At 42.5% G+C, this 72,089-nt stretch overlaps 1 protein-coding gene across 3 annotated transcripts; it reads left to right on the plus strand.

The window, feature by feature from the left end:
* Nucleotides 1-4,463: 4,463 nt before the first annotated feature.
* On the plus strand, nt 4,464-43,346 carry lonrf2 (LON peptidase N-terminal domain and ring finger 2). Of its 3 annotated transcripts, XM_078545645.1 has the most exons (12): nt 4,465-5,338; nt 15,006-15,124; nt 15,248-15,370; nt 15,727-15,888; nt 16,457-16,664; nt 17,313-17,412; nt 21,881-21,995; nt 22,805-22,926; nt 27,697-27,855; nt 33,402-33,564; nt 36,332-36,481; nt 39,684-43,346. In XM_078545645.1, exons 1-12 carry the CDS (start codon nt 4,630-4,632, stop codon nt 39,855-39,857), a joined length of 2,304 nt encoding a protein of 767 aa, XP_078401771.1. In that variant the 5' UTR covers nt 4,465-4,629; the 3' UTR covers nt 39,858-43,346. The 3 variants fall into 3 exon arrangements, with proteins under 3 accessions (XP_078401773.1, XP_078401771.1, XP_078401772.1); XM_078545647.1 differs by lacking the exon at nt 27,697-27,855 and having other exon boundaries at nt 4,464-5,338; XM_078545646.1 differs by lacking the exon at nt 15,248-15,370.
* The last annotated feature ends 28,743 nt before the right edge of the window (nt 43,347-72,089 follow it).

Here is a 72,089-nt window from a genome sequence, read left to right on the forward strand (position 1 = left end):
CACACATTGCTCTGCTGAGCAGAACAATGAGACTGTTCATAATGTTCCCCTTATCTGAATTTATATAAATTCCTATTCATTACCACGCACCTGTTCCAGGTGTCTAAGGACAAAATGGAGATTCATGCTCAGTGGTATCTATGATTGCTTCCTTTCCCACACACAAAGCTGAAAGCAGTACTTTAGAAAACAGGTAATGACTTAAGTTTCAAATATTATTATCCAGCCTTAATAATTACCTGATTAATTACTTATTCTTCAATTATATCATTGAAGCCACTACTTATTCAGTCATCTGCTCCTAACGGGCTACTAATTGTACAGTAATTCTTGATTAGCACGTGGGTGTGGTTCTGCAGATTGCGTAGTTAGAGATTACAAAATGGCTTCTTTGGCCCAAAGTTAGTACAAAATGGTGTCTTGACCTTGTTAGCTTACTACAGTAAATGTAATGTGAAAACTTCTTATGAATGGTCAAGTTAAACTAAAACCTACCACCTAGGCCTACTGATATTTCCCTGGATTAAAGGTGAAATATATTGCCAATATTATTGATCCCGCACTACTTATTTGATCCTTTAAAAAAAATTTTTATTCATTCACAGGATGTGGGCTTCGCTGGCTGGGTCAGCATTTATTGCCTATCCTTAGTTGCCCTTGAGAAGGTGGTGGTGAGCTGCCTTCTTGAACCGCTGCAGTCCATGTGGTGTAGGTACACCCACAGTGCTGTTAGGAAGGGAGTTCCAGGATTTTGACCCAGGATGGCGAGTTACTTGGAGGGGAGCCTCCAGGTGATGGCATTCCCATCAATCTGCTGCCCTTGTCCTTCTAGGTGGTAGAGGTCATGGATTTGCAAGGTGCTATCTAAGGAGACTTGGTGAATCTTGCAGTGCATCTTGTAGATGGTAGACACTGCTGCTACTGTGCGTCGGTGGTGGAGTGAGTGAATGTTTGTGGATGTGGTGCCAATCAAGCGGGCTGCTTTGTCCTGGACGGTGTCCAGCTTCTTTAGTGTTGTGGGAGCTGCACTCAACTAGGCAAGTGGGGAGTATTCCATCACACTCCTGACTTGTGCTTTGTAGATGGTGGACAGGCTTTGGAAAGTCAGGAGGTGAGTTACTCGTCGCAGGATTCTGAGCCTCTGACCTGCTCTTGTAGTCACAGTATTTATATGGCTAGTCCAGTTCAGTTTCTGGTCAATGGTAACCCCCAGGATGTTGATAGTGGGGGATTCAGTGATGGTATTGCCATTGAATATCAAGGGGCAATGGTTGGATACTCTCTTATTGGAGATGGTCATTGCCTGACACTTGAGTGGTGCGAATGTTACTTGCCACTTGTCAGCCCAAGCCTGGATATCATCCAGGTCTTGCTGCATTTGGACATGGACTGCCTCAGTATCTGAGGAGCTGCAAATGGTGCTGAACATTGTGCAATCATCAGCGTACATCCCCACTTCTGACCTTAAGATGGAAGGAAGGTCATTGATGAAGCAGCTGAAGATGGTTGAGCCAAGGACAGTACTCTGAGGAACTCCTGCAGTGATGTCCTGGAGCTGAGATGACTGACCTCCAACAACCACAATCATCTTCATTTGTAATAGGTATGACTCCAGCCAGCAGAGTTTCCCCTCTGATTCCCATTGACTCCAGTTTTGCTAGGGCTCCTTGATGTCATACTCAGTCAAATGCTATCTTGATGTCAAGGGCAGTCACTCTCACCTCACCTCAGAAGTTCAGCTCTTTTGTACATGTTTGAACCAAGGCTGTAATGAGGTCAGGAGCTGAGTGGCACTGGCAGAACCCAAACTGGGCATCAGTAAGCAGATTATTGCTGAGTAAGTTCTGCTTGATAGCACTGTTGATGACCCCTTCCATTATTTTACTGATGACGGAGAGTAGACTGATGTAGCGGTAATTGGCCGGGTTGGATTTGTCCTTTTTGTGTACAGGACATACCTGGGCAATTTTCCACATAGCCAGGTAGATGCCAGTGTTGTAGCTGTACTGGAACAGTTTAGCTAGGGGCGCAGCAAGTTCTGGAGCACAAGTCTTCAGTACTATTGCCGGAATATTGTTAGGGCCCATAGCCTTTGCAGTATTCAGTGCCTTCAGCTGTTTCTTGATATCACGTGAAGTGAATCAAATTGGCTGAAGACTGGCATCTGTGATGCTGGGGACCTCTGGAGGAGGCCAAGATGGATCATCCACTCAGCACTTCTGGCTGAAGATTGTTGCGAATGTTTCAGCCTTATCTTTCGCACTGCTGCGCTGGGCTCTTCCATCATTGAGGATGGGGGTTTTTGTGGAGTCTCCTCCTCCAGTGAGTTGTTTAATTATCCACCACCAATGGTGGTGGCCGCATCCCTGATCACATTCTCCAGGAAAACCTTCAGCACCCCGTGAGTTTCCTCATAGATCAAACCCAAGATCCGCTTGACACCGCCACGGCGAGCCAGGCGGCGGATAGCTGGTTTGGTGATGCCCTAGATATTATCACGAAGCACTTTGCGGTGCCGCTTTGCTCCGCCGTTACCCAGTCCTTTGCCTCCTTTCCCTCTGCCAGACATGATGATTCTTCACTCCGATCACTGCTATCCCATTTAGCATAGTGACACAACACGATGGAGGGTATCCTCAATGTGAAGACAGGACTTCGTCTCCACGATGACTTTGCAGTGGTCCATCCTACTGATACTGTCATGGTCAGATGCATCTGTGGCAGGCAGATTGGTGAGGATGAGGTCAAGTATGTTTTTCCCTCTTGTTGGTTCCCTCACAACCTGCTGCAGACCCAGTCTAGCAGCTATGTCATTTAGGACTTGGCCTGCTCGGTCAGTAATGGTACTACCGAGCCACTCTTGGTGATGGATATTGAAGTCCCCCATACAGAATACATTCTGCGCCCTTGCCACCCTCATTGCTTCCTCCAAGTGATGTTCAACATGCAGGAGCACTGATACAGTGATCATTGATTTTGAGGCAACTTTTGAGACAGCTCAAGTCAGATGTGCATTTTGCGGCCTTCTAGTGAGGACCCTCAAGTAACAAATGATGAAAAAGATGATGATTGTGGCTATCAATTTCACCAATTCAAAAATAGGTGAAATAGTTTTTCAGTAAAGGTGTTTTCTTACATCAACAATAGTCTGCCACCAGTGGCTTTTCTCATTTCCTAGTTCCTTTATCCTTCTTTCATGTTCCACATTATCTTGTTGCATCTTAACTGCATGTTTTTTTGAAAGCCTCTATTCTTTTAATTATAGTCCTTAAAATCAGGGACAGTGGGGTGTGTGGTGGTCTAGCTGGATTATGGCCTTAAATGCTTGTTCCTGCATTCCAAAATCGATTCTGGTTTCAGTGACATTGTGAGGGGGTACTGGAAATATGAATTCATCCCCGATTTGAGGCACTCGAGTGAGTTTAAAACAAATAGCAGTGCAAGTGGACAAGGCTATTGAGGGATTTATAAGCCAGAAAAAGGATATCTAAATTAAATGCGAAATATAGCCAACTAAATGAGATTTTAGAAGAAACTTTAAGAAGGCGGCTGCTAACTGATATTATTTATTTTATAACCTAATTTAGTGAATGCTCAGTACCTAGTTTTCAAAAAATATACATGATTATGGGTGAAGAAGTCCAGTGATGCTGGATTCAATTGTCAATACCCTATCAAACAACACATTCCTTTGTCTGTTCACAATAGGCAGAGTACTGATTGTACTCAATCAGCCTATCCTTGAAAAACTCAGAACATAATGTCTAACATTAGATGCGATTCCCTTAATGGACAGCACTTGCTGAGTGTGTTAAGAATTACACTAACAACCAAGTTAAGATTATCTATGGTCTACATAGAGTTAATGTTTCCGTTAACGGCCTGAAACACTAACTCTGTTTCTCTCTCGGTAGATGCTGCCTGACTTGCCGTGAATTTCCAGCATTTTCTGTTTTTCATTTCAGATTTGCAGCATCGGCAGTATTTTGCTTTTCGATTAGTATTACAAATGTAGAATTATAGTATCATTTCCTTTTGTTGGAAGTTTATTTTATGGTTATTTTATTTATTGTGCCCATTTAAAAGAGGGGTGGGCACACGTACATCTGGTTCACTGTTACTAACACTGGGGCAACCCGGTGCAGCCTTTACCAAGTTGTTCGGAAAGGCGGCTGTTGGTTGACCTGTTCCGCGTTTCCAGCTTTTTGTGTTTTCGTTTGAGATTTCCAGGTCTATTCCATTTCCTGGAAAGGAATACCAGTCATTTAGTCGTTTTGTCTATAATTTGGAGGGGAAAAAATGCCGTGTAAAGCTGACCCTTTATCTCATGAATAAATCCGATCGAAACGAAATGTTCTAATTTTAAAGCCGCAGGGCTATCAGCTCCGTGTATTTACACAACAGCTGCTCGGCCTCACTCGGTTATATAATGTCCTGGAGGCGGGCGGGAGGCCCAATGACTGGGTGAGGGGGCGGAGACCGGAGTCAGAAGCCCAGGCGGCGGAGGAAGGGAGCGGGCGGCTGTTATCTCCTGGCAGCAGCGGCTCGGTGCGCCGGCTTGCGGCTCTGTCCTCTCTCCACCACCCCCCCTCCCCTCACTTGTCGGCTGGGTCTCGGAGGTTCTGGGTGATGGAGGCTCCGGCCGCTCGTACCGAGATGCTGGAGCTGGCGGACGAGGCTTTCCGGGCGATGAACTACGAGCTGGCGGCCGATATCTACGAGTGCCAGCTGCTGGAGCTGGGCCCCCAGCGGCCTCTCTACCTGAGCAAGGCCGACGCTCTGGCCCGTTGTGGCCGCTTCACTGAGGCCTTCGAGGCCTACCAGAGCGCCGCGGATCTGGATCGGCTCAGGCCCGAGAACCTGCAGCATCTGCTGGACTGCATCGCCGCCAATATCCGCGTCAAAGAGGCGCTGTCGAGGCCGCAGCCTCCCTGCCGGCTCCGGGCCGGGGCCCCAGCTGAGAGCCCCGGGGACCACGCCGGGACTGGCTCCGGGGAGGAGGCGCCCTCGGACCCGCTGAGGTGCCAAGTCTGCCTGGAGCTGCTCTTTGAGCCCGTGTCGCTGCCGTGCGGACACACTTTCTGCCGGAGATGCGTGGAGGAGGAGACGGTGACCGAGTGCCAACTCTGCCAGCTGCCGGTGTCCGTGCGGCCTAGGGCTGGGAGCGGGGCCTCCCCCGAATCCAGTTTCAGGCTCAATGTGGTTCTGTGCAACTTGCTAGAAAAGTGGTTCCCGTCCGAGTGCCGCGCCCGGCGGCTGCAGCTGGAGGCGGCTGCGCTGGTCAGGAGCGGGGATTACTCTGCTGCCCTGGGGCTCTGTGAGCAGGCCCTGTCTCTGGGTAAGACCCGGGGACGTTTACTCTATCTGGGCACGGGGAAGGATGACTGTCTTTTCCTCTGCTGAGGACAGATTACATAAAAATGTTTTGTGGGGGTTGTTCCGGATCTGGAGTAGGGCAGCTAAAACCCGAGTGACCTACTTGTTTCATTTACGTAACTGGCTGAAATAGCAACAGCAGCAGCTTGTATTTAGATCGTGTATTTAAGGTAGTGACCACGCCCACAGGAGCGTTTGAAAGCAAACTTTGACACCAAACCACATAAGGAGCTATTCGGGCAGATGGCCAAGAGCTTGGTCAGGGACAGCTTTTAAGGAGCATCTTAAGGGAGAAAAGAGAGATTGAGGGAGGGAATTCCAGAGCTGGGGGCCTTGGCAGCTGAAGGCACAGACACCAGTGGTGGAATGATTAAATTCGGGAAAGCTCAAGGTCAGAATGAGACCAGAAAAGATATCTCAGAAGGAGATGAAACTCGTGTATAAATATAGGAGCTGAAATTAAATATGTAGCTTAAATCATTTTTTTTAGTGAAATGATTCTTGTTGAACTTTTGCATGAATAAATAGTAACTGGGTTTTTAAAATTTTTGTGGACCCTCTTTGGTGAGATCTGAAGATGAGCCAACTGAACCCAAGTAGTTAATCTGCAGTGAAATATAATTCTGTAGTGAGCATCATTTAACTTGTGCCCCTGTTATTGGATATTTTAGTTAACCCAAAGATTGAAGTATTATAAGGTAATGCATTCTCAAATGTTCTTTTTTTGCTGGATTTGACTGAATTTGGTAGGAGCATTTTTAAAAAATAGGCACAATTATGACATCTCTAGCTAGTAAAAGAGTTGGTGTCTTCTAGATGTACCTGGTATTTGAAAACCAACCATAGTGAATTTTATTTTCTTACAAGCATATAAGTGGGATTAATGGCAATATTTTGCTTTGCTTTTGGAAACAGTGCACTTGCAGAATAGTCTCCTCATTCTGATGACACTTTTGTAACAGGTGCATTATTTCTGTAATTACTAAGATGTTTTGAACAAAATAAATTATCGGAACCAGAAGTAAGTCATTCAGCCCCTTGAGCCTGTTGTGCCAGTCAGTTAGATTATGGCTGATGTGTATCTTAACTCCATTTATCTTCCATAACTTTGAATATCCTTGCCTATCAATTTCAGCTTTGAAATGTTCAATTTACCTATCTTGGCCCAGCTTTTGAGGTTGGGAAATTTCTCTGCTCTTCACTTTGTGTCCAAGGTGGATGACCTCCACTTGGCCAAATTAAACTCCGTCTGCCACAGTTTTGCAGCTGACTTAATCTATCAATATTCCTTTGAAACTTTGTGCTCTAACCTATATTGTTTAGTACTCTGTTGTCGGCAAACTTAGATAAACGGATCACTCGTCGTTCTTCCAAGGAATATTAAAAAGTTGAAGTCCTCGTAAAGGTTGGGGAGGAAAGAATGGGTAAAATTAGCTAATTTGCATGCATGCCCATTATACACTCTGACTCCTATTTCCCAACCAATACCCTGTCCAAGCCAATAGGTTGCTCTTAATTTCGTGCTCATTTTTGTTTAATCTCTTAAGTGAAGTCTTGTTGGAATGCTTTCTGGAAGTCCATATTAAATAATGTCTATAGACAATCTGTCTATAATGTTAAATTGTGACTTGTGCAATGATTAGAAAATGTTATGGGCAAAGAAATGGACAAGTTGCAAAAAATGTTTTGGATTGGGGGAGAGCGGATTTTAGTAAAATGAGGCAGGATCTGGCCAAGGTAGACTCAGAACAGCTACTTGTGGGGAAATCTACAGAAGAGCATTGGGGGGGGGCGTTCAAAAAAGAAATGGGGAGGGTACAGGCTCAACATGTTTCCTCTAGGGTGATTGGAAGGAGTAACAAGCCCAAAGAACCATGGATGACCAGAGATATTCAGGATACGATGAGAAGGAAAAGAGAGGCTTTTAGCAGGTACAAGGGGAACAAATCAGCAGCGGTATTAGTGGAGTACAGAAAGTGCAGGGTGGAGCTTAAGAAGGCAATTAGGAGAGCATAGAGGGGGTATGAGAAAGCTCTGGCTGGTAAAAGTAGGGAAAATCCCAAAATGTTCTATAAGAGGATAACCAGGGAAAGAGTAGGGCCCATTCGGGACCAAGGGGGCAATCTATGGGTGGAACCAGATGACATTGGTAGAGTGTTGAGTGGATACTTCACTTCCGTCTTCACCCAAGAGAATGAGGGTGAAGGTATGGAACGTGGGGAGAGGGACTGTGAGGTTCTTGAGCAAATTGATATAGGGAGTGACAAGGTATTGAAGGTGTTGGCAGGCTTACAAGTGGACAAATCTCCAGGCCCAGACTGCTGAGGGAGGCAAGGGAGGAGATCGCAGGGGCTCTGACCCAAATTTTTAATCCCCCTCTGGCCAAGGGGGAGGTGCCAGAGGATTGGAGAACAGCTAATGTTCCACTATTTAAGAAGTGTTGTAGAGAAGCCAGGGAACTTCGGACCAGTGAGTCTCATGTCAGTGGTAGGGAAACTATTGTAGAAAATTCTGAAGGAGAGAATCTATCTCCACTTGGAGAGGCAAGGTTTGATCAGGGGTAGTCAGCATAGATTTGTCAGAGGGAGGTCATGCCTAACAACTTTGATTGAATTTTTTGAGGAGGTGACCAGGTGTGTAGATGAGGGTAGTGCAGTTGATGTAGTTTATATGGATTTCAGCAAAGCCTTTGACAAGGTCCCACATGGGAGTCTTATAAAGAAGGCAAATGCACATGGGATACAGGGTAATTTGATAAGGTGGATTCAAACTTGGCTTAGTTGTAGGAGACAGAGGGTGATATCAGAAGGATGCTTTAGTGACTGGAAGCCAGTGTCCAGTGGTGTACCACAGGGATCTGTGCTGGGTCCCCTATTATTTGTCATTTATATAAACGACATAGATGACTATGTGGGGGGTAGGATTAGTAAGTTTGCGGTTGACACGAAGATTGGCTGGATGGTCAATAGTGAGGTTGAGTGTCTTGGGCTACAGGAAGATATAGATGGGATGGTCAAATGGGCAGATAAGTGGCAGATGGAATTTAACCCTGAAAAGTGAGAGGTGATACAATTTGAAAGGAGTAATTTGACAAGGAAGTATTCAATGAATGGCATGACACTAGGAAGTTCTGAGGAACAAAGGGACCTAGGCGTGTGTGTTCATAGATCTCTGAAGGCAGAGGGGCTTATTGGTGGGGTGGTGAAAAAGGCATATGGGACATTTGCCTTTATCAATCGAAGCATAGATTACAAAAGGAGGGAGGTCATGTTGGAGTTGTATAGAACCTTGGTGAGGCCACAGCTGGAGTACTGTGCAGTTCTAGTCGCCACATTATAGGAAGGATGTGATTGCACTGGAGGGGGTGCAGAGGAGACTCACCAGGATGTTGCCTGGGATGAAACATTTAAGTTATGAAGAGAGGTTGGATGGACTTGGGTTGTATTTGTTGGAGCAGAGAAGACTGAGGGGCGACCTGATTGAGGTGTACAAGATTGAGGGGCACGAACAGGGTGGATAGGGAGCAGCTGTTCCCCTTAGTTGAAGGGTCAGTCACGAGTGGGCATAAGTTGAAGGTGAGGGGCAGGAGGTTTAGGGGGGATGTGAGGAAAAACATTTTTACCCAGAGGGTAATGACAGTCTGTAATGCGCTGCATGGGAGCGTGGTGGAGGTGGGTTGCCTCACATCCTTTAAAAAGTACCTGGACAAGCACTTGGCACATCATAATATTTAGGGCTATGGGCCAAGTGCTGGTAAATGGGATTAGGTAGGTAGGTCAGGTGTTTCTCATGTGTCGACTCGATGGGCCGAAGGGCCTCTTTTGCACTGTGATTCTGTATATGCTTATCCTGGAGGGTTTTTTAAAAAATAGAATTTAAAATTATGTAGTGTAGTAATTTTTCTTTTATTTCCAGCGGGAATAAGAATTCATCAGTGAAGGTATTTAAATGTAAATTATCTTAGCTTGAGTAGGAATTTCACTTATTAACCAAGGCCAGATTTTATTTGCAAGTGACCAATGCTAGAGCAAGAATTATACCTTTCCATGGTGCTGGTGACCCCTCAGTTCCCTAAGTTTTAGATAACTTCTAATGTACTTTTCAGCCTTTTCTATGTGAATAAACATCACGACATTCCCAAGGATGGCACTTCCTATTTCTGAAAGTTTCCATTAGTACTCGAAGGAAAACTGCTATTTTTCACCAGACATCTTTTTTGACATAGGAAAAGAGATTGTTAAGTCATAGTTTAAAAAGAGCACAGAATTCTCAGTCCTCAGCTTGGTATGTTCTGTTGCAAAGATGCAAAAATCTGGTTTTCATTAGTGCAGGAGGGGGCTAGCCTGCAAAGGGAAATGTAAAATAAAAGCAAATGTTACTGATAAATTCTGCTAAACTTAACAAATATGAAAGGCTATAGCTGGGATTTACCACCCCTGTTTGCGGTTGGCGTCATAGCAGGCATGAGCGGAAGATATCAGGCGATTACAAAAAAAACGGTTTCACGTCGTTAAAGCGGTTTACGATCATCCACTCCATCCATCAATGACGGGCCATGTCTCCTGCCCTGCATATCAGGAAGCTAATTTCAATACATTAGAATCTCATTTTGAGCCCTGCTTGCCAGAATCATCCCCTCCCCCATGCTAGACCATGAGCTCACAAGTATTTCAACTGTACATAAACGATGTGCACCTGGTGACCTGCACTTCGCTTAGGACTTTGAGGTTTGCTTGCCTACCTTGCTTCGGGCAGCACTCATGGTCATCAGCGCCAGGCTTCACAGGCAGCGCCACACCGCTTTTAGGAGGTGGGGTGCTCATGGGCAAGTCTCTAGCTACCAGACCAGTGGTAAGATGGGGGTGGCTTTGCAATGGCTGCAGCGCTAGGTCTTGTTCTTGGAAGGAGGAGAAGTGGCCTCGGGCAAGGGAAGGGACCGCAGGACGAGGGCTATACTGGGGGAGAGGAAGGGGGTATCTCAGGATGTGTGTGGGGCACACGAACTGTGCAAATGGCCTCAAGATGGTGAGGGCTAAAGAAGCAGTCTTCGGAGGAGGTGAGGGTGTGTGTGAGAGTGAGTGGTGATGTTCCAAAAGATGCCAGTGAATGTGTGATGGGCTTGAGTGTGTGAGTTTCGAGAGATGAGAAGGTTGACTTGTCCTGGCAGCACCGATGTGATCATTCACCCTCTTTCTGCACTGGATAGCCAATCTCTTCACGCAGCATTAGCACTGACCACCACAGCCTCCCAAGCTGGAGTGGTACAATTGCTGGACCTCCTGCCAGAGCGGGCGTAGAGGACATCATGGTGGACCTCCAAAGTATTCCAGTGACTGGTCACTGAGCTCTTCTTGGCTTTCAAGGTCATGTCTTCACTGGAGCAATCCTGGACTGAAAGCATTGAGAACTCTGTGTGGCTGCAATTTAGATATGGCACCAGGAGTGAGGTAATACCGTGGCAGGTGATTCAGGGGCCGCCTGCCAAAGATAAGGCATTTGCTGTGGCTGCATAATTAATGAGATGGGTAGTGGACGATACCTGTCATGCAGTTGGAGGGTAAAATGTCTTTTTTTCACACCTGCCACCACACTAGGTGCTATTCGGGGAAAATTCTGGTTTATGTTACTCAACTGAATGGTCGTCTTCAAGTTAGAATATTAACTTTTGCATAACACCTAATCTTTTTCTTTCCCTTGTGACATTTAGGCTGGTATGACATGGCATTCAAGTCTGTGTCCAATTACTGACCTTCCAATCAAATGCATTTTCCCTCGTGGGTTTAGCGCATGTGTTTTCTGTTAAGTTTGAGTTTGTTTTTGTGAATTCTATATACTAAATAGAAGCCTACATGATCAGTGGAGCAAAGATTATTTCACAAGGAAGTGAAGGATTGAGTGCATTTTAAGAAGTGGATTAGTGAGAAAAGCTTTCTTCCATAGACTTGACTGTGATTAAGTTTAGAAGTTTTAACTCAGCTGAACACGGTCAACCCTGTTCTGGTAAAATGTTTGGAAGAGATGAAAATTAGTCAGTTGAATGGGAATTTGTTTGAGTGTGTTTCATTATATAGTGAACGTTTAAAAGTTCCCACAGACAAACTCTTTATCCCTATATCTCTCACAAACGTGAGACTGCTACAAGTAAGTCAAAAACTGTCGCGTTGAATGGTTAAAATGCAGTTGAACAAAATGTGTTGTATTTGCCTCCCTTGCTTATAAGGTGTTTGGTTTATTATATCCATCTGAGCAGACTGATGCAGTCTTTGTTTAACGTTTGTCAAAAGATAGTACCACCTACAGTGCAGCACTTACACAGTATTGCACTGAATTGCCAGCCTGGATTGTGTGCCCTGGGGTCTGTAGTGGAGCTTGAACCCATGGCCATCTGACTAAGCCAAGGCTATTACTCCTGCAGAAGATTTTTCAAATACATCGACTGTTTATATTTTAAGCTCCATAGATTGTATCAATATCTGTGCAAAGTTCAGAGTGATTAGCCCTAAATTTTTAGCTATGATAAAGGTATAGTTACTTGTGTAGTAACATAGCTAAAATGAGTGACCCATCATTGCAAAGACTGAAATGTAACACGTCCATAGCTCTGCAGATAATTGCCTATTGGTGAACTGCCTGGGCTGTCGGGCTTATTAAGGAATTTCAACCTTCGTAGGCTGCTGCTACTGCTTGAATTCTCTGTCTGAAGACAGGTCGGACCCACAGCGCAGCAGCATCCGCCACTAGTAGGGCAAAGAGGCGGGTTTGGATCTCCCCCACCCAGAATTGCTGTCGAACTCCATGCTGTTGGCACCTGTCTGATCCACACTGCTGTCCGGCCAACTCAGCCATCCGGTCCCACCGAAGTGTCAGAGTTGCTGTTGGAGCATATACTTTTACGTGTATGCTGTGGATAGAGCAATGGATAGTGATGGCAGGGGCTCCAATTTCTTTCTATCACATGACTGACTAGGAAAATCTCCTGTTCTTACTGCCTGCCATTGGCATACGTTGGAAGGATTTACAAGTTGATACTTGACCTGTTTGGCTGTTATGAAAGCACCTTCCTTGGCTATCAAATCCTGGACTGGGTCTTGAATCAGAGCTCCTGGCTGCAAGGCAGTGATGCCATCCACTGCACCACAAGACCTTTTGTAGGCTAAAATTGCTTTTAAGTTAAACAAGTGAGATGCAGAGGCTGCAGGTTCCCAGTGTGTGGGCCTCATATATTGGTGGCAAACCAGAATAGCTTTGCTGGATTGGCTATGGATGACTACTGAAGACCTTTTTTATTTGAGGTAAAAACTTGCCACCTTTGAAGTCAGCCATGAGAATTTGGCAACTTTACACAGATTATTGCTGTCTGTGTAAAGTTGAGAACAGGTAACTCCCATTTTAGCACAATAATAGTCGAACAGGATTTTGTGATTTGGATGTCGGGGGGGAGATTTGTCTTCCACTCAATTCTAAGGGATTTGGTAATTTTAATTTCTAATGAAAAAAATCCCCAAACAGTATCCTAGCAAAATACAGTGGATGCTGGAAATCTGAAATAAAAACAGTGCAGGAAATACCCAGCAGGTCTGGCATCATTTGTGGGGGAATCAATTAAATGTTTCAGCTCAATACCTTTCATCAGTACTCTAAAGCTATGAACCTAATGTATTCCATGATCAAGTTTAAGCCAACCCCACCGTCAAAAGTTCAGGCTCATCCTAGAGTGCAAAGTTAACTCCAGGCTTTTATTTCCGTTTCTGACTGGTTCCTTGAGGTGCTCTCCTCTGCTCCTTCCACTCCTGCCCACCACTTATGCATATTGACCTACGTTGCCACCTGGTCCACCAGTTTTCATCCTGTGACTTATCCTTCCCTGTCTGCAACCACCTGCAGCCCTACAATCCTCCCAAAAACTTTTTTTCAACCCTGACCACTTAGGCATCCCATCCACTTTTGGTGCCTTGCCTTCTGCCATCCAGGCCATGCTCTGGAATTGCCTCCTTTAAAACCTATCTCAGTGCATTTAACATGGGAAAATGTCCCATGTTCATGTGAATTGCTGTTGTTAAACATTGACTCTCTTGAGTATAAAATAGAAAATAATGGAAATGCTCAGCTGGTCTGGCAGTATCTGTGGAGAGAGAAACGGACTTAACATTTCAGATCTGTTCCTTAGACCTGAAGCGCCAGGCACTGGAAGAGCTGCCCAGTGTAGACTATTAGCTACAAGAAGGAAATTTTAAGTGTAATTAAAAATGGAGTGACCATTGTCACTAAATGCAGCCAATTTAAAAATCGGTATGTTGCACATTCTCTAAATTTAATAATAGAGCTTTTTGGCATGTAAATATAAAGTGATAGGTGCTGTCCTGCAGATTGTATTTTAATGAATGTTTATAAAGTTCAATAATTTTTCCTTTTCCTTTTTGATTTGTCTTGGTCTGGCTGCAGACCAGTTTGAGAGTATCCTGTGCTTGTTCTGAACATAGTTAATTTAATCCTGTTCTGTTAAAGAGTCATGCGGACTCGAAACGTTAACTGTGCTTCTCTCCACAGATGCTGCCAGACCTACTGAGTTTTTCCAGGTATTTTTGTTTTTGTTTTGGATTTCCAGCATCCGCAGTTTTTTGCTTTTAATTTAATCCTGATTGTGTTTAATCAGCTTTCCAGGAAATATGCTTTATTTCAGTTTAACTGGATGATAACCTACTCGCAAGTATTTGTGCAACAGACCATTTTAAACATGTATTTATAAAGAGCAGACCAACATTTTGCACAAAAAAGCACCAAAAGTTGTATTTTTAAAAAAAATGTAGCACTGTGTTGTTTAGATGCCCAAATTGATGAAATTTAGTTGTAATATATCAGATGTTCTACATGTTGGTAGTGCATGGTTATGATTCTGTGCATTAAAATGCTTGAAATTTGGGAACTTTATGTGAGTTGACAATGCTATAGTTTTACAACTTTAAATAACATGCTGGGTTTCTGTTTTCTGACAACTTCTGAAGATAATTTTGCTTTATTAAACCTTAATCTGCATGAAGTTTTTAATCCTGAGTGCCAGCTTTTGCAACTTGGTAGCACAGGCTAAAGCACTTTCTCCCCAGCAGACAGTTCTGCTTAACATTTATGTTTACTGAAATTCGCACCTCCAATTGTTACAGTCATGAATATATTTAGTCATTTTTTGTTCTAAGCATTTACTTGCCAGGCATTTGAGGGGTGGTGGTGTGGATGGTGGGGCAGAGTTGGTTTCATTAGTTTTCTGCAATTAGTCATATCTTGAATTGTAGTAATACAAGAATCTGGTAGTTTGGACTGTCCTGGCTAGAAGAAGATGTATTTTGCCTCCATTCCAAGTAGAATGTATGGGGCTTTTTATAATGAGGAAAATAACTAACTAGTTGTTGCTATTTATGGAAAAAGTAGAGCTTATTCAAAAACTGGTGGTTAGACTTCAGGCAGACTCTACAGTTGTCTGCATTAATACAAATCAAAATCTTTTGAATATACACAAACCTGTTGCCAGCTGTGTGATGTACAAGTCAAATTCTTAAATGCTACTGAAAAAAATGATATAGTCAACCATATTTAATTTGACATTAAAACACTTTATCCTTAATATATTTCCTCAGTACCCCAAGACTACATGATGAGGTGTTACCGTGCCGAGCTACATATAACTACAGGAAAATACAAGGAAGCACTTTGTGATGGAGATGTAGCGTGTACACTTAAACCACTAAAGACAAAGGTAACACATTACATCATAGAAGTTTTTTTTTGGTTTGGCTTAGAAATTTCTGTATCTTTTAAATGGCACAATTGACCCTGCTCTCACTGTTCAGTTATTTTTTTGTACCTGCTTTCCTGATAGGGGCATTTTTGGAAAGCTCAAGCTCTTGTTAAAATGGGTAGAACTGAAGAAGCTTTAAAGGAGTATTTATACTGCATAGCTTTAAGACCAGACTGGAATTCCATAAAACTAGAAGCACAAAAGGTAATTTATGTTAATTCCTTTATTCTCCTGACTATTTGAGCTGTTCAACCAAATAAATTCTTAGTGAGGTACAGGTGTGCTAACTTGCACCTGTGCTGCTCACTGGTCAGCTAACATTAAACACAAATCGCAACAAAAGTAGAATGAGACTAAAAGTGATCTCTCTTTTTTACTTGGAAAGGAAATAAGTTTGCCATATGGCCCATCTAGCTACTTGGCTAAGTATTGCTCATCAACTCATATATGAGAGTTGGTCGGTGTGTTTGGCAGCCCAAATGTTTTCAAAATGTTTGACTTTTTATTGTGTACCCTTATGGGATGATCGAATAAGATATTGACTTTCATTTCTGTCATAGATCTTGTGTGATATGTTTTCACCTGTCTTGGAGAATATGCCGGATTCTCTACCAACCAGCATGCGATCGCAATCATCTTGCATAAGACCTAAACCTACTTTTCTTAGCACTTTTAGTTCTGCACCAGTTGCCAGAGACTGTACAGTTGCTGGACCTTCTGAGGTATATGTTCTAACTTTTGAAAGTGTCTACAAACATTAAATATATTTTAGTGCAAACAGGAAACTGGTTAAGTTCAGACTCAACAAATAGCATGTTGTATTCTATTTTCTTCAGTAATGCCTAGAGAACTTCATTGTGATTATCTGTTTTATCCTGGACCAAATCCAAGATTGGATGGGTTGAGTCTAGTTAGTCCCACTTGACAATTTGAAATAGGTAACTGTAATAAATGATAGGTAATGTAAGGTATTGCGCTTTAGAAAGGGTTGACCCAAATGGAACATGTGGTTGCTGTACAAGTGGCAAGCTGATTAAAATCAACCTGATTTTAGCCTCTAGATGCTTGTAGACTGAGTGGAGATGAAACTAATGTATCTGCAGGAAATTTTGGTTTGAGCACAGTAATTTGGTGACTTATACATCAATGACTTAGATTTGTAGGAATGAATCTTAAACTATAATGTCAACTAAACTTTTGTCTATGTTCTTAAAAACATGTAAGTGTATATCCACATGAGTTTGGCTTTCAAATTGTGATGTACCTTGAATTTTTTTTCCTCCCTGCTAGGTATTTTCCAAAATGAACAAAATTTCAACACAAGAGCCAAATACATCAAGTCAAATATTGAAAAAATCCAAGGCTACACCAGATGAAACCCCTGTGCCAGCTGAAGCAGTTCCACCTAGTTTCACTAACGGCAGCCAAAAGAGAAAGCTATCACATGAGACAGATATCTGTCAGAGCTTCAAAACACCCAGCAAAATGGCTAAAAAAGGTTTGATGTTTTTTTTTGGAGTGTTTCCCTGACTTAGTCACTTTTATACTTGGACTCTCATTTTTGCGCCGCAGATAAAACAGTGGTGGGTGGAGATTTGCAAGCTTATTCAGTGGATTTGTGAAGTGTTTACAGTGTAGTTAGAAAACTGCCATGTGGTCAAATAGTGCAAATGAGGTGTTGCAAATTTATATGGGCGTTTTGCATGATAATTGAGTGTGTTAGAATTTATAATGGCAAAAATTGACTGAGATAAACATGGCACATTCACGTGATTCAGACATAAGGTGCATACAGATGGTGGGCCAAATGGCCACCCCCTGTGCTCCAATTCTATGATCGCTGTAACTCCTGTTGTCGACCAGAAGGCATCAGGATCAGTTGCACATGTGCCAGCAGCTGCACTGCAGGCCGTGTGCATGTGCACAGCATCCCTGATGCCTTTCTGGTTGGCGGTAGGAGTTAGTGTTCTAAAATATTTATTGATCATTTCATCTTTCAATTTCCCAATATGAAATGAAGGAATATTTTGTAACTCTTGAACTAGTCAAAATTTAGCTGTGCTAAAAGTGAGACCATTAGAAGGGAGCTACAAATTTCATTTGGTGTATTTACAGTAGCTTTAAAAAGATTACCATTTTTTTCTAGATGAATTTGTACCCTTGCCATTTGACAATTTCAAAGCGTCGAGAGAGATTCCCAGTGAACTTGTAGATCCATCCGATTTTGAATGCTCACTTTGTATGAGGTATTTCAGTTTTAAATATTTCTTTACAAATATTAGAACAATAAATTGCTTAGAAATTAGCCTTGTACACTGCATAAAATGTTGAATTCATAATTTGATTTTAAATCAATGGGACCTTTTTGTATAGACTATCTTTGTGACATAGTGCTAGGATATATTCTATGACAAATAGCAGAAGGCCATTAAGTGTGTTTTTTAGACTTTAAGAGCTAGGAGTGGAGTGTATTTTAAAATTAGCAATGGAAAATTAATTTTTAGAACCCATGTGTTTAAAGGCTGCTTTTAATAGTAATATAGAATGTTAAAGTTAAATGAGAGTAACTTTTCCGTTGAGTGAGGAGAGAGATGGTCTTCGAATGCAAATTAGTTCCTGAGAAATGAAATATCCAGTAAAAGCCACCTGCTGGAGATTTGGTATATTCAGACAGGAGAGATCTGCTGTAGTGCATTCAGCTGACTGAGCCTTCGGTTGGCTGTCAAACTAAGCAAGGAGCAGCAGCATCTTGGGCTGAATGTTGGTCCGAATACCATGAATACATTTAAAAAAAAAAAACTGGTGTTGTGATTTTGAAATAACAGTATGAAAATGTTGCGGGTCTGTCAGTATATGTAAAGATAAAAAAAGGCAGGTTAATATTTCACGTAGGTTTAGGTTTATTGTTAGAACTGTCAGTTCTGATGGAGTCAATCTATATCAAATACAACCTGTGCTTTTCCATTTATAAACTTTTACATGGGCAAATTAAACCAAAATTTATGTGGATTTTCCCATTGGTGAGTCATGCTGAGATTGCATATGAATCTCATTAGCATTTTAAAAATTCATTTATGGGATGTGGGTGTCACTGGCTAGGCCAGTATTTATTGCCCATCCCTAATTGTCCTCGAGAAGGTGGCAGTGAACTGCTGCTTGAACCGCTGCAGTCCCTGTGGTGTAGGTACACCCACAGTGATGTTAGGGAGGGAGTTCCAGGATTTTGATGTAAAACAATGAGAAATCAGAATAAACATTCAAAGTTTGGAAAGCACACATCTGACGCCATAATCTTAGTCCCTTTTTAGAAAGGAAATTAAATTTGAAGAAATCAAATTACTATTTGTATACACTGGTGTTTAAGAAAATGCAATCAGAAATTTTTTGGCACACCTATTAGTGGACATGGTTAATGTTTTATAAATACATCACTAGAGAGGAAATAATGCAGTGTATCATGTGATTCAGGCTTCTTGGTTTGTTCTGAGGAAGCTACCAATTTGGATGTGTACCGGTTCTCCAACTATACAATACTGCAACCAACTTCTCAAATCCTTAATAAATGAACCAATTGTTTGTGTGTTGGTGCATTGATGCTTATCTTAAAAATAAGCACAAGAGAAGAAAAATACATTTTGTAATTTTTAATCTGAGTTCTGAAGTAGAAGATACATTTTCAGATAATGTGTTTTGGGCTTCAGTGAGGAGAAAAAACTGTAAAAGGCTAGAAATATGACCTTGTGCCAAAAAAAATTGGGTGCAAATTTGCAGACCATTCAGAGCTGCCATAAACTTAGATTTGTGTTAGCTTCCCTTTTGCATGGGGTTGAGCTACCAAAATGAATGGTAGAGGCTTCACTGAATTCACGTAAAATATCAAGAAATAAAATGTATAAATGGATGTGTTACTTACTCCCAAATTTCCTTAATTTGTTACCCTGAAAATCTGCATTGCACTGTACACATGTTGGTTTGGGATACCAGGCCATTGCTGTTGTGTATTTGTAGTCTTTGTTTAATACCACTTAAAAGTTCAGTACCAAATGGAACTTGTTTACTTATGTATTGAGGAGGGAACAAGGCCATTGTCCACATGTGTTTGCTGTCATCTTCGGCTGATTTAGTCAGAGGAAGTTAAATAATTACTAATCTCTGTTCCTATGAAAGAAATGTGGAACAAATTTGTCAAATGTATCTGACTCAAAGTTGTGTATATGGGGAAGTTATAAAGTTATAAGCTGCAGAATTTGACTCATTTGGATTTCAGCAGCAGAAAAAAAATCTGCTGTTTCCTGAAGGTCAGTTTCTGCATTCCAAAATAATTCAATTTGAATCTGATCAGGGGAGGTCACTCCCGATTTCTTGTCCTGTGACCCCAAGAGCCTTTTTATAACCAGCAGCAAGAGTATTTGAATCATGACTTCCAACTCTGTTTTAACTTCCAAAGTGTCAAAGCAATGGAGTTCTGCTTCTACATCTTTACTATTCATTAACTGAGATTCTTGAGAGGGACCATCCACAGGCACCAGTGTTTGACTAATTTCCATGTGGAAGCCTAGTCACCAGCTACTGCTCCACCTCCCTTTCCTCGCAAGTCCTTGAATGTGCTGTCACCTCTCAAATTGATGTCCACCTTTCTCCAAATTCATGTTAGAATCTCTCCAACCAGGTTTCCACCTCCACCATCGTACTAAAATGACTATGATAAAGGTAAGCAATCCCTCGTCCTTCTCTATTTGTCTGCAGCCTTTGACCCAGTTGACCAGAAAAATCTCCTCCTCCATTATCTGACCCAGAGGGACTGTACTTGCCTGTTTCTATTCTCATTCAGTTGCAGCTATAAAATCACCTGAAGTGACTTCTGTTTCTGCTGCTGTGCCGTTACCTCTGGTGCCCCCAAGGATCTATCCTCAAACCTCCTCCAATTTCTCATTAATATGCTGTCTCTTGATAACGTTATTTGAAAATGCATCTCTTTCCACATGTATGCTGCTGATATGCACTCTACCTCGTCTCCAGTTCTCTTCTTCTCTCCACTGTCTCTAAGCTGTCAAACTGCTTATCTGACATCCAGTATAAGCAGAAATCTCCCCCCAACTAAATATTGGGAAGATGGAACCCATTGTCTTTGGTCCCTGTCACAAAATCCATTTCCTTCACCAGAAACTTCATCTCTCACCCTGGCAGGTGTCCAAGAGTCTGAACCAGATTGTTCCAACTATGTCATATTTGATTTCCATGAATATCCTTTCACACATCTGCACCATCACCAATACTGTCTATTTCTATCTCTCTCAAATCACCCGACTTTGCTGTTGCCTCAACTGATCTGCTGAAACCTTCGTCTATGTCGTTGTTACCTCTAGACTTGATACTTTGAGTGCACTCCCAGCTGACTATTCTACCCTTTGCAAACTTGAGGTCATTTCAAATTCTGCCTGTATCCTAACTCGCACCAAGTCCTGCTTTGCCTCTTTCTTCCATGGAGGTATCGAGAGATGGAGGTGTGGTAGAGCTAAGTATCATTTATGTATATATGGAAACTGATGCTGTGTTTTCAAATAATGTTGTTGAGGGGCAACATGACATGCTGACAAACATTGGTTCTCAATTAAGCAACACCTTGGTTTTAAAGTTCTCCTCATTTTCAAATCCATTCATGGCCTTGCCCCTCCCTATCTCGGTAATCTCCTCCAGCCTTGTGAACCCCTGAGATCTGTGTGCTTTACCAATTCTGGCCTCTTGAGCGTTCCTGATTTTCATTGCTCCACCATTGGTTAATTAGTTAATTCCAAAACCCTCTATCAATAATTCTTCTGATTCCTCGTGATAATTGCACAAGTCACAGGAGCTACAAAAACCACTAGTTACCCAAAATAATTTGCTTTTGGCTTACTGTGATTACCCTTTCTTTTCCCCCGAGAAGGATGTCTGTTTTCTTGAACAACTACAAAGAATCAGGTTATTGAAACTTGCCTAGACTGTTAATAACTTGTCTGAGCTCTGGGTAACCAAAACTGGACAGTGTTCCAAATGAGGTCTTCACTCTATTGTTGTGCTAATTTTGTAATGAAGGACCTGAGCAATATAGTTCAGGATGCCAAGTCTTTAGTCCCCTTGCAACTTGCACTCACTCCACATTTCATGTCCTTAACTGTCTTAGCTGTCTGTATTAATGACCATTTGCCAATTTTGGCTCCACATGCCTAATCTCTTAAACCTCCATTTGTATCTGTTGCCCTCAAAGGTCCTGATTCTGCTACACAATTACATTGCCAGTGACATAAAATTGCTGCTGCCAATGTAGTCTTCCAGATCATTATTAATAGAATGAAATAAAATGCTGGACTCTGGTGCAGCCCACTTATGACTCAGTACCATTGGGAAGCTACCTCATTGTTTGCAGCTAATTTATTGTCAGCTTTTCATTTCATAATCTTGAACCCTGAAAGAGAAAAGTGGAAGTTGTCCCATTTTAAGAATTGACAATTTTTCACCAAAAATGTATATGTAGACAGCAATGCATACTTGGTCTGAATGATTAAGCTTCCCTTCCATCATGAATGGCAATAGTAGTATAAGATCACTTGTCTAAATAAATTAGATAATGATGCAGCTTCATTTTCTGTAATTCTGTAAATTTATTTCTAACTTGAGAAACATTTTACACCTCCATAAAATTGCAGTTTTTAAAAGCATTTTTGTCTTCCACAGGTTGTTCTATGAACCTGTCACCACTTCTTGTGGGCACACCTTCTGTTTAAAGTGTCTAGAACGCAGTCTAGATCATAATTCTAGCTGCCCGCTCTGTAAAGAAAATGTTGCAGAGGTTAGTGCTGTACATACAGGCTTTTTAATGTATTTTTAATTAAAAACAAAGTTGCATTTACTGCCTGTAGTTCCACTCGCTTTCACAAAATGAGTGAAATAATAATCCAATTGTCTGCTATTTTTACCGCTGTATAAATTCCAGAATCTTGAAGAAAGTATGGCATTGCTCACTGACAAGTTAATTATTGCAAGGACTTTTGAAACAAGTTATCTGGCTCACTTTAGATTTCCAAAAGAATTGTCCTTTGTAGACATATTGGGTTTGAGAAGAAAAATAATGAATAATCTGTTGGCTTCACTTAATGTAATCCTTTACAATTTGTTTGTAAATGGTGACAGCTTCAGATACTATTACGTCAATAATAAACATTCTGATCAAGGTAGATGTGCATTTCTTCCACATCTTCTCTACAATTTCTCAAAGCTAAGAACCTCCACAGAATGAGTAACATTGGAGTCCAGGGGGATAAGTATAAATGGCAAGTATTTGGTGATGGGGAATAGAAGAAATTGTTTTTGAGACTATAGGCTTCAGCTCTTAAAATGCCAATCCTTGCAATAATTAGCTTGTCTGTCAACTTGCTAGTTTTCTTTATCTTCAGTTTTTGTATACAAGCACTTTGATTTATTAAATACTAAAACAATATCTCTGTCAAACAAGAGTGTTCCAATAATTGCACGAAAAAGCATTTAAGATGTTGCATGTTTTCAAAAACGCTTTTAGGATCAAGTTATGTGCATTACGTGTCTATCTGTCCAATTAGACTTACTGGTGTACTATAACATTTTACTTTCCATCTGTTGCAGTATTTGGTAACAAGAGCTTTCAGTAAGACATTCTTGACAGAAGAACTGATTATTCAATACCTGCCTGAAGAATTAAATGACAGGAGAAGGCTTCATGAAGAAGAAATGAAGGAACTGTCCAAGTATGTGAAACTCAATATCTGTTTTTAAAGATTAGGTTCACGAATTAAATTGTATTATCTTGACTTCAAATGGTGAGTGTAAAAAATATTAATGGCCTGGGTTTTTCTAAAATCTTGCGCAATAGTAATGGCACATGCCATTATAGCACAGATCATAGAAGCATAGAGTAAAGCACATTTGAGTCTTGCCAGTTCTTCTGTAGACCAATCCAGTTAGTCCCACTGTCCTCTCTCCAAATGGTTTCCCAATATCCCCACCATTTTTTTTTCTCCAAATACTTATTCGATTCCCTTTTGAAGGCACCTGTTGAACCTGTACCAACCACCACAGGCATTCCGAATCCTAAACATTGTTTGTGTGAAGAAGTTTTTCCCCAAGTTGCCTCTGGTTCTTTTTGCCAAACACCTTTCAAATCTGTGGTTGCTTGTTATACATTCTTCATGCATTGCAATCAGTTTCTCTGTTTTATCTAAATCCTTCATGATTTTAAGTACTATACCAAATGTCCTCTTTGGCCTTTTCTGTTCTAAGGTGAAAAACCCCAGCTAGAACCATTGCAGTAAATGTCTTCTGTACCCTCTTCGAAGCCCTCACGTCCTTCCTAAATTGTGGTGCCCAGATATGGACAGAATTACTCCAGCTGGGCTTGAACTAGAGTATACTTTTTGATTTTTGTGCCCTCTGCCTTATATGATCCTGCCTTATAACAGGATCTTATATGCTTTCTAAACTGCTCTTTTAAACTTTTTTTTTGAAAAATATACTTTATTCATAAAATACCTGAAAGAACATTACAAAACATTTCTAAATTATCATCACACAAAGTGCAATCAGATTCAACTTTTACATGTGGATCACGAGGTGCTTCAATACAATCAATGAATATTACAAAACATTTCAATATGGTCATTACAGACAGGGCAATGGTTTTGGAATTATCAACATACATCATGTTCACTCTGAGGTGCTTCAATACAATTATAATACATTTAGCATTCAATGCATACATTTATTGTGAGTCGTACAGCCCGAGGGGTCTGTACCATTCCCAGCCCTTCGGTGCGCTATGGCAGAAAGGTCTTAGACAGCTACCTTTCCCCATTAGGCCTTTGCGGCGGCTGCCCCGAGCTTTACTGCGTCCCTCAGCACGTAGTCCTGGACCTTGGAATGTGCAACACTTTTAAACGTGCCCTGCCAGCTTTTAAGGGGTGTTTGTGGACAAATCCTTTAGCATGCATTGTCTCTCATTCTCTTCCTATGCAAATATATCACTTCACACTTGTTTTGACTTTTATCTACCCATTCCATCAGCACATCTGTTTCTTCTTGACATCTATTTCTATCTTCCTCGCTGTTTACTACACTTCCCAAGTTTTATGTCACCTGCAGATCTTGGACTTGGTGTTACAGAGCACAATTTCAAGTCATTAATGTATGCCAAAAACAGTAGTGGTGCTAGTATTGAACCATGGAACTCCACTATCTACCTTCCTCCAGTTTTGGAAAACAGCCATTTGCAACAATTTTCTGTACCTTAGCCAAGTTTGTATCCATGCTGCTACTGCCCCATTTATCCTATGGGCTTCAATTTTGCTAACATGTCTAATGTATAATGCTTTATCATAAGTGCATTTTTGAAAGCCCAAATACACAATATAAACTTTGCTGTGTTTGTCCATTCTCTCCTTTACCTCAAAAACTCAATTAAGTTAGTCAAGCACTATTTGCCCTCAGCACATCTGTGCTGGACATCCTCCATTATCCTATGCTTGTTCAAGTAGCTGATTTCAAGTTTTCTCCTGGATTATTTCTTAAAACCTTCCCCAGCACTGATATTTAAAATGACTGGCTGGTGTTTGCCAGCTTTATCCTTCCTGCCTTTTTGAGTAAGGTCATAACATTTTCAATCCCCCAGTCCTTTGGCACCATTTCTGTTTCTGATGAGGAATTGAAGGAATTCTGACCAGTACCTCAGTGATTTCTCTATCCCTGCATCTCTCAACAACCTTGGATGCACCCCATTCAAACCCAACTACCTTCTCTTTAAGTACTGCCAGCCTTCCTAGAACTACTTTATTTTTATCTCATCCCATTATTCCACCCACCTAACTTAAAAGCTCTTTTCCTTGGCCCTGTATCCCAAGAGGGAGACAGTGACATAGTGATAATGTCGCTGGACTGGAGACCCAACTAATGCTGCAGGAGCATGGGTTCAAATCCCAACATGGCAGGTGGTGGAATTTGAAATCAGTTAATAAAAATTTGGAATATAAAGCCAGTCTCCACAATGGTGACCATGAAACTATCATTGATTGTCGTAAAAACCCATCTGGTTCACTAATGTTCTTTAGGGAAGGAAATCTGCTGTCCTTACCTGGTCTGGCCTACATATGACTCTAGATTTGCAGAAATGTAGTTGACTTTTAACTGCCCTCTGAAATGGCCTAGCAAGCCACTCTGTTCAAGAGCAATTACGGATGGGCAACAAATGTTGGCCTTGCCAGTGATGCCCACATCCCATGAAAGAATGAAAACAAAATTTTGTCCCCATTAACTGGTGGTCTGTAAGATGCATGAAGTTGCATTTTAGCTCTTTTTGTATTGTTTCTCAATTCCATCCAAATAGATCCTGTTTTGGTTTCCTTAAGGGTTGGCTCCTTTCTAGCAAGCCCAACCTAGAGCACTTGCATGTTCTATGACCTCACCTAATCATTATTATTCCTAACTTTCAGTTGTATCGTCTAGTCATCTGTGCACCTTGTTGCTACTTTTTAATACTACGCAATGGTGTCCAACCCTCTGCCAACTTGGCTTAAACCCTCCACTTGCCCCCAGCACTAATTAACCTGCTTGCAAGGATATTGATCCCAGATTTGTTCAGATGAAGTTGTTCATGGTGATTCAGTCCCTCCTGCCACAGAATTGGTCCCAGTGTCCTAGGAATCTGAAGCCCTCCCTTCTGCACCATGTCTGTAGCCATGCTTTAACCTGCCACACCCTACTTTACCTCACCACCGCCCCTCTTGACGCTTCCATTGTCACTAAATTATCAGACTGTTGCTCTGATATCTAGTACTGTTTGAGAAAGTTTCCTCCAATTAAATGTTGGGATGACTGGAGCCTTTGGATTAAAAATTTGTTCACCTAGTGCTGCTTCAAACAATATTATGTAGACTCTGTGGACTTCCCCAGGGCAGACAGCTATCTGTGAGGCCTGTGTAAATTTCACCATTAATATTAATGGTGTCTGCTTTCACCCTCATCCCCACCAGGAATTGAAGTAGTCTACTTAACATCATTTTGAAGTGGTGCTATTTGAACACACATTTTTAGCCCACCATATTCAGTCCTTGCTACAAACTTCATTCTTTAGCTACCAATTCCATTCCTCTCCCTAGCAGACATCCAAGACGGAACCAGAGTGTTGTAACCATGGTGTCATATTTGACCGTAAGTTGAGCTTCTGACCACACTCGCTCATTTCATGCCCAGCTCCAAGCCAGTGTGTTGGGCTTCTTGCCCATTTTAAAGTTTGAGAATATTCTGTTTGCCAAAAGTGACCCGCTAGGCATTCTTGGATCTGTGCCATTGTTAAGGCCACCCGTTTCCACTTCCGTAGCATTGCCTAACTCTGCTTGCGTTAGCTCACCTGCTGTTTAAACCTTTTTCGTACCTTTGCCTCTGGACCTGACGTTCGATGCACTCCTGGCCAGACCCCACATTCTAACCACTGCAAACTTGAGGTCATCCAAAGCTCTGTTGCCTGTGTCCTTAGTTGCACCATGTCCCATTTACCCATCACCTCTATGTGCTGAACTAGTAAAGTGATATGTGAGGAAGCTTACAAGGGAAAGTGCAACATTAGATAGGTTCCAGAGACTGCTAAACCAAGTCAAGCTAAGCATGCGAGATCTAGTTGAAGACCAAACTTAAAGGTAAGTGTGTTTAAAAGCTGCATTTTTTAAAATAAATAACTTTTAAGACAATGAGTAAATTTCAGGGAACATCAAAATAAGAGGAATTACTTGGAGAGCAGTAGTTGTCTCTAAGAAATATTTGGAAAAGATGTTGAAGTGGAGACAATTTTGGAGATCTCAGCAGATATGAAAACTATTAAAATAATAAAAGGATTGGACAGACTAGACAGAAATGTAATGTTTTCAGCAGTTGAGGCTTCAAAAAGGCAGAGCATTAAATCCAAGAGATTTGGCGTAGAGAGCAGAATGGGTGATACTGGCTTACATAGAATTGAAGCTGTGAAATTTACTTCCCAGAATACTGGTCGAGGCAAAAGATTAGATTAGATGGACAAGACAGAAATGTTGAAGGGATTGAGGGAACAAAGCAGGTGAATGTGATGAGAATTATTTACTCACATGAAGGGTGTCTCCAACACTGACTGCTTGGACCGTTTCAGTATTGTAACTTCTATGTATTCCTGTGTATAAGTTAATGAATTTTCTTTTTAAAACTCGGACACCATCTAGTGGCCATTGTGTAGATTGCTTTCTCTCATGCAGCTATCATTTTAATGTTTTTAAAATTTGTTTTAAAGATATGCTCCAACACTGATACTTAAACCAAGTTTGATGCTTTGATTTTAGAAAAGTACCACAATCAGTTCTCTAAATTAGTGTCACCCACTCACTCCCCTATGGAAAGTTTTAATGTTTTGCATTGTAGCTTCTATTAATTTTGTCTTTTCTAACGCTTCTACAATCAATTACCCAGCAAGCGAATGAGTCAAATGTTTTTGTTTCCTATTGTAGCCTAACTGAAGATGTTCCAATTTTTGTCTGCACCATGAGCTTCCCAACTATTCCATGCCCTCTTCATGTTTTTGAACCGCGTTATCGGCTAATGATTCGCAGGTGTATAGAAACGGGCACCAAGCAATTTGGAATGTGTATTGGAAATGAGCTTAAAGGGTAAGAGTTAGTGTGTGTCCGTATGCATACACCTTGTAATGACTCCTAGAAAGAGCTTGAATACACAAAACTGTTGGCCTTGATAGTTTGAAGGGTGTTTGATCAAGCCCTATTTCAGAGATGCGACAGCATTGATCTAGGTTGACAGTTAAGTACTGCATTGTCACAGGTGAAATATTTTCAAGTGAAACATTGAACAAAGTGCCTGTTTGCTGCTCAGATGGATATGACAAAATTTAATGGCTCTGTTCAAAGAAATGCAGGAGGGTTCTCCCAACATCCTGACCATTTAACATTCAACCAATGCAGTTTATCTGGTTATTTATCTCATTGCTGTTGTGGGATCTTACTGTGTACAAACTGATGGTTGCATTTGCTTACGTTATGATAGTGACAACCCTTCAGAAATACTCAAATAATTTTGAAATGTCCTCATAATGTGAAAAGCCCTATGTACATGACTTTATTTGTCTACTTCTCATCTGTTTTGAGATGAAGGCATATTTTGCCAGTGATTATGCCAAATGTATCAGTGAATTATGATATTGCTGAAGGATTTTTTTTGGTTTATGATGTGGTGTTAACAATCCCCATGGGGAAACTGTAAACCAAAATAACCAAATTTACCAAACGACATCCAAATGAAGAAATTACCATGAAGATTTCACTCTCTTTGTAACTTTCACTTTAATACGAATCAGAGCCAATGTAAAATAAACATGAGGTAATATGGGAAAATTGATACTTCAAGTAAAAAGGTAAATTTTACTTTAAACAGTACAGCAAAAATGCATCTTGTACAACCACAAGGATCCACATCACTCCTGCAGACATATGGCACCACAATCAGTTCCAAAGTTCTCTAACTTGGTCTCTGTGTAAGATCTCTCGCTTTTCCACTCAATTCTGCCTTTGAGTCGTGTCCCCTGGCAGCCATATTCCATCAGAGATCACCAGAGATGGCCATCACTTGAACTACACAGTTCTGCAGAACCTGTCTTGATGGCATAGATTCCCCAGAGACTCCTTTATTCAACCTCTTTAACAAACCCCTTTTAACCGGTCTGGTCAATTTTGGCAAAACTGATGCAGTAGCAGTAAAATTATCCAATTCACAATCTCTGCTGTAATCCTGTCTTTAGCTTTCTGTCCCTTTTAACTGTTTTACAAGGAGCTGTGTATGTAAATGTGCGTCTCTTCCTTGCCCTGTTGCAATGTCTGTCTCTGGCCATATGGCGCCCATATCTTAACTTTCTTCTGGTTGGTACTGCTTCTAGGTCAAGGGTCACTGGGCCATATGGACCAGTATTTCTTGAGCAAATTGCAGTTGATCCCTTTGCCATTGATGCAAACTCTTCTTCACGCATTCTTAAACCATTACAGGTTCCACAGACATTTTAAAATTACAAATTTTCCTTACAGTACTGCTTCCAGGTCAAAGGCCATCAGTGTTGCATAACAGGATTATTGAAAAAATTGCATCTTGATTGTCAAAATACAATACACTACATGTACTATAAGATGATTGCTGGGCATCCATTGCAATGGCCATTAATTTTTATGCACTAGGAATATGTACCAGTTTCTTTCTTTCCATACTGCCTGCAACCCTCCTTAACCGCCTCCTCCACCGCATCTTCCCTGCCCCACCAGCTACAGTTGTGATGCTTCTTGAACAGGTGAATAAGGGGCAATGTCAGTAAGGGAGCCTGTGCCTGAGTGAGCTGGAGTCAGAATGAGTACTTGGGAATTTGAATCAAAGTGGGTATTCGGTGCATAAGGAGAAAGAGGTGCATTAGGTAAGGTTTATAGCAAGAAGTAGAGCTTGCTGAGTTGGGAGTTCAGTGAAGGATGGGAGGAGGTGCTCCTTTCTTCTCCTGAGATATCCTTCCCTGAGGCTATCTTGCTCTGTTTTTCCATTTTGGATACTGGTGACCAAGATGGTTCCTCAGAGGAATGTAGCAAGAGCCAAGCTCATGGCACCACAGTTGGCTCAGTTGCATGGAGGGTGGAGGAGAAAGAGTGGAAGTGCTATAGTGGTAGGGGATTCCATAGTTAGGGCAGCAGACAGGCACTTGTGCCTGTCTCCATGATGGGGAGCGGCAGTATTGATTAAAGATGGCATTACAGTACTAGAGAGAGGATGTTCCAGTGGGGTCAAGGACAGAATCTGGGTAGAGGTAAGGAATGAAAAAGGGGCAATAACATTGGTGTTGTATATAAAGCACCAACTAGTGGAAGGGATGTAGAGAAACAAATTTAGAGAAATTAGAGAGGTGCTAGAATTATAGGGTAATTATAAAGGGGGACTTCAATTATCCAAATATAGACTGGGAAAGGAATAGTGCAAAGGGACAAGAGGGGTGAGAGTTCCTGGAATGTGTTTGATAATTTTATGTAGCAGTATGTTTCCGGTCCAATGAGAGGACCGGCACTGTTGGATCTGGTTCTGGGAAATGAGTTGGCCCAAGTGGATCAAATATCATTAGGAGACCCTCTATGGGACAGCGACCATTGTAACATAAGGTTTAGGTTGGCTATGGGAAAGGACAAGTAACAATCCAAAACGGGGGTAATTAATTGGGGGGGGAAAGCCAACTTTGATCAGATGAGAATGCATCTGAGTCGAGTGAGTTGGAATCAAATGTTGACAGAAAAGACGGTGGCTGAACAACAGGCCACCTTCAAAGAGAAAGTATTGCAGGCAATGTCAAGGAAATTCCCTAGAAGGCAAAAGGTATGACAAATAAATTCAGAGCGCCCTGGGTGACGAGAGAGATAGAGATGAAGATGAAAAAGAAGAAGTGCGCATGTGCCAGATGTCCGGTCAAAAATACAACGGAGAATCAGGCTAAATATGGAAGGACCAGAGGGGAAGTGAAAAAACTAATAGGAAAAGCAAGGAGAGAGCATGAAAAGAGACTGGCAGCTAACATAAAAGGAATCCCAAGGTCGTCTTTAAGCATTTTAATAATAAAACGATGGTAAAAGAAAGGGTAGGGCTAATTAGGGATCAAGGGGGTTTGCACGTGGAGGCAGGAGAAATAGTGGAGGTAATAAATGAGTATTTTGCATCTATCTTTACAAAGGAAGATGATGTTACCCTGACCGAGGCGAGAGAGGAGGTAACTGGTACACTAGAAGAATTTACAATCGAGAAGGAGGTGGTGTTAGGCTATCTTTACTTAAAATTGCTAAGGTACCAGGACCAGATGAGATGCATCCAAGGGTACTGAGGGAAGTGAGTGGAAATTGCAGAGGCAATAATGGTAATCTTCCAGTCTTCCTTAGACACAGGTGGTGCCAGAGGACTGGAGAATTGCAAATGTTACACCCTTTTTCAAAAAGGGGTGCAAGGATAAAACTGCAGACCAGTCAGTCTGACATCAGTGGTAGGGAAACTTCTGGGAACTATAGTTCCGGATAAAATCGGTAGTCACTTAGACAAGTGCAAGATAATTAAGGAAAGCCAACATGCGTTCATTAAGGGGAAAAATCATGTTTAACAAACTTGCTGAAGTTTTCTAAGGAGGCAACAGAAGGTTGATAAAGGGCAACACTGTTGATATGGTGTATATGGATTTTCAAAAGGCACTTGATACAGTGCCACACGAGACTTGTGAGCAAAATTCTAGCTCATGGAATAAAAGGGAAAGTAGCGCTTGGATAAGGAACTCGCCGAGTGGCAGGAAACAGTAATGATAAATGGTTGTTTTTCAGATTGGAGGAAGGTCTGTAGTGGAGCTCCCCAGGGGTCGGTGTTGGGACCCTATATTAATTACCTAGACTGTAGTGTTCAGGGCATGATTGCAAAATTTGCAGATGATACAAAGTTTGGAAGCATTGTCACTTGTGATGAGGATAGTCTTGAACTTCAAACAAACATAGACATGTTGGTGGATTGGGCAGACAAATGGCAGATGAAGTTCAATGCAGAGAAGTGTGAAGTGGTTCATTTTGGCAGGAAGAATATGGAGAGACAGTAAAAATAAAGGGAGAAACTCTAAAGGAACTGCAGGAACAGAGGGACCTGGTGTATGTGTACACAAAGTCATCGAAGATAGCAGAGCATGTTGAGAGAGCAGTTAATAAAGCATATAGTATCTAGGCTTTATTAATAGGGGCATTGAGCGCAAGAGTTAGGTGGTTATGTTGAACTTGTATAAGACACTAGTTAGACCTCATCTGGAGTACTGTGTCCAGCTCAGGGCACCATACTTAAGGAAAGGTGTGAAGGTATTGGAGAGAGTACAGAGGAGATTCACAAGAATGATTCAAGGATGAAGAATTATAGCTATGAGGATAGATTGGAGAGGTTGGGACTGATTTCCTTGGAGAAAAGAAGGCCGAGATGAGACTTGATAGAGCTATTCAAGATCCTGAGGGATATGGACAGGATAAATAGAAACTGTTCCCACTCTAGAGCATCAAGGACTAGAGGGCACAGATTTCAAATAATTGGCAAAGGGAGTAAAAGTGATGTGAAAAGTTTTTTCATCCAGAGGGTGGTTGGAGTCTGGAACAAACTTCCTGAGAGTGATAGAGGCAGATTTGATCGAGGTATTCGAAAGGGAATTGGATTGCTATCTGAAAAGAGAGAATGTGCAAGGTCATGGGAAAAGGCAGGGGAGTGGAACTAGGTAGAATGCTCTTTCAGAGAGCTGGTGGGCCAAATGGCAGCCTCCTGCAATGTAGAGATTCCGAGGATGTTGTGATAGATGCTTCTCCAGTTGGACTGAGATAACCAGTGAGTAAAGCAAACTGTATTATTGCTCTTTGTTTAAGGAATGGATAGAGGCTGAGATTAGAATTATGCAGAGGAGGATATAATTCAGAAAATACCAGAAACTATTGCTGCGCTATAATCAATTTTATTGAGAGCACAAGGTTTTTTGTGGGTTGGATGATTCAAAACATATATCTCATCTTACAAAACATTCCAGCATCTATAAGAACTACATATTCCTGTAACCAAAGTATTATAACCTATCCAAACTATTTTGGAAGTGATGCCCATGATATGAAGAGTGCTGGATGCCTGGTCAGAGGACCTAACAGCAGATTTTAGACACAGAAAAAATACAATATGGCTAAATACTGATCTAGTCATGTATCTATACTTTAAGTACGGAATGAAACTTCACAAGCAAGCAGAATAATTATGGACCTAAAAAGGTATATCTGTTGTACATTAGCTATTGCCGTAGCACAAGTGTATACTACAGAGTTCATTGTATCCTTGTTTGTAATGACAGCCACATCTTTTACTGGCATGGTGACTAGGTTCATGGCTCTCTACTCCATCTGTAATGACCTTTATTGCAATTATGTACATTTTGCTATCCCCTTCCCTCCCCCTACTCAATTGTTAACCTTTGCAAAGGGCTTCAGGGCAGCAGGAGTAGAAGTTTGTTTTTTTTTCCCCCCTGTATTTCTTTCATGATACTTCACATGCAACACCTAAATGTGGATGTTAATTTATTGTCTGCAACATTTTAGGTTAAATTTTGAATCCTAAGTTTGTGTAATCCTTTTGTTTTGCTCAGGTTTGCTGATTATGGCTGCATGCTTGAAATCAGGGATGTAAAGTTTTTTCCTGATGGTCGTTCTGTAGTTGATACAATTGGCAAGTGTCGATTTAAAGTTTTACGCCATGGCCAGAGAGATGGTTATAATACTGCCAACATTGAATATCTTGAAGACAAGAAGGTAAATATTTTAAAGATTTATGTAAAATTTCTCCCTTCTTGAGCCTTCAGTTCAGAAACTAGTCCAGTGATACTGGGTCTTAAATAACCTAAACTGCTTGAGATCAGTTGTGGGAAACAGTGTTGTTTCTAACATTTGCAATAAATGTGATAGGGTGGCAATAGTAATTTGTAGTGGTTATGTCCCAGTTTCTGCTAAGTTCATTTGCATAATACGAACATAAAATCTTCCAGGAACGAGTGCAATTGGGCAACGCAATAGAATTTTTTCTTGCCATTTTAAAAAGCATTACTTGATGTAGGTGTGGTAATCTGGTGCAGTTTTATTAATACTGCTGAAACTGTTTTTATCAGAAAATATGGGAATTTTTAATAAGAAACATAGGAACATGAGTAGACCATGTAGCCCCTTGAGCCAAACATTTATCAATTTGTCTTCAAAATACTCAACAATGGAGGAGACAAAAGTTAATATGCAGGTGCAGCAAGCAATTAGAAGGAAAATGACATGTTGATTTGCTGCACCTACCTCCATGTTAACTTTTCATCATCTTCCTAGAAGCGCACCCAAGTCTCTCTCAGCATCGACATTTACAAATTTCACATTTTCAACAAAAATTTTGCTTTTCTAATTTTAGTGAAGTGAATAGTCTTGCACTTCCCACATTATATTCCATCTGTAACCTTGTTGCCATTCATTTGACCTGTCTATATCTTTTTGTAGATGTCTTTGTGATCTCCTCACAGCTTACTTCCCATCTAACTTTGCATCGTCAGCAAACTTTTCTACTGGCGTGATGACCATGAGGGCCAGTATTTTATCTAAGATATAGAACTACCTGTCTCTATCTCCTCTTGCTCCTCTCTGCCCCCCCCCACCCCACCCTTCCACTCTTCACTTCAAGTTTACTCTTAGCACCCCCCGCCCCCCCATTCCTCTCTTTTTCCAGCCCCTGCCACCCCCACCAAGATTCTTCACTGTGTGAAGCAAGGGGCTTTTTTGGAAAACCTATACGCCACTACTACTATGCCTTTCTGTCGCCTGTTCCCTTCTCAAAGCCCATTTCTATGGCAGAATGAATCACGTGGGTCTTATATCCAGGTCGAAATGGTGATTAATTAACTTCTAAACCCCCAACTCTGTTCTATCTTGGAATTAAATAGACAGTTTTAAAGTATAACCATTTACAAAATCTGAGATTCCTAACACCTCCCTGTGACTTGGAGACTCTATCCACTGTCAGCACAGCTGCTCTGGCCACTATTTACTGGTGTGAGGTCACCATCACATTTTAGTACTTGGATATGTATTTGTAGTGTAGTTACCCTGAGGGGTATGGACCAAAAGCTGGAAAGGGAATTAGGTTGGATAGCTCTTTTTAGGCCAGTAAAAATACATTTGGCAGAATGGCCTCCTATGCTGAAAATTTCCTGTTTTCTATATAACTTAGTGTCCTCATTCTGTGTTGTTGTGGCATTTTTGTTGCAATATTACTCTTCCTCTAAAGTTCAATGTGGTGCTAAATTGCCGATAGCTTTATGCAGAATCTTTATCACCTGTGGAAAAAGAGATTCTGATGGCCTGAAGTGACAGGTTGCAAGGTGATGACTAACAGTAGTGTGTAGAATATCCCAATTAAAAGCTATTTAGTCTGCTTTTACGAGGCAAAATTGGCCGAATGATGTCTCATTCTTGAGGACACGTGTGCAGTGTATGTTGTGTCTTTTGGCTACCTGGAGCATCTCCTGACTTGAGTGCCAAGCAGAGGGTTGGTGACTTGAGACTTGGGGGAAGCAGCGAGTGGGAGAAGTGGTGAGTGGGAGGGTTCAGGAGGGAAGCGGTGAGTGGAACTCTGGAGGGATAACATCAGTCAAACCCAAAATTGCATCTCCAAAACGAATATTTGTGCTCATGATCCCTCGGATCCACTCTCTGGTTTGCAGCGAGTCAGACAAACACCTGAGGTCCTCGAATGGCGGCTGCTGTCCACCATCTCTTGCTTCCAGAGTACGCACTCTTCCTGCTCTGCGATTGGCTCAGAGCTCAATCAATCAGCTGATGCCACATAGCCAGGCTGGTCACATCAAGTGCGATCAGGTACCAATGGGAATGTGACCGTGCTTGCCAGCTTCATGAAGCGTCAATTGGTGGAGCATCAGAATATTCTCATGCCATGTGATCGGCATTAACAATCCAAGTCCATGGCACTTGATGGATTGGTGCATGGCCGGGCAGGAGTGCAGTTTAAAAGGAACTTGGGTCACAAGACCCCCTCTTATTCCTCCATTTTACCCTAAATTAAAAAGACCGTGCCAAGACATAACAATCTTACAGACTTCATTAGTTTAATGTTACAAATATGAAATTAGTGAAATCCTATCTTTTTTTTGGAGGAATGGGTGTGTGGTTAAATGAGTCTGACTGCAGGTTTCTCAATAAAGGAGTAGTGTCCCATAGCTCAACTGGAGTATGCTTTAAATTTTTATGAAAAGTGAGTCGAATTTGTGCAAATTTTCTATACCTCAAGACATGACTGGTGACATCAAGTTTTCTTTTGCTCGGTGAAGTACATTTTACTGTTTCTTGGGATTGACTAGGAAGATTAAGTTGCACAATATTAGAACAGTTTCTCTAAATTAGAGAGTTAATATAAGTTCCAATATAGATACAAGTTGAATGTTTTGAAGCTGATGTGCAAGAAATGCTAATGTTTCCGAAAGTTATTCCTACCTTTTCTAAAATTGGTTCATTATCTTGATTCCAACAGGTGGAAGGAGAAGAGTATCATGAACTTGTCTGTCTTTCTGATTCAGTATATGACCAGGCTTTCACTTGGTTCAGTTCCCTCAAGGACAATATGAGAACTCAAATTCTGAATCATTTCGGACCAATGCCGGGAAAGGAGCAAATACCTCAGGTAAATGTGATTTACACAATACACATACCCATGTGGGGGCCCACAATCATTTAGTAATACATCTGTATTGCACTATCATTATGTTGACGGGGCTGCTGAAGATGGTTGAACCCTATACTAACTCTTGCAGTGATGTCCAGGGCTGTGATGATTGGCCGCCAAAAACCACAGCCATCTTCCTTTGTGATAGCTATGATGCCAGCCAATGGAGAATTTTCCCCCGAGTCCCAATAAATTCAATTTTGCAAGGGCTCCTTGACTGCAAAAGCAGCATTTAACCAAGTATGGTATCAAGGGCAATCACACCTACTTCACCACCAGAATTCAGCACTTTGTCTATGTTTGGACAAAAGCATTAATGATACCTGGAGCCAAGCAGAACCCCAGCTGACCAGGTTATTACAAAGTAAGTGCCGCTTAATAGCACTGTCCAGGACACCTTCCATTACTCTTGATAGAGAGTAGACAGATGGGATGATAATTGGATGAATTTGATTTGTCCTGGTTTTTGTGGACAGGGCAGTTTTCCATTTTAGTAGATAACAATGTTGTAGTTGTACTGCAAAAGCTTGGCTAGAGGCATGGCTAGTTCTGGACAGAAGCCTTGAGCATTGGAGCTAGTATTTATTTGAAGCCCATATGCTATATTCAGTGTTCTAAGCACTTAAGACGTTATGTGCAATGTTGGAATTGGTTGAACGCTGACTTCCGTGATGGTCGGGACCTCTGGAGGAGGCAGAAGAGGATCATCCACTTGGAACTTCTGGTGGAAGATGGTTGCAAACACCTGCTGGGCTTTACCATCAATGAGAATGGAAATGTTCATGGAGTTGCCTCCTCCCATTAGCTTAATTGCCCATTGCCATTCATGACTGGATGTGCTACGACTGGAAAACTTTAGTTTCACCTAACTCTGTCTGTAGCAGCTGATTCCACTGAATGTAGATCTGTGTTGCAGCTTCACAATGATAGCACTTCAGTTTTAGATGCACCTTGTGCTGCCCCTGGCATGCTCTTCTGCACTGCTCATTGAACCAGGGTTGGTCCACTGGCTTAATGGCAATGGTAGAGTGAGGGGTATGCTGGAGCATGAGGTTATAAATTGTGCTGGAATACAATTCTGCTGATGTCCTATAGTGCTTAAAAGATGTGCTGTTTTGAGCTGCAAGATCTGTTCTAACTCTATGCCTTTTAGCATAGTGATTGTGCCACACAGCTCAATGAAAGGTGTCTTTTGCATGAAGCTGTAACTTCATCTTCACAAGGACTGTGTGGTGGCCACTCCTTCCAATACTTTCATCTGTGACAGGTTGGTGAGGATGAGGCCGCAAAGTTTTTTTGCTTGTGATTGTTCTTTCTTCATCAGCCACAGGCCCAGCTTGGTCGCTGTGTCATTTAGGGCTTGGTCAGGGGTGATGCTACTGAACCACTCTTGGTGATGAGCATTGAAGTTCCGTGCTGCCCAGGGTACATTGTTTGTTCTTGCTACCCTCAGTGCTTCATCCAAGTGGTATTGATTCATCAAATGAGGGAGGGCAGTCGGTGGTAATCAGGTTTCCTTGCGAATGTTTGGGCTGATGCCATGAGACTTTGTGACTTCTAAAGTCAATTTTGAGAACCCCATGCCAACTCCAGAGTGCTGCCACATCTGGTGAGTAACCTTTAGTTGGAACAGGCCAAACTCATAGATGGCGATGGAGTATGAGATGTTGGCTGAATGCTTTGATTCAGTGTGACTGTAAGGCTGTTGTTTGACTAATTTGTGGAACAGCTCTCCCAATTTTGGCACAAGTCTCCAGGTGAAGCAATTTGCAGGATTGACTTGGCAGGGTGTGCCTTTGTCATGTCCACAGCCTAGGTTGATACAGAGTGCTCTGTCCAGTTCTATGCTTGTAGTTTATCGTAGCAGTTTGATACAACCAAGTGGCTTGCTAGGCCATTTCAGAGTCAACCACATTTGTGGGCCTGGAGTCATGCATAGGCCAGATCAGGTAAGGCGGGCATGTTTCCTTCCCTAAAGGACATTAGGAAACCAGATGGGATTTAATGACAATCTGTTAGTTTCATGGACACTGTTAATAATACTAGCTTTGAACTAAATTTAAAATCCCAGCTGCCATAGTGGAATTTGAATTCTTATTTCTGGATTACTAGTCCAGTAACAACTCGCTATACTACCATATCCTTTGAGTGTAGGTTCATTCTAATCCCTCATCTGATCCAGCATATTGCTTTTGTTTTGAGGGTCCATGATACCTGTATGAGGCACAAAACAGGAAGACTCCAAAAGGTTAGACTGAAAAGCCCTGAGACATGCAAAATCTAAAGGAGGAAGTATAAATTTTAAAACATCTACAGAAAGCAAAATAAAGATTGGGAAAGACAAATGGTGATGAGGTACAGAATGTTTAAAAATCTCTGACACCCAACTTCTGAAGGAGTGAGACTTAACACTTCCAAGATTGAATTCAAAGGGTCAGAGAGGTTGTTTGTAAGTAATTATCATTTGTCAGCTGTTAAATATTCACTTACGCCTGAATGCACTAGCCCTAATTTTTTCTGCATCTTTAGTGGAGGACTAGTGTGCAATACAGTAACTTCACATGATTGCATTGATTTCAATGCAGAGTCTATCAGCAAAGCACTGTCACAGTGCTCTCTTGGAGGAGCAGGATAACTCATGACAGAAACTTCCCAACTTTTGTGCTTAAGTGTGGGTGCTAGAAATTCCTGTCTGATTTACTCCATAATAATGAAAATTCTTACTATGAAATCTGGGCCTATGTTGCTGAATATCTTATCTTGGCCTCTATGAGGTAGGAGGACGAAAGCAACAAAGAAACCTTGTCAAACACCCTCTAGCAATAAACTGATTTTGGTTGGAGGCCTTGGAACACCTTGGAGGGAGAAGGATCTCATTTTAAGAGAAATTGAACTTGGCTGAAGTTTTTGTCAGTGATCCTACTATGAAGTTTTTGCAGGTCCAGAAGAAAATATAAATATCAAATTTACGACCAGTTTTGCGAATTGTGTATTCCAACTATTTGTACCTCTTAAATATCTATAGCAGGACATATTTGGAGATCTAAGGTAAAGAAGTAATTGGCGTGGAACATCTTTCTATTCTTTTTGGCATAAGGTTTGAAACTGATAGCACTTGAGCGCAAAAACACTTTTTTAACTGTCACCCTTTTTATTGCAGTCAAGTCAAAATGGTCCTGCCTGGTGCTGGTGGCTGTTAGCTGTTTTACCTTTAGAAAGTCGTGCTCAGCTGGCTGTTCTCTCAATGACCTCACTCAAAGATCGCCTTATTGCCATTCGCCGTGTATTGGTATTTGTGACCCGACAGCGGCTTCGATCACTGATTTTGACTTGATGGGATTTAAAGCTGCATTCCAAATGTGTTTTCAGAAGCTAATTTTGGTATCAGTATTATCTTTTTGATCTAACCTATATATGGAAAACTTAAAGCCCAATCAGAACCAAAGTAATATAATGTTCAGAATTGTGTAATTAAACTGAGGTGAGTCATTCCTTTCCATGTAAGAAAGAAATCTACAGTCAAGAAAATGTACTCAAAGGGACTAAGAGAACTAAGTCCTTTCACCTCAGTTGTAGTTGAAGGCAAGTGATGTTGATTGGAAAATAGTTTCTCTAAATGCTGTAGAGTCCTGTATAATATGCCATTAGGTAAAGTCAATCACTCCTAGTAAATGCAAGTTCACAGAACAGAATTCTCAATTGCAAGAAGCCAAGTGTGGCTGACCTCGGACATAAAAATTCACATTGCAGTGAGGGCTATGTATATGGAAATATACTTTGCATCGGTTGTTGTAATTAAGTGGATGGCACACAGTTCATTTGTACTGTTTTGTAGGAAGATTTGAAGACTTATGATTTGTCCTGTCCCACATGTCTTAATCAGCATATGTAGTATGATGCAGTCTGGATTGAACTTCTGTCATTCTCTTCATATCCAATGCTGTTGATACACTGCACAAATGTTGCCAAGCCCACCACCTCCAGACATTCCTAATGCCATTTTGGAATTGTAAGGAAATTGCCAATATTAATGTTTGGGTTTAACTGCATCACAGCAAGTTGTTGTAGTGGGAAAATGTGCTGCCTCTGATTTGGGAGAATTTGATATTACATTGCTGGTGTCACAAGTTAAAGCTCATTGCTCAATTATTGACAATTGGCCTGAGTTTTGCAGTCAGCGGTGAATCAAGGAAACTTACTACTGACCTCAAACAAAGCCTCACAGAGATCTAGCGATTTCTGTGGCAAGAATTTTACAAATTACACGCAAAGGAGGTAGTGTTATTAATGGGGATTTCCAGGTTGGAGCTGCAGTACCATCAAGCCGCCAGTCACATTAAATAATTCTCACGGGATATGCAAAGTCCTAATAATCAAACCACTTTTTAGAATTCCTCAGCGAAATTAAGATTAGGACATTGTCATGGGGGTAAGGGAAAAGCTGAAATATCATGAACAACAAAAAAGAATTAGGTTTTAAATAATTTAATTAAAAATTAATAATAACCAGGGCACTTAATGCACACTTTTGTTCAGTAGTTACTGTGCAGATTGGTTGTTTAGCAGAAATTATCACACAGGTTGCCATTAAAAACTTAGTTACACCTTACTCAACAAAGTGTAACATTTTATGGGGTTTCTAACAGCAATATGAGAGCGGAGAGGGGGAAGTTCTCATCAGATCAATTGATTTTGCTGATTGGCTCTGAGGGCAGTGGGGAGGGGGAGGGTGCTGAAGTGAACCATCTGCTTTTTCAAGCATGTTCCACCAAATAATGTCAGGAATTGATTGAAGTCTTCCTACAATTTTGGTTCTACGATTTTGGTACTAAACTTGGTGGTAGCTTTTCTCACCAGACTAGCAGAAGGGCTTGATTCTTGCAACATTTTATGCAGGCGTAAATGATCTTAAGTTATTTTGTTTTATATTCAGCTGGGCCTGCAATTATTCACTTCCATTTGTGTAAGAAGTTAGGTGCATGAATGCAGATTGGATTCCACACTTTTGTTTTTTGTCCCAACATCTTTCCTCTAACAAATCACTAATTGCTTGTGCACTGTCAAGTACAACTTTACTTATTTATAAAGATACCATTTGTGGAATTTTGGTAGAAAACCCATATTCTCCCACCCTATTGCGTGACTTCTCAAGATTGAACCCCTTTTGGACATTTTTTGCATTTGTAACTGTTGTATAGCCGTTAGGCTGTTTGGTAAACCACATCTCCTGAAAAATTTCTTAAGATTTTTAACACTGGCTTCAACAGATATTTACATGCATTTGTGAATTTTATTCCCATTGTGTATATTAAAAAAAAACTGTAAACTTTGGTCTACTCAATGGGAATGGCCATCTCACCTGAAATTAAATTTTAAATTTCAAAGAACAAGGACCTATTTTCTGTCACTAATTATGCCTGTGAAGCTATTTAATTTTAATAATAAATGTAGCTTCAACATGCTATGCCATCACCTGAATGTGGATGCCTGGTAATAAATCTCCAGTGATCGTACCCCTCACCATTCTGTTTAAGGCCATTTTCCAGCTCTTTCCTATCTTTTCAACTCCTTGAAGTTAAACTGTTAAGAATCATTGTGTTTAACTGTAGCAATGAAGAAATTGCTTTAACTGGTATAGGAAGATGCACATTTTCCTTCTCTATTCCATTCCCTCCCAACCCTCAAGTTGTATTTTCATTGGCACCACCTGCTGATTTTTACTGTTTGTTTTTCCTGTTCATTACCTGTTTGATATTTTGGAAATGCTTAAATTGGTACTGTTTTTTTTAATGCCCTAAAACACTGCCAATCATCAGTTTAGAGATGTTTAATTTTAATTTCCACCAATTTTTTCAAAATCCTATGAATTTAAAATCTGTTCTTAGGGATGTTGAACACTTGGCTTGTGAAATAACAATTGTGATTGAAAAATCCAGTGTGACTGTGAATTGTTATCAAGGTTTGCAATGCTAAACTTTGCTATCTTATTGTTTTATTTCATATGAAGATGCTTCATTAATTTGTTGTATGTTGCTGAATTTATACAATTTCATAGACATTTCACAGTGTTGCTTTGAAGCAGCAAGCTTTGTATTTGTTTCTGAAGTTAAAAAACCAAAATGAGCAATGATATATATTTGCTACAAGAACATGGCTCACAAAAACCATTGTCCAAATAATGTCAGCTTTGATTTAGTTTGTACTCATCTTTAGTATTGGTTCTGGTGTATGTTGTGAATTAAATGGAGTATTTACAGATGCAGAATTTGTTTTGCACTGTTGCTGAACACGATGAATTTTCAGCTCTGGCTATGTTATCATACAATTGCTGCCGACAGCACTTTTTTTTTAAAGGCAGGTAATATATGCAAAATTTCATTCTTGGTTTTGCACACTGTAAATTCTTTCGTATGCCATGTTGCAGTGGTCAAAAGGAATCTGGCATTCAGTATTTTAGCAACCAAAATACATAAATGCAAGCCCCAGACCAGTTTACATTCAGATTATATTTGCACGTGGTATGCTCCAACACTGAACTTGAACTGGAAACTGTTTTTACCTTCAAGGATCTGTGTCATGCATTTCTCATTTAAAATGTGTTGTATATGACTAGAGGCCTTTTAATCTAAAGTCTGAATCTTTTTATTTACTTTTTGAAATCTTTGCACTGTGTGGCTACCATAAAATGTTTTCCTATGTTTTGATTCAATGCCTTTTCTGTTTCAGAAATGGTTAAAACAATATGCTGCAATATTTTATGTAAATATGTATTATATAAAAGTACAAAATATATTTATTTGGATTAAAACTACTTCTGAACTGATTATTTTGTCACTGCATATTAGCTTCCACCTCATTCACGTTTTCCATGTGCTACAGGAAAAAGTATGTTTTCTAACCTGAAAATGATGTCTGAATTGGAAGACAGGTTCATGATGAGAAAAGATCTTCTCCAGTACAGGAAAGAATTGTTTCCTATCCAGCCTACCCTTACACAACTTTCATGTCGTGTGCGAGAATACAAGATTCATAAACCATTGGTGCTAATGATGGTGAGATATGACACCTTGAAACAATAAACCCCTTATAACATCCTCACACCATCAGGAAGCATTCGAGTGTTGAACACATAACCAAGATTTACAATTCATGTAACCATGCCATGCATTGCTTTCCCGCCCCCCCCTTATCTCAGCCTTGAATATACTTAACGACCCAGCCTCTACAGCCCTCTGCGGTAAAGAATTGCACAGATTCACTACCCTCTGAGAGAAGAAATTTCTCCTCATCTCTGTTTAAATAATCTTTACTCTGAGATTATGCCCTCTGGTCCTAGATTCTCCCAGAAGGCAAAACAACCTCTCAGCGTCCACCCTGTCAAGCCCCTTTTGAATCTTACGTTTCAATAAGGCCACCTCTCATTCTTCTAAATGCCAATGAGCACAGGCCCAACCTACTCAACCTCTCATAAGAAAATCCCTCCATACTCGGGATCAACCTAATGAACCTTATCAATCTAGTGAACCTTCTCTGGACTGCCTCCAATGCCAGTATACCTCCCCTTAAATAAGGGGACCAAAACTGTTCACAGTATTCTAGGTGTGGTCTAACTAGTGCCTTGTATAGTTTCAGCAAGACTTCCCTATTTTTATACTCCCCCTTTGAAATAAAGGCCAACATTCCATTTGCTTTCCCTATTACCTGCTGAACTTGTATGTTTAGCTTTTTGGGATTCATGCACAAGGACTCCCAAACCCCTCTGTGCTGCAGCTTTCTGCAGTCTTTCTCCATTTAAATAATATTCAGCTCCTCTTCTTCCTGCCAAAGTGCATAACCTCATATCTTCCCACGTTATATTCCATCTGCCAAGTTTTTGCCCACTCACTTAACATGTGTATATCCCTCTGTGTATATCCCTCACCACTTGCCTTCCCACCTATTTTTGTCTCATCCGCAAACTTGGTTTACATTCACTTCCCTCATCTAAGTCATTAACATATATTGTAAATAATTGTGGCCCCAGGACTGATCCCTGTGGTACTCCACTAGTTACAGGTTGCCATCCTGAAAATGTCCCCCTTGATCCAACTCTGCCTTCTATGAGTGAGCCAATCCTCTATCCATGCTAATATATTACCCCCAACACCATGGGCTCTTATCTTATTAAGTAGCCTTATGTGCGGTACCTTATCGAACACCTTTTGGAAACCCTATATTACATCTACTGGTTCCCCTTTATCTATCCTGCTTGTTACCACCTCAGAATTCTAATAAATTTGCCAGGTGTGATTTCCCCTTCATGAAGCCATGCTGGCTCTGGTTGATTATATTATTCCTTCATTCCTTTGTAATTACCCTTTTTTAAGTTTAGCACAGTTGTTTTCGACCCAAGTTTCTCACTCTCAAAGTGAATGCGAAATTCTACTATGTTACGGTCACTGTTTCCGAGGGGATCTTTTACTCTGAGATCATTTATTAGACCTGCCACATTACACATTACCAGATCCAAAAAGCCTGATCCCTGGTTGGATCCACAACCATATTGTTCTACGAAACTGTCCTGAATACACCCTATGAATTCTTGTTTGTGGCTACCTCTGCCAATTTGATTTTCCCAATCTACATGAAGACTAAAGTCACCCATGATTAATGTACTGCCTTTTTTACACGCACTCATTATCTCCTGATTTATTCTCTGTCCTACAGTGTAGCTACTGTTAGGGGGCCTATAGACTACTCCCACCAGTGTCATCTTCCCCTTGTCATTTCTTACCTTCACCTCCACCTATATCTTGCGATCCAAGATCATTTCTTGTTATTGTTATTCCATCTTGTACTAACAAAGCTACCCAACTGCCCTTTCCTTCCTGCTTGTCCTTTCGAAAAGTCTCATTCCCCTGAATATTTAGCTCCCAGCTTTGATCTACTTGTAACCGTGTCTCTGTAATGGCTATAAGACCATACCCATTAATCTCTATTTGTGCCCTTAATTCATTTATTTTGTTCCGAATACTATGTGCATTTAAGTAAAGAGCCATTAATTTTGCCTTTTTACCATTTTTTCCCCCTTTTTGACCCTATTTGCTACTGACTTTTTATGTTTGTGCACTCTGTCCCTTCCTGTCACACTGAGTATCATTACCGAAATATCTGTCCTGCAATGCTGCCATATCCTTTTTCTTTGTAGGCAAATGGATCCCCTCTCACCCTCCCCCGCCCCTCTACAACCCTAGTTATTCGGTTCACCAGGACACTGGTCCCAGGATGGTTCAAGTGAAGCCCCTCCCCCCCAGAACAGCTCCCTTCCAGCCCAGTACTGGTGCCAGTGCCCCATGAACTGAAACTCATTCCTCCCACACCAACCTCTGAGCTACACATTTAACTCCTTGATTTTATTTACCCTATGCTAGTTTGCCCATGGTGTAGGTAGTAATCCTGAAATTATTACCTTGGCGGTTCTGTTTTTTAATTTAGGTCCTAAGTGTTCAAATTCCTTCAGCAGAACCTCCTTTCTAATCCTATCGATGCCTTTGGTACCAATGTGGATGATGACAACTGGATCCCTCCCCTCCCACTCCAAGTTCCTCTCCAGCCTTGAGGAGATTTCCTTCACCCTGGCACCGGGCAGGTAACACAACCTTCAGGACTCATGTTCGTGGCTGCAGAGAACAGTATCTATCCCCCTAATTATACTGTCCCCTACCACCACTATGCTCCCATTTCCTCCCCTGACTTGAATGGCTCCCTGTACCACGGTGCCATGGTCAGTTCGCTCATCCTCCCTGTAGTCCCTGCTCTCGTCCACACAGCTTGCAACAACCTCATAACTGTTGGACAGTCGCAGGGGCCGAGGTTCCTCGAATGCGACCCTCTGGGTCCCCATACCTGCTTCACCTGCAGTCACACCCACCCATCTCTGATCATAGGCCAAATTTGAATTACCTAATCTGAGGGGTGTGACAGCCTCCTGGAGCAAAGTGTTCAGGTAACTTTCCTCCTCCCTGATGTGGCGCAATGTCAGCAGCTTGGACTCCAACTCCTTAACTCGGATCCGAAGTTCCTCGGGCTGCAAACACTTACTACAGATGTGTTCACTCTGGATCACCTTGGCGTCCAGCAGTTCCCACATGCTGCAGCAGCAACACATCACCTGTCCTGCCATCACTACCATATTTAATTTAATTAAATTAATTAATTACTCTAGTATCCCTATTCTTTACACTTGAAGAATCCCCTGCTCTTTACACTTTATTGTAATTATTTTTTACACAAGTATCAATCCTATACTTAGCAAGCTATTTTTAAGAAAAAGAGAAAAAAAGACTAGAGACCTAAACACAAACTAAACGCATTTTCACTTTGAAGCATAGAAATACTCACCAATCAGCTGCTCTCCACGCTCTTTTCCCCCTCCCACTGTTTAATGGTCTCTTGCCTCTCTCTCCATGCTCATTAATGGCCTCTCGCCTCTCTGTGCTCTTTAATGGCCTCTTCTCTCTCTCCGCTCTTTAATGGCCTCTTCTCTCTCTGCGCTCTATAATGGCCTCTTGCCTCTCTGTGCTCTTTAATGGCCTCTCGCCTCTCTCTCTCCGTGCTCTTTAATGGCCTCTCGCCTCTCTCTCCGCGCTCTATAATGACCTCTTGCCTCTCTGTGCTCTTTAATGGCCTCTCACCTCCCTCCGCGCTCTTTAAACAACCCTAAATTTCAGGTGCTCGGATTACGGTTCATGAAGTGTTATCTTCCAGTCAGTTACTTGATTTTTTTCAGGGTTTCTGTCAATCTCCCATCAAAATTACAATGGGAGATCAGGAGAGCCTTTGGAGAAATTCTGAGTGAATCCATCATTCAAGATTCAATTAAAAAATGATATATTGAAGGATAGCAAGTTAGGTTTGAAATTTTTTTTTGAAGTGACTGGATAAATACAGGTTGTATACAGATTTTCAGAAGATGCTCAGTATCTTAGGTACCTAAAATAGTGTTCTAAAAATTCGGGCATATTGTAGAAGAGGAAATGTAGCAGCAGGAATAGAAAGTTGCCTGATGGATAGGAAACAAAAAGGTTAGAAAAAGTAATGTTGCTCAGATTTAAAATGAGCTGTAAGAAATGTTTGGTAGGTGTCAGTTTTCTCAGTGTATATAAATTCCCTACAACTTAATGTCTGCATTTAAAATGGGCAGTTGCTTATATTGTTCAGAATGCAATAATGGTTGTCTATTTGCATTAACATCAGTTTCACTGTTGCCCGATATCATGTCTTAAGTTCTCCTTATTTCAGGTAGAAACAGCTTTTCCTACACATCTGTGATATTGCATGAGTGAAGTATACATGGTAAACTACATGTTTTTAAATATATATTTATATTTAACAAAGATAACACTTCATGAACAGTAATCCGAGCACCTGAATTTTAGGGTTGTTTAAACTTATTGTGGGTGGTTGCATTAACATCATGGCTGAGGGGTGATGACACCTTCCTCTTAATGAAACCTCTGTCTGGCTACAGCTTCCACCACTCATCCCATCAAAACTGTTGTGGAGGTGTGGTGCTTGAGCTTGCTGATTTGAGTTTTGGAGGGTGTAAGTCAATGGGTATAGAAAGAAAGTTAAGTTCAGAAGTTTGGTTTAAAATATAAGCATTGGTGTTCATTGCACTTTTAATATCTTTAATATAACTAACTATTTAACATAGTGTAGTTATTATTCGTGTTCTTTGATTTTTGTGTAGTAAAATTCTTTTGACTTAAACTGTGAGCCTTGCGGCTTCACTCTTTGAGTAAATACCTGGGTTTTTGGATTCTTAAAAAAAACTTTACTGGTTTCTACTGAGATCATAACAACAGATAAGGCCATCCCTGATTACTCCCTTATATCAGTCACCACCCATATCCCCCTTCAACATCCCAAACCGACCTCCTGTATCTGTCCCTGGAAAAAAACTATCACCCAATTCACTTGCAAATGCACTTTCAACATTTCTGCAGCTAATGATTTACTCAACCATGCCTTCATCTCCATCTTTGATGTCCTAGTCTCCAATAAAACTATTAGGGCCAGATATCCAAGGAGTTGGGAAGATTCCACGGACCTTTAAAAATGGCAGGTGGGTCCCGGATGTGGAAGTCCAGCCTCCATATCTGACAGATCCCATTTTTGTCAGTGGGGAGAAGAGGTGGGACGTGATTCACACACATGGGAAACTAGAACTCAGCAGAGCCTTTGAACTTAGTGCTGAGTTCAAACAGACCCCAAATTGTCTATTCCATGGGCCTTAACCCGCATAGTGGGAGTCACAAATTGATGGAGTAGACATAAATGCTCTTGAAGGGTGGATAAGGTCTGTTTTAAAGTGTCATGATCCGAAGCTTTTTAAATCCTCTGCTATTTACACTTGCGGATAAAAACAAGCTTAAGCTGTCATTGAGAATTAAGAAACACCATCTGCTGACTGCTTTGATTGACAGGCTACCAGGTGTACATTATGTGCCACAGTTTCAACAGAGTTCTTTGTTGACATTTCCCAGAAGCTGTTACGTCATTATGAATACTTGGCTGAGTTTCAAAATCTACAATTATCTCTGCAGAGGGTTCTGAATTTGGTGGACAGTTTAAAGAGGCTATTAAAGGATTAACTCCCTTTGATGTGGCTACGGATAGAAGTGTGTTTGTGTTTTTATAATAGGTTAACCACGTGAGATTTAAAAGCTTTGAATGTGTTTCATGAATGGGAGATTTTTCACTATCAACTGTGTATGAGTGGGATCTGTATTAGGTTGTTAGTTTATTTTTTTCATCTCCACATGGTTCCTGAGATCTCCCCATAGTGGATACTGGATGAGTGTCTATAGACGTGGCATGGGTTATGAGGGGACATGGGGGTGAGTGGGGGTTATGAGGTGGCATGAGGCCATATGGTGTATCAGGCAGAGGCATGTGTTGGCAAGGTGGTGGTATGAGGGGACATGGGGCATTGTTGGGGGATGAGGAGGTTTGATGGCTGGAGGGCCTAACAGCCTCTAAAACAACTGGGACAAAGTCCCAGAGAACCAAGCCAGGTCTTCTAACCAGCCACCTCAGCACTCGCCCATCTCCATGGCTACCTATGATCTCCATGGCTACCTACGATCTGCTTCTGGGGTCAGCGAGCCTGAGTCTATCCCACCCCTGCCCTCCCAGAGCAAAAATTGGGTCTAAAGGGGCCCTTTAAACCTAGGCAAGTCTGCTATTCACCTCAGTAGAAAAAATCCAGCCCAAACTCTCTCTCACCTGGCCACACCACTTGGTACCTCCTTCATCGCTACTCCCTTAAGTTCAAGGGACGCCAACTTGAAAGGATATGGTGGACAACTGTTTTAGCTAGCTACCGCCAGATCTGGCTGGACCACTTAAAACACTATCGGGTCCTAATCTCATCTGCTACACCTGCTCACTATTCCTGGATCTTCCAGGAATGCAAAGATAACCCCAGTCCTTTTTTCTTTATTTCAAACTATCTTCTTAAACCCCTGTCCCCTTCACCCTCACCTTCAACAACAAGTGTGAAGATCTCATGGACTTCTTTCTCACTAAAATGGAGACAATCCATCAACTGCCTCTGCCATGTCACTTTCTTCCACTAGCCCACCTGGTCAAACTTCCTTTACCATCCACCCCCCATGCCCGACCCTAGCCCTGAACTTGCATCTTTCTCTCTTGTCTCTCTGAGCTCACCATTACCATGGGACCCACCTCTTGTTCCCTCAACCCTACTCCTGGCAAACTGTTGATCAGCTAACATCCCCCACCCCCCGGCCCTCATATTAGCTGATATTGTAAATGATTCTCTCTCTAGGTGTTGCCCTTTTTTCCTTTAAATTTGCCATCATCACTGCTGCTCAGAAAACCATGCCTTGAACCCTCTGTCCTTGCGAACTACCATCCCATCTCTAACCTTCCTTTCCTCTCCAAAATCCTTGAATTTATTGTCACCTCCCAAATCCATTCCCATCTTTCCTGAAACTGGATATTTGAACCCCTCCACTCAGGCTTCTGCCCCTGCCACTATGCCAAAATGGCACTTATCAAAGTTACAAATGACACCCTATGTGACTGTGACAAAGGTAAATTTTCCCTCCTGGTCCTTCTCATCCTGTCTGCAGCCTTAGCATGATTGAACACACCATCCTCCTCCATCACCTCCTCTGTTGTCAAGCTGGATGGGACTGCTCTCACGTGGTTCCATTCTTATATATTTAATCATAGCCAGAATATCACTTACAATGGCTTCTCTTGCTGCCCCCATCTTATTACTTATGTTGCCCCTAAGGATCTACCCTTGGCCCCTCCTATATACATACTGCCCCTTGGCAACATCATCTGAAGGCACAGCAATAATTTTCATAGGTACACTGACAACTCCCAGTTACACTTCACCACCACCCCTCTTGACTCCTCCACTGCTGCAAGATTATCAGATGGCTTATCGGACATCCAGTACTGGATGAGTAGAAATTTACCTCAATTAAATATTGGGAAGACTAAAGCCATTGTTTTCAGTCCCTGCTTCAAACTCTGTTCCCTAGCTACTGACTCCATCCCTCTCCCTGGCAACAGTCTGAGATTCAGGCTGAGATGAAATGAGCTTCCAACCTCATATTTGTGCCATCACTAAGACCACCTATCTCCACCTCCATAACATTGCTCAACTTTGTCCCTCTTTCAGATCATCTGCTGTTGAAACCCTCATCCATAGTTTATTACCTTCAGACTTGACTATTTCAATGTACGCTCAGCTGATCTCCAACATCCTGTCCTGTGTAAACTTGAGGTCATCCAAAACTCTGCTGCCTGTGTCTTAAATTGCAGCAAGTCCCATTCTCCTATTATCCCTGTGCTGGCTGACCTACATTGGCTCCCAGTCAAGCAACGTCTTGATTTTGAAATTCTCATTCTTGTTTTCAAATCCCTCTGTGGTCTTGCCCCCTCCCTATCTCTGTAATCTCCTCCAGCTCCACAACCCTCTGAGATATCTGTGTCCCTCTAATTCTGGCCTCTTGTGCGTTCCCAATTATAATTGTTTTGCCATTCGTGGCCATGCCTTCAGTTGCCTAGGCTCCAATCTCTAGCTTTCCCTCCCTACGCCACGCTACCTCGCTTTCCTCCTTTAAGACACTCCCTATACCTACCTCTTTGACCATTTTTTGGTTACCTAATGTGGCTGGGTGTCATGTTTTGTTCTATAATGTTCCTGTGAAATGCCTTGGCCCATTTCATTACATTAAAGGCACGATATAAATATAAGTTGTCAAATAGTTGTTCTGTTCTCTGTTTCCTGATGACTGCAGCCAGGTTGAGGTTGATGTTCATGGTGTTTGGTCAGGTCTGTGGTCTATCAGAGAAAAGGTTCATTCAGGGAGCTGCAGATGATGACGAGTGATGATTAACATTCTTGTAGTGCCACCATGTTATTTATACCTGCCATTGCGTATAGCGGGCAAATCACGTTTGCATAAATGTATATCGTGGGACTACATGTTTTGAACTTTAAGTATAGGGAACAAAACCTAAAAAAAATGCTGATGACCTAAAAGAAGGGATCTTGGTCAAACAGCAAGCAGGAATATCTTCAAGGATGACATAAATGGGTTGGAAAAATGACAAAAGGAAAACACATGGAAGATGCAATTCATTATAGATAGGTAAGGTTATAGTTTTTGGAAAGAAAAGAAAGAAAGACATTCACATTCAATGGAAGGGATGTTCATGAACAGAGTACATGCACTTTCAAGGAATTTATGTATTTGAACCCCTAGGTGTCCCTGTTCATCTACACATTTCACGGGTATGGTACCATGGCAGTATGCACAGGGTTGGCAGTCCAGAGAATGTGAATAAAACCCTATCAAGGCAGTTTGAAAATGTGAATTCAATTTACAATTCAGGAAAAATAAACTCAGTAAAAGTGACCATGGAGCTGTTAGGTTGTTGTAAACAACCAGCTGGTTCACCAATATTCTTTAGAGAAGGAACCTGCTGTCCTTCCTTACCTGGTTTTACTTGCATTAAACTTCAATCACACACCAGCATGATTGACTCTAAATTGCCCATGAAGCGGTGTAACAAGCTAATTAGTTTTATCAGATCATATGGTTCAGGAATAAGGCATGTCACCATCATCTCGGGGCATTTATGGATGAGTAATAAATGTTGGCCTTGCCAGTGATGCCCATACCCAAAGAATGTGTGAAGATAAAATGTAGGTAAAGTCAAAACAAAGGCCTATTGCACTCTGGGTTTTATAAATAAGGGAAAGAGTAAAGTAATGCTAAATTAGTATAAACATTGATCAGATCACAGGATACTGTGTGCAGTCTTCTGTGTTCCATTATAGAAAATATATTAAATCTACACAGGTGTCATACTGTATAGGTTCACTAGGGTTGCTGGAATTCAAAGCTATAGTTATTAGCAATGTTCCTACTAAGCTGCTAAGGTGAGAGACTGGGCAGCAGGGTGGAAGGCACCTTGCAGGCTTTGTTCCATACTAATTAATATGCATGTGTGGCTGAGCAAAAAAATTTAAAGGGACTGCACACTGAAAATCTGGCCATGCACAACAAATACATTTTAAAGGAAACATTGGTAATAAGGGGTGACTTGAGATACTGGGAATATATCCAACAGTGCAGAGAAGGCTATGAGCATATTTAAAATAAATTTGTAAAATTATAAAGAATGTTTAGTGAATAGGGATTGCACCCATGCATTTTGCACCCAGGAAAATGGGCCATATATAGATGCTGAAATATTGTTAGGCTAATGCCTGTAGTGCCACTGATATTAATTGAGCTACCTCTCAGTAACTAATTCAAACACCTGCCCCTGATGGAATCTACTTGAAAATGAAGTAAAAGTATGGAAATATCAGCAAAAATAGAAAAAACAGAACAGAAGGATTTTAATGTTAACCATAATTACTTGTAGATGTTTAGTTTTTAAAGGATGCATTGTTTAAAGCACTGAAGTTTGATCTGTGCTTTGAAGGATGATTTGTTGATCAGAGGTTGCCGGGGAGAATTTGTGATGGATTTACTATAACAAGAATACAGCAAGTGAAGAGCAGCGAGGAACATAGAATACATTAAAAAAAAGGAAGGTATTAGTCCAACAAGACCTTCATTTTTAACAATTACCAGGCTGGTTATGTTTAAGCTGCCAGCCAATCCACAGAAGAGATTACAGTTCTGTTACATTTTTATGACAGAACATATAAATTATTTTATATTCATTGTAAATTAATTTTATTTCCAAGCATGACTAAAATAATCTTAACTGAAAATAATTTTTTAATGATTTATTTGCTGATTTGCCTGCAAAGCGTCACATTAATCTGTTAACATATGGCATATAAGAGTTTCTTCCCTGCTACTGCTATGAGTGAGTAATCGGATTCCAATATGCAATATGCTTTACAAAAACCATGAACACTAATAATGTCTCCTGGGTACAGCTGTAGCTGTAATGAAAGAAAAGATCTGCTGTTTTTACATAGTTCTCTTCAATCACCTCAATGTTCAGTGAAGTATGATAAAAAGGTTTGTTCTGAATTATGCTGACAGCCTCATTTACAGAACTAAAAGAATCACATACATGTAAACAATGCTGTACCAGGAATTTAAACTTCAAGTGGATTCACCTCCAGTTTTGTTTAAGTATTTTGTTAGATTTTTTATATGCAATGGAGGTGGATGTCGGGGTAGGGGGAAACAGGATAAAGACATAGGGTGAAATTTTCCATGCCTGTTGGCAGTGGGCGAGTTTGGTGGGCATGAGTGGGCAATATGGCGGGAAGGCCAAAAATCGGTTTCACGACGTCGTGAAAGCAGTTTGCAATCATCCACTCTGCCCGTCAATGGCGGGCCTCGTTTCCTGCTGCTGGACATTGGGAACTTCATTTTAATATATCTGCATATCATTATAAGCCCAGCTCATCGGAATCATCCTCCCACACTGGACCATCTGAGTACGGCGGTGTGCAATCATGCTGACATGTTTCACAACACCTGGTGAGCTGCACTTCGAAGGGACATCGAAGGTGAGGGCACAGTAACGTTGGGCAGCACACGTAAGGATCGCTTGTACTTCAAGGTTGAGGTGCCACACATTTAGGCGGGTGCACAGGCAAGTCGCTTTTTCCCGGCTGGCTGACAGTGCGGTGCTGGAGCAAGGGCTGACCTGTGCTTGAGGTGAGTTGCGGGGTGGGGAAAGGGCTGCCCTGCAGTTGAGGCAAGTTGTGGGGGGGGGCGGGGGGGTGCGGCAAGGGCTGCACTGCGGTTGTGGTGACTTGGGGGCGGGGAGGGGAGGGTTGCACTACAGTGTGGTGACTTGGGGGGGAAGGGCTGCACTGCGGTTGGGGTGAGTTGGGGGACGGACAAGAGTTACACTGCAGTTGAGGTGACTGGGGGAGTGATGCAAGGGTTGTCCTGCAGTTAAGGAGAGGGGGATGCAAGTGCTTCACTGCGGTTGAGGCAGGTTGCAGGGGGCAAGGGCTGCACTGTGGTTGAGGCGATTTGGGGGGGTGCGCAAGGGCTGCTCTGCAGTAGTGCACAAGCATGTACAGAGTTGGGGGGAGGGAAGCGGCCATGCTTTAGGGAAGCCTTGTATAAAGTGACCATTCCTCCACAGCTAGATAGTTCAGACGCAGCCACATTGACATGCATGGAGTTGGGCTTTGAGCATACCTGCTCACTCAAGCAACGCAGAGGCCTGAAAGTGCCACCAAATGCTCCAGAGCTTTTCACTACTTGGACACAGACTGAAAACTAATAATCATTTCAATGGACTGAAAAACAATTGGACAGCTGGACACATTGTGCAATCTCCTTGCTAAAGCTGGCCATGGAGCAGTCACTGGTGGAGATGCTCACAGCCCCTTGCAATGTCATCATTCTGGTTTGGACCAGTCTCCCCCATGGTTCAAGCTAACAGTGCAGCCTTGCAGTGTGGGTTAGGAGAATGTCTGCATCTGAGCTGAGAGTACAACATGCAGTCCAGTGGGCAAAGCTGCGCCAATTGGTCGGGTGGAGTGGAATGGAGTTGTATGGGGGTCTCGGGCTGCCAGGCAGCGTACTGAACTCTGGCCATCCAAGTGGTGGCCAGTACTCTCTGGGGTGCGTTAAGAGGCCTTCAGACTTAACCAATCTTAGTACACCCATGCTAACCACGCGTCTCTCTCTTTCATCCTGCAGGAGGGATATATCAGGTGCATGGAGCCTGGTGAACTAGCTGTATGCCTGATGGTGTACAGAGAGTGAAGACGAGTAAGAGAGCAACAGAGGCTCCTGGCTGGGCAAAGGGAGGAGCAGAACCCTCAGAAAGAAGGGGCAGCTGAGGCTCTTGCACGTGCCGCTGAAGAGCCAGCGTCATTGGTTGGCACTAATCTAGACCCAGGGTCTATAGGCTCTGCTTTTCATTCCTGCAGATGACCAAGAACTAGGGAGCTGGTCGGTCACATCTGCCAACTGCTGCAGGATTTGGCACCACGGGGACATGGAGGGCATCCACTGGCCATGGCCGTGAAAGTGACCGTGGCACTCAATTTTTACACCAGAGGCTCCTTTCAGGGCTCCACAGGTGACCTCTGTGGGATCTCACAAGCCTCCACCCACAAATGCATCTATGAGGTCATGGATGCCATCTTCACGATGGCACACAACTTTGAGCATTTCACCTGGGACCAAGAAAGCAAGAGCGCTGGGATGTGCCCAGATCTCAGGATTCCCATAGGTGCATCACTGCACTCATGTGGCGCTCAGATCTCCATCGCAACACGCGGTCAACTATGTCAACCGCAAGGGCTTCCACTTGCAGAATGTTAATCTGGTGTGCGACCACCACAAACACATCCTGTAACTCTGCGCACAATTCCCAGGGAGTGTCCATGACTTCTACATTCTCAGTCGGCCTCAGATCTCTGTTGTCTTCCAGGGTCCACAGAGGCTGTAGGGATGGTTCATCAGGGACAAGGGTGCCCGCAGAAGACGTGGCGATGACACCCATGCGGTGGCCTCAGACTGCAGCAGAGCGAGGGTATAATGAAGCTGATGTTGCAACTCACACCTTGGTGGAGCAGACCATCGGGATGCTGAAAATGAGGTTCTGGTGCCTGGACAGGCCTGGTGGAGTCCTGCATTATAGTCCAATGAGGGTGTCATGCATCGTTGTCGCCTGCTGTGCCCTTTACAATCCAGCACTACAATGTGCTGAGGAGTTGGCTGAGGAGGAGATGGAGGAGCTGGACATCTCCCTGATGAGGAGGATGTCAATGGGGATGAGGGTGAGAAGGTCCTCGAAGGCGATGATGACGGCAATGTGGCCATCGCACTGGCCAGACAAGGCAGGCGTGCTTGGGAGGTCCTCAAAGCTGCTAGATTCATGGAGGATGATGATGAAATGCAGTGAAGACAGTCCTGACATCCTCACCTTGCATCTGTGAACGTTTGACTCCAGTCTGGCTGATGGCAGCGCACATACCCTCTATGGTAAGACTCCTCTCTTGGAGACGCAGTGGAGGCCCCAATAATCGCTCGATTGCAGGAGGATGATGACGACATGCAGTGAGGGCACTCCATAGGTCTTTATGTTGCCTCTGAGAATGTCTGGCTCCTGTCTGGCTGAGGGCAGCTCGCTTGAGCCCTGTGATCAGGGTCATATCATAAAGATGCAGTCGTGAAACTTTAAATGCACCTGATTCTTTGTCAGCCTTCAGCACCTGACCCCTTAAGGAGCACACTGTCATTGGACACAGATGCTGAAGAGATGGGGGCCAGTGCCACCTCAAAGATGCTGAGGGCACACAGAGAGAATGATGGAACTCTGTGACGCCTGCCCATGACATTCTGGCAGCAATGACGAGCACCATCAAAGTGCAGGCATCAGTAATGTGTCCAGTCAGTGTGAAATTGGACCATCAATTTGTTCTGAAGGTTACACAAAGCACAGGGAAGAAGCCCTGGACTGAGACACCTGCCTTTATCTTGTTCAGGAACCGAGGTTTCATATCTGAGTGACATGAACACTGCTCATCATAAGAAGGAGCCATAAACAAGGAGACATATTTGGGATTAACACCCGTGCCCGGGCTGTGCAACTACATCTTTTTTAACCTTCCTAACTCTGCGGCTACATCTTGGTGCTCCCCCAACATCCACAGTGGAGGTGGAGGCAGCCTGCAGACTGCTACATCCTGTCTGTGATGACCGTGACAGGCATCCTTTGGAGGGCCGAGACCTGGAGGGCCTGCTTTTGGGGCCCTGCTGTGTGGCAGTGGCACCCTCCTTGGCTTGTGAAGCTGGAGCTGCTGGGGTCACAGGAAGAGGGGATTCAGATGGGCCAGGCATTCCCAGAGTCACCTGGGTTAATGGTCCTGGGGTGTGTACCTGCTGATCTTCCTCCCTATGGGTTCCCAAGGGCCCCTGGTTGACTCCTTGAGGAGAAGGGGTAGCTGCAGTGAGATCGAGCTGCCCTGCACCCCTCTCGAGTTAACACTGCTGGAGGCCAACTATGGCATCAGCGATGGAGTTGAGCCTACACAGCAGTGCAGGACCGATGTCCTGGACCAAGGTCTCCATGGCGGCTGTCACCTTACCAGTGTTGACCTCGGTGTGTTGGCATGCTGGCGCTATCGCCTCAGCCTGAAGGCGGACAGACTCCTCCATCGTGCCTTACAATCTGAAGAGTGCAGTGGACATTCCTTCCTGATGTTCCCGAGCTTGCCTTTGCAGCTGTGACATGACCGAGTCCAGAGGCTCGTCATCTGACTCAGACTCAGCAATGTTCTGGCCTCCAGCAGTCCTCCGAGTGCTGGAACCCTAGGAAGTCTCTGCCTCCGCCTGCTATGGATCAGGCTATTCTATAACTAGGTCCCATTGATGTGTGTGTTTCTGCACTGGTGGAGGGTGTGGGCGAGCGCTGTGATGGGTCTTCAATGAGGGTGCCTTCAGATTCTTCTGATGCATCTTCGGGGCTTGATTGGAGGCCCTCGATGGCCTAGGCTGTTTCCCAGATGTGCCTGCGAAAACAATGAGAGATAATTAGTGCATGGCAGTGGCCTGTGAAACAAGACACATCACTCACAGCATGGTTGTCTGATGGAAGTTGCACTGTTGGATCTTCATTTGGTAGAGCACTGCTGAACTCCCCATTGGCACAGGACCGGTCCAGATCTTCGCCAGCCAGCTGGATGACTCTATTTTCAAAGTCCATGAGGACCTTGATTTCAGGCATTCCTCCACCAGTCTGTGACCTCTCCCTGTTGTTATGTGCCAGCTTGTCCTGCATGAATAGAGATGGAGAGAGTGTAAGCAGGATGCCTGCCAGGACAGATGATAAGTATAAAAGCAAAATACTGTGGATGCACCAGATGATAAGTATGCCTGGCATGTGTGGGTGGTGAGTGGTCCCATGGACGGGGTGAGGACCATGAAGGTATGTGTGTGTACACTCATGGAATAAAAGGGACAGTAGCAACATGGATACAAAATTGGCTGAAAAATAGGAAGCAGAGAGTAATGGCCAATGGATATTTTTTGGGCTGGAGGAAGGTTTGTAGTGGAGTTCCCCAGGGGTCAGTATTGGACCCTTGCTTTTCCTGACATATATTAATGATCTAGACCTTGGTGCGCAGGGGACAATTTCAAAGTTTGCAAATGATATGAAGCTTGGGAGTGTTGTGAACTGCAAGGAAGATGGTATGGTACTTCAAGGGGGCATAGACAAAGTTGGTGGAGTAGGCAGATAAGTGGCAGATGAAGTTCAACGAGAAGAAGTGTGAGGTGATGCATTTTGGTAGGAAGAACATGGACAGACAATAAAAAATATGGGGTAAAATTTTGAAGGGGGTGCAGGAGCAGAAAGACTTGGGTGTATAAGTGCATAGATCATTGGAGGTGGCAGGACAGGTGGAGAGAGCAGTTAATAAAGCATATAGTATCCTGGGCTTTATTAATAGGGTCATAGAGTACAAGAGCAGGGAGGTTATGCTGAATTTATATACGACGCTCATTAGACCTCAGCTGGAATATTGTGTACAGTTCTGGGCACCATACAATAGGAAGGATGTGAACACATTGGAGAGAGTGCAGAAGAGGTTTACAAGAATGGCTCCAGGGATGAGAAACTGCAGCTATGAGGATAGATTGGAGAGGTTGGGATTGTTCTCCTTGGAGAGAAGAAGGCTGAGAGATTTGATAGAGATGTTCAAAATCATGAGGGGGCTGGACAGAGTTGATAGGGAGAAGCTGTTCCCACGTAATAGGATCAAGAATGAGAGGGCACAGATTTAAAGTGATTTGCAAAAGAAACAAGTGTGACGTAAGAAAAAACTTTTTCACACAATGAGTGGTTTGGGTCTGGAATGCACTGCCTAGAAGTACGGCAGAGGTAGACTCAACTGAGGCATTCAAGAGGACATTAGATGATTATTTGAATAGAAACAATGTGCAAGGGTACAGGGAAAAGGCAGGGCAATGGCACTAGGTCATAATGCTCGTTTAAAGAGCCGGTACAGACATGATGGGCCGAATGGCCTGCTTCTGTGCCATTAAGGTTCTGTGATTCTGTGTGAGAGAGGGAATGGTGATGTCCCTTGAACTGGTAGTGAGTGAGATCCCTGTGGATGTGTGATGGGTTTGTGAGTGTCTGAGTTGAGAGTGATGAGAAGAGCGACTTAACCTGGCGGAACGGAGGAGATCATTCATTCACATTCGGCACTGGCTATCTGTCCTCTTTTTCAGGGCATTGGCACTGACCACCACTGCCACCGCCTCCCATGTTGGATTGGTGATGTTGCTCCCCAGCTTGCGGCTAGAGTGGGGGTAGGGGACATCACGGCAGGCCTCCATGGCATCCAAAACGCACTTGAGGGTGCGTCACTAAATCGAGGGGCTGTAGTCTTCTTGCATTTGGGGCTGTGTCTTCTTTTCAGCGGTCCTGGACTGGAAGCACTGAGAGGTGTGCACGCGGCTGCACTTTAAATATGGCACCTGGCGTGAGTAAGTGGCGAGGTGATGGCCGGAGTGGAGCAACCCCGCCATCAAAACAACCTGTTTCCCAGAACTGCATGATTAGTGAGGCGAGATTGGGATGATACGGCGTGAAAAGCCGCCATTGCGGCAGGCAAGTAAAACGTTCTTTTTCGCGCTGGCTATCATGCTTAGTGCAAACCTGGAACGATTCCGTCCATAATTACTGTAAAATTGCATATGCTTAATAAGCTAAATATGGACCCATGTGACACTCGACCTCACAACAAGGTGTACATCAAAATGATGCATTCAACCAGCATTTTTCCTTCTTCACTAATGGTTTCAATCCAGAATTCTGCTGCTGGTTTACAATCTGAAGCAGTTTCCTTGGATAAAGAAGAAGGAAAAGAGAATTGAAATCAACAGCAATGAAGTTGACAGGGAGGATGAGAATGAAATGGTTGGTTGAAATGCTGGAGAACAGAAAGAAATATATTTGTGAATGTCAAGAAGATTATGGCAAGGTTTTTAGTGGATAGAAATTCTGTAATATTGACCTTCACATTATAGAAAGTCATGGATATTTTCAGGTTTTTTGGATGCAATTTGAAGATTGCATTTTATACATGAGTTGACATATATGCTGAATTATTTTATAAGAGTTACAGTGATATAAATCCACTCATTCAAAACTATACTACTCATACCCTATTGTGTAGCAAGTCAGCCCTCATCCCTGGTCTCACGAACCAACATTGGCTTTCAGTCCAACAATACCTCAAATTCAAAATTCTGAGCTTTATGTTTAAATCCCTCCATGACCTCACCCCTCTCCATTTATGCAACTTCCACCAGGCCTAAGAACCCTGCTACATCCTGAACGCTCCATTCACTGATTCCTGCTTTTTTACACACTACCTTCCCATCACATCATACAGTTGGGCTGACCTCATCAAATACAGCAATGCCACTGAATTTGACTAATGTACAGGTGCTCCAGGCATATGTCTCATGAGGTGCAGGGCGTGCATGGGTTGCATTGTTAGATGCCATGAATGGCTACTTCCCAGTCTTGTGTTATATCTAATAAACACTCATGTTTTTGTGGTAATGCAATGGCTGTCTTTATTTCAGACTCTAGAATATTTCCTCTAATTATAACAAACAATAAAATAGATATCATGGGCTGCAATTGCTACAGGACACTTACTCTCATCAGGAGGCTCTCTAGCATCCAGTTTAAAATTTAATACCACACCCCCACTTTAGAACTCCAATATAACCAGAACTGGTTAACAATAATGCATTAAGTAAAGACATTCAATGACAATGTTATACAATAAAGTGATAAAAACAATAACCATAGCACTCTCCTGGTAATATGTAGGAAAGATGAAGTATAAATGAAAACCATTACACTTAGAATTATCTACAAGATAAAATGATTTAGAGGTTTCCTTGAACTTTGGTGAAATCTTCAAACAGGTTGGACAGTTGGGGAGATGAACGAATATTAAAATGAGTGCAAGGCGATATCTCAGGTTCGGTTTCAACACTGTCATGTTTCATAGTTTTCAACAGAGGTCACGCCTGAATCAGAGTCATGCACTTCATGGGAATTTGTTGGTTTGTAATATACAGGAATAGGTAAAACATCTGAAATTATATGAGTAGCTACAATAGCTACTTCTTTGGTATCGATTATCAGCTTCTGATCTATTTCATTAACTGATGAAATATCTAGTGGTGTGAGCTTGTTCAGGATGCTTCTCAATCTTTGGTCTAGTTACCATGTCTTTTGTATTTCAAGATCGACAGGAATTCTTAATCTGTGGCTGCTTTCCAAAATCTCTATAGGGTGGCCTGAAGTCTAGGCAGCATTTATGTGAGGGGTCCAAAGGTCTTGTTATTTGTTTGGGCTGGTTAATGTTATCATTGCTGATTGTTGGCCACCCATCAGGTTTTTAGCTACAAGTGCTATGGATTGGAACTGGTGGAGAAGATCCCAGTCATATCATTTCTTGCTGTCTGATTAAGTAATTTCCAGTGTTCTTTATGGAATCTGCACAGCAGATTGTCATCAGAGTTTCAAATCCTTTATTATTATTTTAAACATCTCAATTAGATCCTCTTTCAGCTTTCAAAACTCAAAGAAATATAACCCAGCTATGCAACCTGTCCTCATAATTTAACTCTTTTAGCCCCAGTATTATATTGGTGAATTTGTGTTAAGCGCCCTTCTAGGACCAATGTATCCTTCTTTGAGGCGCAATGCCTAGAACTGAACACAATACTCCAAATGGGATCTGACCAAGGCTCAGTACAATTGCAATTGCAATCCATAAATAATTACAGTACATCATTCATGACAGAGCCTAGATTTCTAAGATAAAATTAGCAAACACAAATGTGAACAAAATGGTACAATTTTAAAGGGGGTGCAGGAACAGAGAAGACCTGGGACTGTCATGCACAAGCCTTTAAAGGTGACATGGAAAGTTGAGGAGGGCATTTAAAAAACATGTGGTAGAATTTAACAGGTAGCAGATCTTCCCACCCTGCCACCCGTAGAGTTGGTGGGGAATGCATCCCCGCTAATCACTCCTTTCCTGCAGCCATTTAACACTCCCGGGACTATTAATTGGTTGGAGGTGAAACTTCCGCCCCTCACTCAGCAGGAAGTCCCGCCTCAGAGAGCTGCCGGCCATTCTGTTTGGCTAGAAGCTCTGTAGTCTCAGCAGCTCCACCAGTGGCCAGTGCTGGGACTATAAACAATTCCATCAGCTGAAGTGCCAGAGCCCACAGGACAAAGTAAGTCTGGAGCCCCATGGCTGGGAAGGGAGACCCGAAGGGCTGAGGGCTGCTGATGGCATGGCCAGGTGGGGAGGGAGCACCTGGTGGGGGACAACCTTAAAGGGTGCCCAATCTAGAAAGTGGGCCAATGAGGGAGGTGCACCCCTCACTTATCCTGGCCAAGGCCTGAGAATGGTGACCTGCTGGGCTTCGCCCATCTCTGAATTCTTCCTGCTGGCATCAAAATGGTGGGAAGTGGCCCTTAAGCAGCTATTAATTGACCACTTAAGGGACTCAATTGGGGCGAGAGCAGGTGGGCCGCCCTCGGCCTTGCCCGCTCTCCGTAAAATTGTGGATAGGTCATGGGTTGTTGGGAGGTTGGTGGGAATGCCACCTTGCTAATTTTGCTGCCCCCCCCAAACCCCTTATCTGCAAACCTGCCACCAGGGGCCCATAAAATTCTAACCGTGGAATCCTTGGTTTTGTGGATGGGGCACTGAATACAAAAGCCAGGAATTTATCCTGAAACTTTATAAAAGACTGGTTTGAGCCCAGCTGGTGCATTGTGTCCAATTCTGGCCACCCCAATTTAGAAAAGATGTCAAGGCATTAGAGTGGGTGCAGAGGAGATTTATAAGGATTTTATAGGGGATGGAGGATTTCATTTATATGGAGAGGCTGGAGAAACCGGATTGTTTATCATAGGGCAGAGAAGGTTAAAGGGAGATGTGAGAAAAGGTGTTCGAAATCATGATGGATTTAGATTGACTAAGTAAGGAGAAACTGGTTCCAGTGGCAGAAGGACTGGTAACCAAGGGACACTCATTTAAGGTAATTGGAAAATGAATCCAAAGTGACATGAAGAGGTGTTTTTATGTAACGATTTGTTGTGATCGAGACTACAATGCCTGAAAGGATGTTGGAAGCAAAGAAGAAAGAAAAGAGAGAAGCTTGCATTTATATTGTATCTATCATGACCATAGGATGTTTCAAAGTGCTTTACAACCAATGATGTATAGTTACCGTTGTAATGTAGAAAACATGGCAGCCAATTTGCACACAGCAAGTTCCACAATCAGTAATATGATAATGACCAGATAATCTGTTTTTTTGATGTTGATTGAGGGATAAATATTGGCCAAGATAATGGGGATAACTCCTGGGTTCTTCTTTCAAATAGTGCAGTGGATCTTTTCATGTTCACCCAAGAGCACAGACAGGACCTCTGCTTAATGTCTCACAAAAAAGACTCCACCAGTATAGGGAGCAGGAGGGAGTGGCGAAGAGAGTGAGGGAAGTAACGAAGAGAGCGGGGCAAGTATCAGATGTAGTGGTGAGGGGAAATGACGAAAGGAGCAGGAGGGACCGGGAGGAAGAGGAGAAGGGAGTGAGGGAAATTGCGAAGAGAGCTGGGGGGAAGCCGGAGGGAACAGGGGAGGTGGCAAAGAGAGCAGGGGAAACGGCAGAGAGTGGGGAAGCAATGAAAGGAGGTGGACAACGAGGGCGGGAGGGAGCAGCAAAGAGAATGGGGAGAAAGGGGAGCAGGAGGATGAGCTCACTTCTTGAACCACTTTAGGCCATGTGTTGTAGGAACACCTATAGTGCTTTGAGGAAGGGAGTTCCAGGATTTTGATTCAGCAACAGTGAAGTGATAGTGACAGTGGTATAGTTCTAAATCAGGATGGTGTGTGACTTGTAGGGGAACCTTCAGGTGGTGGTGTTCCCATACATCTGCTGCCCTTGTTCTTCTAGGTGGTAGTGGTCATGAGTTTTGAAGGTGCTGGCAAAGGAGCCTTAGTGAGTTGCTGCAATGCATCTTGTAGATGGTACACACTGCTGCCACTGTGTGTCGGTGGTGGAGAGAGTGAATGTTGAAGGTGGTGGATGGGGTGCCAATTAAGTGGGCTGCTTTGTCCTGGATGGCATCGAGCTTCTTGAGTGTTGTTGGAGCTGCACTCATCCAGGCAACTGGGGAGTATTCCATCACCCTCCTGACTTGTGCCTTGTAGATGTTGGACAGGCTTTGGGGAGTCAGAGAGTGAGTTACTCTCCTCAGAATTGCTAGCCTCTGAGCTGCTCCTGTAGCCACAATATTTATATGGCTAGTCCAGTTCAGTTTCTGGTCAATGGTAACCCCCCAGGATGTTGATAATGGGGGGTTCAGTGATGGTAATGCCATTGCATATCATGGGGAGATGGTTAGATTCTCTCTTATTGGAGATGGTCATTGCCTGGCACTTGTGTGGCACAAACGTTACTTGTCACTTATCAGCCCAAGCCTGAATGTTGTCCAGGTCTTGCTGAATATGGGCACGGATTGCTTCAGCATCTGAGGATTTGCCAATGGTGCTGTGCAATGTGCAATGATCAGGGAACGCGCTTTCTGCAGTTGTGGCATCAACAAATGCAGCCAAGGCCAAAGGCATATGATAAAATGCAAATGACAGCCTTGTCCGTAAAGTTAGAGCCCGTGTAATAAAAGGAATATTGGCAGCATGGATACAACATTGACAGAATGATAGGAAACAAAGTAGTGGTTGACGGTTGTTTTTTGGAATGGAGGAAGGTATATAGCGGAGTTCCCCAGAGTTCTGTGTTAGGACCCCTGCTTTCCTTGATATATTTCAATGACCTGGACTTTGGTGGACAGGGCATAATTTCAAAATTTCTGGAGGACACAAAACTTGTAAATATTGTGAACTGTGAGGAGAATAATGATAAACTTCATAAGGACATAGACAGGTTGGTGGAATAGGCAGATGAAATTTAACGCTGAGAAGTGTGAAGTGATATATTTTGGTAGAAAAAAACAAGGAGAGGCAATATAAGATAAAAGATACAATTCTAAAGGGAGTGCAGAAGCAGAGGGACCTGAAGCTATATGTGCTGAAATCATTGAAGGTGGCAAGGCAGGTTGAGAGCGTGATTAATAAAGCATATGGGATCCCAGGCTTTATCAATAGGGGCATGGAGGAAGTTATGATAAAACTGTATAAAACCTTACTTCAGCTTGAGCTTAAGTATTGTGTCTAGTTCTGAGCACCACACTTTTGGAAAGATCTGAAGGCATTAGAGAAGGTGCTGAATGGATTCACGAGAATAGCTCCAGGAATGAGCAACTTCGGTTATGTGGATCGACTGGAGAAGCTGGGGCTGTTCCCCTTGGAGAAGAGAAGATTAAGAGGAGATTTGATGGAGGTGTTCAAAATGGTGAGGGATCAGGTCAGAGCAGATAGAGAGAAACTGTTCCCGTTGGCTGAAGTACCGAGAGCCAAATGACACCAATTTAAGATGATTAGCAAAAAAAAGGCAATGATGATATGAGGGAAAACTTTTTAGGCAGACAGTGGTTAGGATCGGGAATGCACTTTCTGAGATTGTGGAGGAGACAGATTCAATCATCAGTTTCAAATTGGATAATTATCTGAAGAAAAATATTTGCAGGGCTATGGGGAAAAGGTAAATGCAACTAGGTGAGTTGCACATACAGAGAGCTGGACACGATGGGCTGAATGGTCTCCTCTGTGTTCTAACCATTTCATGATTCAATGATTCTACCTTCAAAGTTCACTTCAAATATAGATATTGAGTTCACTGTGATGATCTTTTCTGTGGCATTAATTGGCTCTTCAATATTTAAAACCCACTCATTTAAGGACCCTGGGTACTTAGATTCAGGAGGTCTAGAAGTAGGAAATCATCCTAAAGGATCTGAAGATAGCAAATTAATTCAGAGTTTGTTTAACACTTTATATTGTAGATTTGAATTTACAAGCAGGAACCATATGATCTGAGGGAGCAATTATGAAACTTTGTCTTGATGTTACATAATATTCATATTTGATAGCTCCAGTTCATGGTACCCCAGCTGATGGTAGTATGATCAGTCAGTTAGTTATGCAGTAATGTTCCTGCTGTCTGCTGCTGTGCCCAGGAGGGCTGTCTTAGATGCCTTTTTTTCCTCTCGCCCTCCATAAACAAACCAAAATCAAACTTTGGCCCTGTCTACTGTACTTGCTGCTCATGATGTCCTCTCCCCAGTATATGGTAGACCAAATGCAGACTGGGTGACAGCTTTGCAGAACACCTCAGTTCAGTCTAAAATCATGACCCTGAGCTTCCTGTTGCCTGTCATTTCAATTCTCCATCTTGCTCCCACTCTGACCTTTCTGTCCTCGGCCTGCTACAGTGTTCCAAGAAAACACGATGAACAGCATCTCACCTTTCTACTCGGTATTTGACAGTCTGCTGGACTCAACAGTGAGTTCAACAATTTTAGATTGCCACTTGAGCTCCCATTTTGTTTCATGTTGTTTGCTGGTTCAGTTTTTTCTCTTGTTTATCTTTTTTGATTCCTCTACTTTGCATTTTGATAGTTATTTATTTAGCATGTGCATATTCACAGAGCCAAGCAATAGCCTTGCCAGTGGCTGGATGGGATTCTTTAAGCCCGCCTTCAGGTTTAGTCAGCAAACACTCCTCGACAATGTGAGTCATTGTTTGGACTGCACCACAGCTGCAGCTTGGATGGTCTTGGTGACCCTACTGATTTTGGGTGACTACATGGAGGCCTTGGCCAATGGAAATGGACTGTTGCCTTGGGAGATCAAAGCCAGGTGGATGAGCAGCAGGGTGTACATTGAGAGGGTGGTTTCTGGCGGATGTTTTCTCCTGCCAGTTCTTCTGCCATAGATCCTCAGCTGTTACTCTTTGGTGTGATGGGTTTAACCATATGGGGATGGTGTGAGGGAAGGCGTAGTGCTTGTGGGTTGAGGAGGTCCTTGAATAAAGGCAGGCTTGGATTGGAGTAGACCTTCTCCAGCAGCTTGCCTGTTGCAATTATTGTTGCAGTTACTACCCTACTATTCACACCTCATCTAGACACATCTTCCTTTACTTGTCCCATTACCACTCACTTTTCCTTTTGTACCTGAACCCTTTTGTCATTTAATCTGTCCTGTCCTCCACACTTTCAGAGAACTTCTATTTTATACCCCTCTCCCCTTTCACCTGCTCAAAACCTTTTGCATCTCTAATGTTCTTCAGTTCTAATGATAGGTCACAGACCTGAAACACTACCACTGTTTTTCTCTCCACAGATGCTGCCTGGCCTGCTGTATATTTCCAGCATTTTCCCTTTTTATTTCAGATTTCCAGTATCTGCAGTATTTTGCTTTTGTATTGGCCCAGAGTTTGCAGTCAGCAGCAAAGCAAGGGCGCTTGATGCCGACCTTGAAGTCTCGCTGAGAAATCTCATGATCTCCCTGGTGAGAATTTCACCTCTATTGCCCAGCAGTAACACTGTAACTGATTGAAGTTAGATTCTGATGATCCTGAGCGTGGAGCTGCATTGATGTCATAAAACTGTCCAAGCAACCAATCACATTAAAGGATTTTAACAAACTCACAAACAGGAAACAAAAATCTGCAAAAGAAAATCACTTTTAAAAATTAAATATTTGGGCTGACACATCGGATGAAGTTTGAAGCTAAAATATATTGAAAAAAAAAAATAATGATTAAAATGTTTAGTTTAAAAAATCTACGAATTATTCATTCAACTAAGCTCCATGAACATCAAATTAATTTTTCAGGGCCAGACAAAGATACCACATTGAGAAAAGTGTCCAACCTTCAGAGAGAGACAGGGATAAAAGAGCTGTAAATTTTTGTCTTAATCACCCAGGTGGTCATCTGTTAAAGCAAATTGTCCACCTGTTATACAATCTGCCCAAATTTCATTCTGTTGATATCAATGGAATGAAAACCAGACGGGTCCTACTATGGCTGGCGATCAGCTCTGCCAGACTGCCACCCAAATGATGAAAAAGAAAATGTAGTCCAGCGAGAGAATAACACAGAAGGAAATAGAGAATTAGAAAGAACAAGTAAGGGAGAGGCTAATTAGTTATTTTTATTCAGGCAATAATAATCATTGATTTCTGGCTTTTTCAAAAAAATAGACATAATCATTGATATAACCCTCAAAATACTGGTAGAAATCCAAGAATTTGACTTATTTAATCACTATAAATCAGTGGCACTTGTACATTGCTTAGCATGGCATAATGTTTCTGTTATTAAAAAAACATTCTCCAACTCACCATGGGCACACCCACAGGAGATGTGCTAGTACCGTAAAATTTGCTGATGGTACCAAATTATGTGTACAGTTGCCAAGCGCAACATGGAAAAGCAGCAATTAAACAGATGGGGTATGGCAGATGGCTTTTAATGCACATAAATGCAAAGTAAAGCACATTGGAAGATTTTGAAATGGTGCACACGGTAGAGGATTTAATTATGAAAATTAAAAATTCACTGAAAATTTTCAGTTATTACTAAAACCACTGGCATGCACCTCAAGCCCACCTGAACATAAGTCAAAACAAGTTACTTTGCCTTTCATGCTCAGAGCTTTTCGTTCTAAACTAATATTATGCTCCTGAAATTTAATGAATTCTAGTTGATTTCATGGTCCTCTTCAACTACAAAGGATGAACACATACACACATGAAAGTTAATTGGTAAAATTATGATTGAAACATTGGGGTAGATCTTCCAAACATTGTTGCCTCGTTTTCAGGCACAAAATGGGCATTATTTAAAATTGGGCTGAAATCACTCTTGCCATATCTCTTCCCATTTTATGAACGCATTGGGGATTTTCATGGGTGCAGATTAGAGGGCTGGATTTTCAATTGCTGGTGGGATGAGCACGAGTGCAGGTGTGCAATGGAAGCCGCGTTCCTGGAGGGCATCACTGAATCTTGATACCTCAGAACGTGATGCAATTCTCCATGGGAGGGTGGGAGGCAGAGAGCCAGGGACCCGAACGCCTCCAATTAACTAGTCATTGAGCTCATTATCAGGCCTCAGAGGAGCAGTTTGACATTTTCAATCAGCAGGCATGGGGAAAATGCAATGTCTCAAACATGTCAGGGTGAACCTAACGTGTACACAGCGTAGAACCAGAACGGATGCACTAGTCAGCATACTTAAGAAGCAGAGAATAATGCTTATCTGCTCAACCAGTGGCACAGAGCTGCCATTGCTGGAGTGGAGAGGTTTGCATTTTTGAGCAGTGAGTGGTAGGACTCCTGATAAGGATGTGAGGCTGCTGGTATCTCTTGGGCAGCAGGTGTTGGTAGTGGAAGCTCCGGTGAGCGAAAGAGTTCTCGCTCATGGAGTTGAAATTGGAGCAGGCTACTCTGACATTGGACAGAGTAGTGAGCAGGAGCTTCAGTAGGTGCATCCTCCCAGCCAGGATGAGGTCGGAGGAGCAGAGTGAAGGGTTGAGTGGAGAAGGCAGTGCTATCCAAGACATCAGGCAAACCACCTAAGAGTCAGCTACTCTCAAATAACAGAGCGTCAGTGCTGTAGGAGGCTGCACTTATCCAGACTGTTGGTCTAGGACATCGCTTTGATCCTCAATGGCCTGAGGCCTTGTGGCCCTCTCCTCCCATGGCAGTCCCCTACCTGTAACCATCAAGGTCAGCGTGGCGCTGAATCTTTATGCTTCTGGATCATCCCAGGGTTCAGCTGCAACCTTGGAAGCATCTTGTAGTTGGCAGCACATCACACCACCAGACAGATCATGGGTACTTTATTTGGCGGGCGGAATTCATCCATTTTGACACAGAGCACCAGCTCAGGCACTGAGGGCATTGGGTTTTTGCTGCCATCGATGGATTCCTCATGTCCAGGGGTCATCGATTGCACCCACATAACCATCGAGGCAGTGACCGATCAACCAGTTAGATTGAACAGAAGAAGCTTCCGTTAATTGAATATCCAGCTGGTCTGTGATCACAGGAAGCACTAGCTGAAGGCCTACACTCATTCCCAGGGCAGCTGTCATGATTCATCCATCCTGCGAAAGTCCCAGGTGCTGCATCTCTTCAGGTCAAAATGCAAACTCTATGGGCAGAGTTTTACAAATCGGCGAGCGGGGGCGGGGCCCGCTCACCAACACGTAAAATGATGTGCGGTGACGTCGGGGGGAACTCCTGACATCACCGCGCCCGATTTAAATTTTCAGGAAGGCGGGAGCGCAGCAAAATCAGCTGCGCGGCCACCGACCTGTCAATGGCCAATTGAGGCCATTGACAGGGTCAATTAAGCAATTAAAGGACCTGCCTGTCCAACCTTAAGGTGCTCGTGGGGGCTCCTCCACAGGTTGTTGCACCTGTGCCCATACAGGGGCAGCCTCTGTCACAGGGCCTTTTGGAAAGGATAGGTTCGGAATCAGAGGGGCAGAGGAGGTGAGGAATGATACTGGTGCTCTCTGAGGAGTGCCCCCCTTATCAGCCTCTTCGACTGCCTCAGCCCTTTCATGGCGCACTAGCATGCTCGATGAAGCCACTGGCTGGGATGCAGTTGGCATCCACTCCAAGCATCTCTCTGCCATCAGTGACACTGAAAGTCCCATGCCACAGAGAGCCTGACTCTTTATGTGCATGTCAGCGCACTGTTCCTGTACCCATCCAAAGTGCTGCTGCATGCGGCTCTCTATGAGGATGGCCACTCTCTTAATGGAGGAGCTCATGCGCTCAAATTCCTGAGCTATAATGGAAAACATGCACTGCATGAACATCTCCATTATCTGCCTATGCCTCTGCCATGTCTCAGGACCTTTGACAACCGGGACCTCATCTGCCTCTGATGTTCCAGAAAGACCCTCCTTGTCTGTATCACCCGAGACTCAGCATCTTCACCCAGTGAAGAATGGTTGTGTCTGTCCTCCATTCTCTGAAGGGGACTGCTCA

Source organism: Cetorhinus maximus, chromosome 7 (genome assembly GCF_964194155.1).
Source record: "Cetorhinus maximus chromosome 7, sCetMax3.hap1.1, whole genome shotgun sequence".
In the NCBI taxonomy this organism is placed as follows: Eukaryota; Metazoa; Chordata; class Chondrichthyes; order Lamniformes; family Cetorhinidae; genus Cetorhinus; species Cetorhinus maximus.

Coding starts and splice junctions, on each gene's coding strand:
- lonrf2 (XM_078545645.1), top strand. CDS start 4,630: ATGGAGGCTCCGGCCGCTCGTACCGAGATGCTGGAGCTGGCGGACGAG. Junction 15,889..16,456: donor CAGTTGCTGGACCTTCTGAG/GTATATGTTCTA, acceptor CCTCCCTGCTAG/GTATTTTCCAAAATGAACAA. Junction 33,565..36,331: donor AATATCTTGAAGACAAGAAG/GTAAATATTTTA, acceptor TGATTCCAACAG/GTGGAAGGAGAAGAGTATCA.